The 72,089-nt window shown below is 45.8% G+C and overlaps 4 protein-coding genes and 1 pseudogene across 4 annotated transcripts; all 5 read left to right on the top strand.

Moving 5' to 3' along the window:
- The first annotated feature begins 7,366 nt into the window (after nucleotides 1-7,366).
- On the top strand, nucleotides 7,367-9,902 carry LOC136484780 (aspartic proteinase nepenthesin-1-like). Its single transcript, XM_066481735.1, has 2 exons — nucleotides 7,367-7,815; nucleotides 9,026-9,902. The coding sequence occupies exons 1-2, from the start codon at nucleotides 7,430-7,432 to the stop codon at nucleotides 9,804-9,806; spliced, it is 1,167 nt and encodes a 388-aa protein (XP_066337832.1). The 5' UTR covers nucleotides 7,367-7,429; the 3' UTR covers nucleotides 9,807-9,902.
- Nucleotides 9,903-23,952: 14,050 nt separating this feature from the next.
- LOC136484779 (aspartic proteinase nepenthesin-1-like) lies at nucleotides 23,953-25,511 on the top strand. Its single transcript, XM_066481733.1, has one exon. The coding sequence runs from the start codon at nucleotides 24,017-24,019 to the stop codon at nucleotides 25,235-25,237; it is 1,221 nt and encodes a 406-aa protein (XP_066337830.1). The 5' UTR covers nucleotides 23,953-24,016; the 3' UTR covers nucleotides 25,238-25,511.
- A 4,263-nt stretch (nucleotides 25,512-29,774) lies between these two features.
- On the top strand, nucleotides 29,775-30,182 carry LOC136488757 (aspartic proteinase nepenthesin-1-like). The gene has a single exon (XM_066485583.1). It carries the CDS (start codon nucleotides 29,775-29,777, stop codon nucleotides 30,180-30,182), a length of 408 nt encoding a protein of 135 aa, XP_066341680.1.
- A 20,173-nt stretch (nucleotides 30,183-50,355) lies between these two features.
- LOC136488756 (aspartic proteinase nepenthesin-1-like) lies at nucleotides 50,356-51,051 on the top strand. The gene has a single exon (XM_066485581.1). It carries the CDS (start codon nucleotides 50,356-50,358, stop codon nucleotides 51,049-51,051), a length of 696 nt encoding a protein of 231 aa, XP_066341678.1.
- Nucleotides 51,052-54,149: 3,098 nt separating this feature from the next.
- On the top strand, nucleotides 54,150-57,577 carry LOC136488755 (aspartic proteinase nepenthesin-1-like; annotated as a pseudogene).
- The last annotated feature ends 14,512 nt before the right edge of the window (nucleotides 57,578-72,089 follow it).

Genomic DNA, 72,089 nt, shown 5'->3' with positions numbered 1-72,089 from the left:
GGCTCGAAAGTAGAAAACGTGAAGACACAACAAACATGGCCGGCCGGGGCGACGTCATACTTCAACACCCCCAACGTGTCGGTTAGAGAGCGAAATATGGACTCAAGTCTCGAGCGCAAGCTCGTCTAGTCCTCCTCCATCGGGTCATCGAGGGTGAACACCGAGTCGCTCGGGTCCAGCCGCCTAGCCTAGTGGAGCTAGTTTCCTCCCCACATGAGCGGATCGTCGCTCGGACAGACAAGAGACTGAGAGGGCCTAGCCCCAACTGTGGGGTCAGCCGTCGCAACCATCGGCTTCACCCCAACGGGAGTCGACGGTACCTCCTCCGTCACCAGCGCTACCTCAGGAGTGGACCCTCCGATGGCAGAGGAGGCTGGCAGATCAGGATCCAAAGTCCAAGCCATCACCACGTCTACAGGGGATGCCTCGGTCATGCCTCCTCCCTTCTGCCCCACCTCAGGCGCGTCGACCAGAGCGGGCACTGATTTCACGAGCGCCTCGCCCGGCGCAATCGGTGCCTCCGCCTCCCCTGCTTCCTCAGGCGGCGCCATGCCCGCCTCAACGCCATCATGGCGCGCCCCCTACACCATGCCAGTTGGCTCCCGGGGGATTGGCCAATGCACCAGGATCTTCCATGGCACCAACTAATGGTGGTTGCTGGGGCCAGTCTTACGGAAAGCACCAACGTCACACGACGAAATCCGAGAACGCAATGAAAGAGCGAAGAAGTCGTTAACTCACCTCGACACCATTATCCGAGAATGTTTTGGGGTTGGTCGCTCGACTCTGACTCCACCACATCGGTAATTGGCCGCTTCGATCCTCCGATGGGGTCGGTCGAAGCGGGGTGGACTTGCTCCTTCGATCTTAGGGGTGCGTCCTCCCCCGCTGATCTTGGAGGCGCAACCTCTTCGGTTTGCACCGGGGCATGCTGTGGAATCAGGGTCAAGTTGACCTGCCTTGTCTCGATCTGCTCATCCTCAAGCGCAAGTACACCCCATGGGATGTTGGCGTCGAACTCATCCTCCTCCTCTTCCTCCTCCTTGTCGCCATCGCTCTCCTCCGAGCCTTGTCGGCGCTTTCCATGTTGGAGCTTCGCTTGCTCCTTCTTCGCCTTCTTCTGCTCCTTCTTCGCCTTCACCACCCTCCTAGCCACATCCTCTGGTAGTGGAGGTTCGGATAGACGGGTGAAGAGGCCGGGCTACAAATCCCGGTGCTTAGAATCTGAGAATAGAGGAGGGTCGACCAAGGAAAGAAACTCGAAGAAGGCTTACCAGTTCGATGAAACCCGCATTCGACCGCATCGCGGGATGCCTCGGGACCGGGTACACTGGGGTGAGATCCACCGACGGATCCGCCGAGCACTCCATCGACTCCTTGATGCGCTGTGTCATTTCACCAATGCTGAGGGCCTCACTGGCGACCATCACCATCCCTTTGGCGCGGAATCCGGTGTCATCTTCCACATCGGAAGAGTGTGCGCCATCAGCGGCACCAGCCTCCTAACATGGTACACTCCGATGATGCCGGTCCCATGAAGACCGTGGAGCTTTAGAGTCACGGTGGCATTGAGGAGGTCACCGAGCCTCTTTTGCTCCTTCCCGATGGGCCCGTACCTCCACACGTCCGACGCCTCCTCGATCAGGTAGCCAGTTAAGATCGGCAGGGGGGCGGTGGTGGCGTTCCTCAGGTAGAACTAGAGCTTATGCCACCCCTTGTTGGACTTTGACAATGGGATGGGCATGTACTCCGACGACCAGCTGCCTCGAAGACGGATGCTCGCACATCCCATCGGCACCGCCAGGTCTAGCTTCTTCCTATCCTTCTTCTTCTGCAGCTCGATGGTGAAGAAGTACTTTCATAGCTCAAAGTGGGCCTCGATCCCCAGATACCCCTCGCATAGCGCGACGAAGGCTGAGATGTGCTGAATCCCGTCGAGATTCAGATGCTGTAGATCAATCCCGTAGTAGTGCAGCAGCCCTCGGAGGAATCGGTGGGGAGGAGTGATGAGCCCATGCTCAGGGAAGGGGATGACGGAAATGATGTAGCTGTCAGGCGGCGATGGCTCATCCTCGCCACCAGGTATGATATACTCCATTGCTGTGGTCCTTGTGTGGAGAAGGCCTTTCTTAACTAGACCCTCCATGCACGTGTGGAGAACATCGGCTGAGGCCACGGCTCCACCGAGGAACGGTGATGGTGATGCAGAAGATCCGGTAGTGACATAGGGCTAGAGAGGGAGAGCTTGACCGGCGGTAGAGAGACTGGAGGGGCAAGGATGTGGCTGCGCGTACGAAGGCTGTGGAGAAACGGCTCTGTTTATATGGTAAGGGCGGAACGGGCAAGGGGCGAACCGTCCACCTAAATTAACGCACCCCATGCCTCGCCAAATCTGTTTCCTTCAGGGGTCGTACCCTCATTATTTCACGTTGCATCAGTCACATCGCTGCCTCAAGAGACGAGCGCATGCCTATCCAAATCTTCCCCGTGAAGGATCTGCCGGGCAACAGTTCGCCTTCAAAGGCTATGGGCCATCGTAGGTAAGTAGGGCTATGGAGCTAAAAATGCTCCCGCAACCCATTAACACCCAGGAGTTCGAAGCCTAGCCCACCAGTGGGTTCATGGCCGCTCCAGGGCACCATAGAGTGACGGGATGTTAAGGACGGGCCCACTAGCGGCCAATACCCATTGCGCACAAAGCGCCACGGGCGTCGCGACCCTCGTTTCGAGTCTTGGCTGATGCAAGGTCCATGGTTTTTCCTCGAAGAAAGGCAGCGAGCCCTCGGACCGGTCGAACGGATCCAAGAACTATATGGACCGGCCACCAAGAATCTGGAGTTAGTCACTAGCTGACCTAGAACCAGGCCCCCACGAAGGGGATGCTAGGGCTCCACTCGAACAAGCCCGTTAACAACTCACCAAGCACCGTGCTCCGTCCAGCGAGGAAAGCACGACATGGCTCAGCCCTCCGTTCTAGCGAATGGACGCATGAGGGACGATGATCACAAGATGAACTAACCCCCCGACCGGACCCCTGCTATGTGCAGGGGATCGAAGGCTCGGCATCGCAAAGAGACCGAACGCACTGTCGTAGACAAACGACGAGTCACCTCCGGTTGCGGAAACCACGAACGGAGTGACGCAAGAAACCAGGCGACTGGTCCCTAGAGGCTCAGGGGCTCGCCATCCTGCAAAGCGACATTAACAAATAGTACTCCCGTGCGCCCTCAAGCGATGGATCACAAAAAGCCTTTGTAGGAGTGTCTCACTCCCCAAAGGCTCGGGGGCTACACCCACCAGGTGCTCTAGCGCGCACCCGGTGGAAAACGGATTACCAGCACATCTCCTCATCAGGGGCTGGGCACCCATATCCACTTTGCATGTCCCCCACATGTAGGATGGGTGCCTAAATCCTACTCGGTTACCCTACACGACACAATGGCCATAGGAGCAACAAATCGCAAAAAGCCTTTGCAGGAGTGTCTCGCCCCTCTAAAGGCTCGGGGGCTACTGTCGGATACCTATACCCGGGTATCCAAGCCAAAGGATTAATGAGCGTCACATCGCCTCATCCGATGGTTAAGGACGCAACTGCGGCCTCGTCCGATCCCTAGGGGCAGGGCCACATCTCGTCCAACTCCGAGGACGAGGTTTCCACCTCGTCCGACCCCCAGGGGCCGGGCCACACCTTGTCCAACTGCAAGGACAAGGTTTTCGCCTCGTCCGACCCCAAGGCGTGGGCTCTGACTCGTCCGGTCCCACGGGGAGGGCTTCGCTTTGTCTGAACCCCGAGGGTCGGATTCCGTCTCGCCCGGCCCCCAGGGTAAGATTTCCGCCTCGCCCGTTCCCTGGGGGTTGAATTTGCTACCGGACAAAAGCAGTGGCCCCAAGGTGGGACCCGAACCGCTTCAACCACTATGGCATGGAGGCACATCACAGACGCGTCCTGATGCGACTGGCGGTCGCATCAGGCCATGCTGGGAGACTCACATCGCCCACCGCATCAATAGGGTGGCACTGTGCTGCCAACTCCCTGCCCGACCACCATCCAACGTCAGTCAACCGGCATCAGTTGACTGGCACTGTACCGTCAACCCCCCGTATGGCCTCTGTCAGGGGACCCTTTGACCATTCCGTCCACTCGGATGGGATAGAAGACAAGAACGATGCACGACGCCCGCACGCATGCAGCAGTGCCCAACAGGACCTCGGTACGACGCCGCTACAACCACGATCTACATGGTCAGCGGGACCCACGCGAAGAGGAGGACGGCACACCTTCGGGAGCCTTATTTCTCTTTCTTTTCCCCTCTTCCCTTCCGTTGTAACCCCTGTTTTTTCTTGGCCTATAATAGGAAAAGCAGGGCGTCCCACTAAGGGGCATTGCACATCACACCATAAGAGCTCAATCGACTGATAGATCGAGTAGTAGAAGCATCGAGCAATCGAACCATAGAGACTTGGGAGCTCCTCCCTCTCTCGCCAGTTTGTAACCCCCTACTACAAACTCAGTGCTAGTAACACGAGTAGCCTGAAACTGGATGTAGGGACATTCGGCCCGAACCAGTATAATCCTTGTGTCCTCTTAGCACATCATCCGGGTCAGACGCACAATATACAAATTTACTAGTTGGTTGTGCAAAACGCCAACACATAGCTTCACCAATGACTTCATAACAGAGGCGGAACCATCCGTACAACTCAGGAGGGGCCAAGACCAAGATAACACATGGAGACAGCACATTCAATGTCTCTTTCACTTGAAAATAATTACAGATACAGTGATTGCAGCAAAGGTAAATAAAAGTTTGTTAGATGTTAGGGGGGGCTTGGCAGCGCAACAGCTTGGCTGACTTTGCACATGCAAATAGCCTATGCACCTGGGGAGCTATAGGGAAATACCAAACGACCTATACGGGACCTCCTCTGGTCTTGGTACCCTCATTTGACGGCCCTTCCTTATACCGTGGAGTTTCATACTTGGGGCACTTGTCCAAGTCTTTGTATTTTTCTCCACGGTACAATATGCAATCATTAGAACACGCGTGGATTTTTTCAACCTCGAGACCGATGGGGCAGATCATTTGCTTGGCCAAGTATGTCTTTTCTGACAACTCGTTTTTTTCTGGGAGCATTTTTCTTATTATAGCTAACAACTGATCAAAGCCTTTATCGCTCAATCCGTTTGTCGATTTGAACTCTAACAACATGATGTCGGCTTCCAGTTTGCTTATTGGACAATTCCTATACAATGGTGTTTTGCCATCTTGTCTCATTTTCTCTAGCTTTCTCAGCTGTCTTTCACTAAGACATCCGGTCTCTATATTACGTAGCAGCTGAGAAATGTCATCGTTATCCTCGGTGTCGTCAGCTAGCGTGTTCCTAAACACATTATTAACTGTGGCCATAGGTTCCGTGTTGACACCGGGTTCCTCGTCAGCATCGTGGATGGCTACGTCAGGCATGTCCACATCATCATCGTTTTCCCGCAGAACATTCACACCATCCTCGCCATGCATAGTCCATATCGTACAGTTTGGCATGAACCCCTTGGTAATCAAGTGTGATCGTATAGACTCAATTTGACGAAAGTTCCTATGATTCTTGCAATCTTTGCATGGGCAGAAGACAGGGTTCCCATTCCCAGCATGGGCTTTGGCATCGGTGATAAACTGGCTGACGCCATGCATGTACCGCTTGTCCGTTCGGGACAGATACATCCACTCTCGATTCATCTCTGCACAAAAAAATACTGAGACAGTAATTACAAAGAATTAATAAGAAATCGAGCTTCATGAACAACAATTGTAGCTCAAAAGTACCATTTTTGGAAAACATTATTGTACACTAATTATTGAAAAATTGAAATTGGTAGCCCCAGCCCTGTAAATTGAAAATCGTAGTAAAAACAATTATTGCACAATATTGAAGAACAACTATTCTACTCTACTTCTAAGAACTAAATATATCATCACATACTAACAATGATGATCTTGACCACCATGGAATAATTAGCTACGAATTTAAATATGTTTATAGACACCAACCTTTTGGATGATGGATTCACCACAATTTGAGCCTTGCACAAATATCCAATTGGAAAAGTGTTCTCTAGAATGGAGAAAGAACTAGAATGAGAATCAAGCAATGTAGCCATCAAAACGAAGCTAATTAAGCAACAAAATCAAAGGAGTGGATGTTTGTTACTAACCTTAAAGCAAAAAGATCAAGCCATTCTTCAAAATCTAAGCACTAGCTTCATGGTGAAGAGCAACCGCAACAATGAAGGGAAGGGCCCAAAAGCGCGCCTCTGTTCTCGGGATGGAAGAGGGGAGGAAGAAGAGGACGGCTGCAGCCTTTTTGTATTGTAGGCTTATTATCATCGGCTTTTGGCTAGAACCGACAGTGATAGTGCCCAATCACTATCGGCTCTTGGTTTAAACCGGCAGTGATGAGTGCTCGCCAAAACACTGTCGGTTCAAGCCACAAACCGACAGTGATGTGATCCTTCACTGCCGGTTTTAGTCCAGCCCCAATCATTTTTTTATTTTCAAGCTCATAACCGGCAGTGAAAGTACGTCACTGCCGGTTCTCACAAATCCGGCAGTGATGAGGCCGGTAGTGATGTGCAAATCTGGCGTAGTGCCTGCTAGCCACACCTAGTTCCGCCACTGCTTCATAAGTTGTCTGTTTTTTTTTTTGCTAAACACCTCTTTTTTCAAAATAGCTCATGGGGTGAAGCTCTTTTTATGCTCTCACAAAGGAATAGATAAAGATGAAGATGAAAAAAGTAGCTTTACATAGCTCTCTTCCTAATTTATCTCTCAGCCATGCATGAAGCTATTGGTAAAGTGTTTTGCACAACAATTTTTCTAAAACAACTCAGTTTATTTACTAAGAAAGCTGTTCAAAAATAGCTTCACTTTTGAAGTTGAGATGTGCTAAAAGATGCCTTAGTAATACACACGGCTTCACACTCGGAAGTGTTCCATGGGATAGGCCAGCGTGTACTGCGAGTTGGTATACTCCATTTGCGATGTCGTTACAAGGAATTCATCATTTCATCATTGTTATTTGTGTCCGGTTTTCCAAATGCCGTGGATAAAACGCTGCGCGTGGTCTTTTTGTGTAAAGGTAAATCACGTACGACTGTACACTTGGCATCGTGGACTCCTGAATCTATATATTCATACGCGTACCTAGTCATCATCGTCGGACCAGGTAGAAATCCTTTGATGTCGAGAAATCCTTACTAAAATTGTGGAATTCTCCTAGTATTTTTAAGTAGTAATAAAACAGTATCATAAGTGATAGCACAAGAAAATCTCACCAGAAGACAATTAGTAGGGAAAATTTATACTAAACTTTGAATGCCAAAACAATAAGAGAAACCCACGTCACAAGCAGAAATCTAAAATTCTGGTTGTGAATGGGGACAACAAGATCGTCCATCCTCGTTCTCGTGACGATCTGCTTCCTCCTCGCCGCTCCTCCGGCCTACTCCGAACGCCGAGGCTTCTTCCGTGCCACCCGGCTGCTTGACGCAGCAGCCTCAGGGTCAGGGAGCGCGCAGACGCCGCTGCAGATGGACAGCAGCGGCGGCGCATACGACATGACCTTCTCCATGGGCACGCCGCCGCAGAAGCTGTCAGCCCTCGCCGACACCGGCAGCGACCTCATCTGGGCTAAGTGCGGCGCGTGCAAGCGGTGCGCGCCGCAGGGCTCCTCTTCCTACTACCCAAACAAGTCGTCGTCTTTCTCCAAGCTGCCGTGCTCCAGCGGCCTCTGCCGTACGCTGGAGTCCCAGTCGACTTGGTTGAACCTCGACGGCACAACCCGCAGCATCTTCTTGACGACGCGCTCGTCCTCCATGTCCTCGCCCAACTCGCGCAGCTCCGCGGCAATGGAGCCGATCCTCACGGCAAAGTCGTCAATCGCCTCGCCGTCCTTGAACGCCGCATTCTCGAACTGCTTGAGGAGGTGCTGCGCCTTGGCTTCCTGCACACGCGTGTCTCCCACGCGCAGCGACTTGATCGCCTCCCAAGCCTCCTTGACCGTCTTCTTCGCGACGAGCCCAGACTTCATCTCCGGCGGCACACCGCGGAGAATGACAGCCAGTGCCCGTCGATCCTTGCCGCGCTCGGCGTTGCCGCCCTCCACGGCATCCCAGAGCTCCATGCCCTCCAGGTTGCACTGCACTTCAAGTGCCCACTCGCGGTAGTTCGTCTTTGTCAGCTTCGGGATCTCGACGCCACCAAAACCGTGCTCCACCACGACCGTACGCGGCGAGCTGGTGCCTTCCTTCACATCACCACCAGCCATCGTCGTTGCCGTCGGACCTCTGCGTGGGATCACGCGCTTCTTCTTCGGCGGCTCTCGTGGTGGACTGAAGGAACCACCGTAGTACATACACCGGCTCTGGTACCAAATGTAAGCTACAGCCAGGAACTCACTCGCACTCACGAACACAAAGTACCGGCGAGGGAGACGATGAACACAAGCTGTTTCCGGCGACGAACGCCACGGCCGACACAACGGCCTGTATCTTGGCACTTTTTATTTCTCTAGACTTGGCAACTATGAATCGAGGAGTACATGGCGTATTTAACAACCACGGGACACACCACGGAGCTCACCTCCACTCACCCGGTCTTTACGCCATGATCAGCACGACCCGCTCAGCGACACCAGGGAGCCATTCGCTCGTCCCGGACTGCGGCTTCCTCCATGCTGACCGGCGCCACGCACACCACGAACTCCTAAAATAGCCAAGCACTGAACTGGTCCTGGCAACTTCCATGCACAGCGACTAGAGTCCAGCTCGACCACGGTATGCCCGAACACAACGCGCCCTGGACAGGCCCTACACCCAGCCTCGCACCGCAGCTCGCCTGCAATGGCACAGACACGGACACAACACACACGACCACCACGACGCGGCACAGTGACGCACACGCCATGGGCACTATGTGTCGTGGTTTATTCTAACACTGGCGACGTGCGGCGGTGCCGGCGCCAGCTCCAGCGCCAGCGGCGCGGTGTGCGACTACAAGTACTCGTACGGCCTCGCCAGTGACCCGCACCACTACACGCAGGGTTACATGGCGAGCGAGACCTTCACGCTCGGCGGCGACGCCGTGCGAGGCATCGGCTTCGGCTGCACGACCATGTCGGAGGGCTGGTACGGCTCCGGCTCCGGCCTCGTCGGGCTCGGCCGCGGGAAGCTGTCCCTCGTCAGGCAGCTCAAGGTCGGCGCCTTCTCATACTGCCTCACCAGCGACACCTCCAAGTCGAGCCCTCTCTTGTTCGGCGCCGCCGGCGACCTGATGACAGGCGCCGCCGTCCAGTCCACGCCGCTCCTCAAGACGTCCTACACCGTGAACCTGACTAGTATCTCCATCGGCGCCGCGACGACGCCCGGGACTGGGAGACACGGCATCATCTTCGACTCCGGCACCACGCTGACGTTCCTGGCGCAGCCGGCGTACACGCTCGCTAAGGTGGCGCTCCTGTCGCAGGCGACGAACCTCACGAGGGTTCCGGGCACGGATGGGTACGAGGTCTGCTTCCAGACGTCCGGCGCTGTGTTCCCGTCCATGGTGCTGCACTTCGACGGCGGCGACATGGCCCTCAGGACGGAGAACTACTTCAGGGCGGTGGACGACAGCGTGAGCTGCTGGATCGTGCAGAGCTCGCCCAGCCACAGGTCCATTGTCGGCAACATCATCCAGATGGACTACCACATCCGATACGACCTGGACAAATCGGTGCTGTCCTTCCAGGCGGCCAACTGCGAGACTTTCTGAAGAATTGAGGGGTCGAATGAACATACACATCTGCTCGTCCTTCCATATTTTGATGGTTACGTTCATGTTGTATCACATGCATGTCATATAATTCAACGCGGGACACGTACACGTATAGTTAATTAGTACGAATGAGATTATTACTAGTAATGTCATAATGTCTTATAGATTCCGTGACTTTATAAGTACTCTCACTCGATTACAAATTATAAGATGTTTTGACTTTTCTAGATACATTACTTTTACTATACATCTAAATATAGTGTATATATAAGTACATAGCAAAAATTATGAATCTAGTAAAGCTAGAACGTCTTATAATTTGTAATGAAGGAGTAAACAGTGGCACTAAACTGAAATGTAAGATTATCTTCATTGTGTATGGATATTATGCTACTTATTACTCCATCTATTTCATATTATAAGATATTTTAGTTTTCTCGATACATTGTTTTTCCTATATGTCTTGATATTTTTTCGAAGAGTCAGCGGGAAGAGCCTAGCGAACATATATTAATAGAGAAGAAGTGTTTTATAATGATAAAAAACAAAAACAACACCCTCACGAAGGAGGCGACAATTCCCTCAAAAAACGAAGGAGGCGACAACGAAATCACGACCACAAGAAACACAAACACCAATGAAACTCAGAAGCAACAACCGTCAAACGCCGCCCGGCACACCACAGTGAACAAGCACAGTAAACTAGAAGGCGGGAGTAGGTTTTCCACAGCGATGCCTCCAATGAGACGGGAAACGACGTCACAAATGCCGTCAACGCTGACAGGAGAACCAAAGTTTTTGAACCGAACTCTTAGAGGGTGAGGGGGCCTTACCATGATGCCTCCAACAAGGGAAGTGACACCAAGGCGAGACACCATTGTCGGCCACAGTTGTAGGACCTTCGCTCGATGACCCCCCATGCTCATGCCCCAAACCAGCTACACTAGCTTGGCATAGGCAAGTACCGCAGCAAACCACCACTAGTTGGAGATCGTTGTGGCACTGATGAGGTCATAGGTATGAGTGACCTATCGCCCCACGCTAGCGTACAAGGGCCACATCCGTCCTACTTAGCACCAGCCACCGTGTGAAGCCACACCTTGTTCTTGCACCATGCTTCTAGAGAAGAGCGACATCTTGCACAATGTCGTCCCTCAAAATTCTAGAGAAGCCACGAGCATTTCCACATAAGTTGTCATCCTCAACGAGCCGCCATCCGTTGGTTGTCGCAGCAGCAGTGAGGCGGCCACTGTCATGTGTGGATAGTCGCAACCGCGTGCCGGTCAATATGGACCGGAGCCAACCCAACAGATACGAGCCATTGAAGGTAGTCCCCAAGAAAATGCTTGCCACACCCCTCTGCACTTGCAACGGATGCCGGCATGCCACAACCAAAACCCTCCGCTAAACTCCATAGTTGGTAGTAGTCTTGCAGTTTTCAGGCATGAGGGTGAACTTTCATAAGAGTGAGCTCATACCTATGAATCTGAGTGAGGAGTTAGACCATGATATTAATCATATTTTCGCTTGTCCCTTAGGATCCTTGCCTATTAATTACCTAGGTGTTCCCATACACTATTAAAAGCTTAGAAGGGAAGATATCAAACCTTTAGTTGATAAGATACTGAAAAAAAATGTAGGGTGGAGAGGCAAATTATTGCCTTTTGTAGCTAGGATTGTGCTATTTAAGGCTTGTCTGTCCAGTATTTCTATATATACCTTCTTTCTTTCCTCAAGTTTCCCAAGTGGGCAATTAAAGTCATCCACTCTCATATGGCAAACTGTTTGTGGAATGACAATGAAGGTGCCCATAAGTTCCATCTAGTCAATTGGGGAAACTATTAGTTTGATGAAGGAGTATGGGGGTTTGGGAATTCCTAATTTGAGAGACTTGAATGTTTGTCTCCTAGCTTCTTGGACTAGGAGATACAATATAGATGGTAACAAGTTGTGGAAACAAATAATTGATCATAAATATAATACTGAGAGCCCAAATATCTTCTATAGTGGGACCTCTGGTACTTATAGCTTTTTCAAAGGTATGATTTGGGCAGCTACTGCTACAAAAATGGGTTACAAGTGGAAGATAGAGAATGATAAAAAAGTTAAATTCTGGGAGGACAATTGGTTGGGTCCTTCTAGTCTAGCTATTTAGTTTTGGGAGATTTATGTTTTAGTTAATGAGAAGTCACAGACTATCTTTCATCTCTGGGATGGTACAAACCTTAAGTGTACCTTTAGAAGAGGGGTTAATAGTTGGCTTATGAACCTTTGGTTAGAGGTAGTGCAGCTGGCTTCTACCATTGTGTTCACTGATGATGAGGACTCCTTGACCTGGTTGTTTAATTCAAATGGAGTTTACTCCTTTCAGCCCCTCTATAAAATCATCAATTTTAGAGGCATTATGCCAGTAAATGTTCCTCATGTGTGGAACCTTAAAATTCCACCTGGAGTGCAATTTTTCCTATGTTTGTTGTCTAAAAGCAAGGTGCTAACTAGAGACAACCTTAGTGTCCACAGGAAAGTAGATGACATGTCATGTTTGTTTTGTGTGGAGAATGAACATGTTGGTCATCTCTTTTTTGATTGTGTGTTTGCCATGTAGCTGTGGTGTGCTGTTTCTGAAATCCTAGGAAGAAATTTAGGTATAGATATCCTTTCAATAGGCCAGATGTGGTCGAGAAGAAGTTTATGGTAGAGAATGTTTTCTGTGCTGCAGCCCTATGGGGGCGTTGGAAATTAAGGAATAATTTGTGTTTTCAGGGCTCCCAATGGAAAAATGAGCAGCCCATGCTGACAATGATCCTTGGTATGTTACAAAGGTGGACTACCCTCGGTCCAGCAGAGATGAGGGTGGAGTACCATACCACATAGTTGACGCTGAAAGCTTTGGCCACAAGACCACTAAGGATTGGCTAAAACAAGTGAAAGGTAGGGGTGATGAATGCTTGTTCAACATGGCGCTGGACTGGACTTCTAGTTCTCCAGCTGAAGCAAAAGGTCTCCTAATGGATTTCGTGCCGATGGAGAATGTTTTTCAGCTGGGAAAGTGGGTTGGTTTCTTAAAGATGAGAGAGGAGTTTGGTTGATGTAAGTGGTGTGTTTGTGGGTGTTGTCCCTTCAAAGTTTCAGTTTGAGCCTATTTCTATGCTTTAACTTTGGGTTATATCCGGATGCTATAAACTTGTTGGTCGTTGTTACTATGCAATGGCAGGGGCATAGCCCTAAAACTCTAAAAATAATATGCTTGTGTGAAATTTCATAGAAATTTCAGATATATCGCCTTTTTCACTTGGATTTGGTAATTTTTTGTATCGTTTGAATTTTTATGCGTTGAAAATTCATCCTTGACCTCCAAATTGCACCAATCCAAATTGTCATAAAATGGCTCTCTGTCACATAATCCCACGAAAGCTCTGCATTTCTTCAAAGTCATTCAATTTTCCCACTTCTACGCTTGACACCACTTGCTAGGCAGCTCATTTATCGTTATTAGTCCATCGCACTATCGCTACTCTACATGCTGTGTTCTTAGGGTTTTTTTTAGATTAAGGAACAAATGTATTCCGGTCTCCCACATTCATAATCGAATGGGTACAACCAAATTGAACCAATACAAAACCATGGTCTAAGACCAAGGACTGCTAAGCAGACTAGCCCCAACTCCAGACTACTGATAACCAAACGACCCTTGCAGCGTCTAAACACAGCGCATAGGATGCAGCCAAACCAAAGCATGATAAACAGCTAAACCCCAACTCCAAACTGTAGCTAAACAGGCAACACTCGTAGTGTCCAAACACTGGCACTCAGGATACAACAAAAAGAAGCTAGTTCTCTAAACTCTTGTGTTGCTTCCACACGGAACTTCTGAAGATTTCCAACCATCATTTCCAACTTCTTGCATCCAAACTTCATAGCTGTTCTCTCTTCCTTTTTAGATAGCTATGACCATTCCCGGATCCAGTATGTTCCCCTGAAGATTACTGTTCTATTCTCTTTTGATTCCTCCACCCACTGGATCCAAAAATTTGCAGTGACAAGCCTTCTAGACGCCTGCAGCCCTCCTTCAACTTTCTTCCCTCTTCCTCTTTAGACAACATGGACCATTGCCTGATCCAAAAAGTCCCCTTGAAAAGTACCTGCAAGAAAGAATTAGTAACTCGATTTTGGAATACTGCCTCATTTCTATTCAACCATAATACCCAACACATGGCTGCAATCCCCACTATTATTTGATTTCTTAGTCCAGGAGCAAATCTCCTTGTCCAGGATCCAAACATGTGAGTAATGCTCTTCGGTGGTTGAAAGTTAAAGGTGATGAACAATGTATTCCAAACCGATCTAGCTATTCGGCAATCAAAGAAAAGATGTTGGATATTTTTTTCTAACCCACAGAAGCTACACTTAGTATCTCCTTTCCATCTTCTCTTAATCAAGTTATCCTTTGTTAAAATCACCCCTTTCTTTAAGTACCAAAGGAAAGCTTTAATTTTCAAAGATAATTTTGCTTTCCAGAACACATTATTCTCTGAAATCCTCTCTCTTTTCATTAATTCCCTATATAATGACTATGTGGAGAAAACTCCATTCTTTTTTATTTGCCAAATGAAGCTGTCCTTATCATTATTTAGGCTTACCAGAAGAACTAAAGAGACTAGCTTTAGCCACTCATTTAGTCTGTCACCCGCTAATCCCCGCCTAAATGAGACATTCAGCGGTGTTGAATTTAAAACACTAGCTACTGATACCCCTCTTTTCCTTACAATTATGTACAGTCCTAGAAACCTTCGCATTAACGGTTGTTGATCAATCCACGCGTCCTCCCAAAATCTTGTTTGTTGATCATTGTTAACTTTGAACTTACCATGTTGTAACAACAAGTCTTTTACCCCCATCAGCCCAGACCAAAAATGTAGGTCATGCATTTCAGTTTATTAGAGAATCGTGACGTATGCTGCTCGATCTAACACCTATGGGTCAGGGGCTTTAAAGATTTATCATGATAGCATCATATACGTCCTAATTCGTCATGAGATTAGTAGACTCTGCACTATATGTCCGAACGCAACTTGTACCGACATGTGAAACAGTTGGGGATCATCTAAATGCTTCGTATTTTAATTTATTTTGGATCAGACTTCGTACAGTACTTGGACATACTACTCTAGTTTATAAGGACATGGAGAGAGAGATTAGGTTGTGTGTGACAAATGATGCCTCTTTAGTACTACTGTACTATAGGCTTGCTTGGATCGCTTAGGGCCGGTTACTAGTTGGGCAAAAATTAGCTATATAATTAGTTATGCTTGGCTAACAACTAGTTAAATGACTTGTCTGGAAAATTAGCCAACCTACTCATGTTTAAATGCACTAGGACTAGTTTTAGTTAATTTTTAGATAGACAACAAGGATAGCGTAGAGTAGGCTGGCCGGTGGGGTGTTGGTTTTTTGTTTTCTTTTTATTTAGACTAGCAAAGATTCCCGTGCGTTGCAATGGGAGGAAAAAACAGTATCTCTAGGCCAATAGACTTGATTCAACCTAAATGATCATCTCACCTTCCTCCGTAACTCACCTTCCACCATTGAGTACTACATATCAAATCCAGAGTATGTGTTTCTTTTCTATCCGTAGCCACGTGGCACAGTAATGTTAATTTTGTGTCATAATATTTATACTTTTTCTATAAAATATGGTCAAATTTAAAATAGTTTTACTTAAGATAATTCTAAAAGTTGATTTCATTTTGGGCGAAGTGAGTATAAGAAAGAGTCTTCTCTAAACAATAGTAGTAGTAACCATAATAATAAGAATACATGCACATTATTTTCCACTACATTGTTATGTTTTAGTGATTAAATTTTGATCGCAAGATCTGGTGATGGACAGCTAAGAATATCCTCATATATATATATATATATATATATATATATATATATATATATTAGATTTTTTTAAAGAAAAATGGCCATATATTGCGTAGGCATTACTCCATGCCTCCATGGTTACATCATCAAGCTAACAACGGATCCAATTGAGGAGCAAGGCGGAGCACGTTCCTTGGTAGAGCAAACTGATTTGGTCCACGTGATAGCAACGTTTTCTTTTTACCGGAGAGCGTTGTCAAAGTGCTAGCCAAAAACATGCATTGCACAGGATCGACAGTCTGTTCGGTTGGCTGGTTCGTATCGTTGCTGGTTCGTGAAGAACTACTGCTGGCTGGTTTGTGTGAGAGAAAAATACTATTCCAACTAAAAATTTACGACCGTTTACGACGAGCCATAGCCAAACAAACAGGCTGTGGATCCTGCGCAATGCATGTTTTGGTGTGGGCGGGAGATGGGATGTGGCCGTGTGGGTGGGGGTGGGGGGGGGGGGGCACAAGGTGGAAGACATGTTGTGTTGGATTCCTAATACAGTTTGTTTTGTTTTCTTTGTTGGTTTTTCATGTACAATATGCTATGTATGAGCGCATGTTGTATATATAAGTCTGGATGGAAGAAACTCTCCATTATCCAGTAATTAGAGGGAGACAGACCAAGAAAATGGATAACGAAAAAATAGTCTGAAATTTTGCCTCTTTATTATTAGGTATAGATATAGATGAGAGACGTGATGTTAAATTACCCGTCGCTGTTTTTTCCCAATAAATAAGACAATGAGAAAAAAAACGGAAGTACTATTTACGTTCACCGTATAAGCCAGCGTAAGTGTAGGTAAGTCCAGCAAAAGTCAACTTTTTACACCTGTATTCTCACTTGTTTTTTACACCTGTATTCTTACTTGTTTTGGACTTGAAGTAGAAGGGCCATGGAAAGACGGAGAAAACAGCACTTATTTTTGGCAGCGGAAGTCGACCCAACCGGTGAAATTTCTTAATGCCCTGATATCCCCGCTTGGCGCCTCGCACCAGCCACTACACTAAAAATTTTCCCGCGAGCAGCGTCGAACCCATATTTTCCACAAGACTTGACCTGAAGTGCTTGGCGATTGTTGATTCAACGTATGATGTCTCGATCGTTGATTTGTCAGTTCCTAGATTAGAGCAACTCCAGCAATAGTCCTCAAAACAGGACCCTTACTTTTTATTTAAGAGGTGTCTCTACTGTTGAGGGTTCTGTTTTCTAGACTGAACTCCAGTATGAGCCTCTAAAATAGGACCTTTCGAATTTGAAGGTTTTAATAGGAGCCCTGCTAGAGTGAGTTTTTTTTACCTTTGGCCCTCAAAAATAAGATGAATGCTTAAGTAGGAACTTTGCTGGAGATGCTCTGATAGCTATGATCAAATGACGACCCTGGTCTGCGCTCTTGGATTATACTAGCAGTTAGGTACAGTAATAAAAAAAGTAGGAACGCGTACCTTTTGGAATTTGGTCACTAACTGTTTACTCCCTAGGTCCAATGTTTTTAAGCGCAATTGGTTATTTTGACGTGGAGACCAGAGAGTTGACCCCATCATGTTGCAATCTGTCTACCCATCACGGCAACAGTTCCTGGCTTGGCTGGGCCCAGCGTGTGTCGTTACAATCCATGTCATATGGTGCCGTTGTCCAAACGCGGATGATAAGTTTAATTCAAACTTACGACTAGCGCTCTGTTAGCTCGTTGGTTTCAACTAGTCCAAACTAGCCAGCCAATAGTGTTTTTCTCTCACAATAAACCAGCACCAACCAGCCCAAACCAGCCCAGAAACTAACCAGCGAACAGGCCGTAGGACTCGATGGAGGTATGCTATTACAACTTCTAATTATATTAAGATTTAAGTATAAATTCTTATGTTATCAGGAATACAACTTTTAACTATATAAATAAGTAGCTTGTTTGCTTGTTGATTTCAGCCAGGTCTTATCAGCCAGCCAACAGTGTTTTCCTCTCACAACAAAACAGCACCAGCCGGACTTATCAGCCCAGAAACTAACCAGCAAACAGGCCGCTTCTTTGTTTAAAGCAAGAATCTACCGTTCTGATAGATTAAGTAAGGCTGTGAGAGATCAACAATCATTTATACTATTTTAGAGTTGTGTTTATATATAGAACTTCCGGTTGACTTTATCAAAATACTAATCTCTTGTTGTGGTTTCTTCAGCATCGTCATTTAGGATTTTCTATATACTCATCTTTGTATTTCTTGATACGGTGCAAACTTATTTCATACTTGCAATGTACTTTCAAAGATTTGAGGACTATTGTGTATAATTAGGGGTATCAAATTATGACAAGTGCAATCAGAGTCAAGGTCAGATTGATTTAATTTTGTAAGAAGGTTGACAGGGCAAGTAAGCACGAAATTAAATGATGTCAGGGATGTGAAATCAAGCATAGAAGTTTGACGGTAAATTTTTTTTAATGTGGTTGTGTCCCATAATAGATGTGCATATCCAACAAGAATTGAATGAAGTTGTTGAGGGCACCAAACTAAAGCAGACAACTGATGAAGAATGAAAGAGAATGGAGTAGGAGGTTGTCTATAAAATTTGACTATGTCTCTCCAACGAGGTGATGTACTTATTAATCAAGGATAATTCACCAAAGCTGGTGACGACACTAACTCATATATACCAATGTATGTACATGAGATGTTTTGAACTTAAGTAATCATATGAAATGATGATGTTTAAGTGACTTTACAAAAGCTTTCTTGGTAGTACAACATATGTGACATAATAAACAATTATCAAAAGCTCAAACATCTCTAATTAAACCTCTAACCAACTTTTAGTAAAGTTTTGTCCACAAGTTGTTAAAACAAATGTTGGATGAATAATAATCATGCCAGGATCAAAGAGTGGAATTAACTCTATTGAATACTGATTTCATGTCAAGGAACAGTACATTTTGGGGGGGGGGTAATTATAGGGGTTGGAGCCTTCGTTAATCCTAGCACAATCTCCATTCTACCCCAGGACAATTGCTACGAGTATTAAAAGCTTTCTTTACATTCAAGGGTAATTTAGACATTGTACAACTAACAGTGTTCTCCTATCTCTTCTTCCTAACTTTGTGAAGGGTGTCTTTGGAACGGGTCTTTGCAATCTCAAGACAAGTCAACTTCGATCTGCCCACGTTCATCTTCGCTTCAACGTAAAGTGGACGACTGACTATCTTCGTATCTTATTCTTTGGCTTCACCTCTTCTCGGAGTGGATTGAATATATTCGGGCATCAGCCTTCAACTTTGCTTATTTGTCCACTAGGCTTCTCGTTGTATGCTTTCGAAGGTTCCACAAATGCTAATTGATACGAATACGTTCCTATTTGACAAGTACAACTCAAAAAATGAAGGCAACTCATTAGCAAAAGATTGTCAGTTAGCTTGAGGGAATGTGTTGTCCGAGGTTAAATCCCCAACAATAAAATCCTAAAAAATGGTTAAAACTTGGGTTTCAACTTGATTGATTAATGAACTTTACAGAGCTGAGTAGTTAACAATTTTGTCAAACACTTAAGCAAACTTGAGAAAAAATGTACAAGTTACATACTTTAACATGGGATAGAGCCATGTCTAGAAAGCCCAAAGTTTAGAAATAGTAAAACTCAACTTTAAATTAAAATTTAACTTTAATTAAACTAAAAAATCCTAACTAATATAGAAAATAATTTTATTGGTGCTTTTACCAACCGCTAGAGTGAAAGGCCAATAAAAATCAGCAAACTTTACTAACATCATCTAAGAACCACCACTGTGTAAATATTTAGACAACCAGTTTTCTTAAGGAAACCACCATTGTAAAAGATTTTTCAGAAATTGCAAATCGGACTAAAAAAGGGCAAAAACTTTCGGAAAAGTTTTCTAGTATGTCCACTCGCTATGCAAGGTTTTGGGAAAAGTTTACAAAGGTTTGGATTTTTGGCTCTAGGATTTTTAGGTTTGTTATAGTAGCAGTTTTGGGGCCCTCTCATGATCGTCATAGGGTAGTTGCGACTTGTTAACACACATCTTGTTCACAATGGATTGAAACATCAAATCAATTGACTCTCCAGAAAGCTGTGCAAATTTCGTACTCTCGACGGTGTGTCTCAAGGAGTCTGGTTTTGACATGGGATGCGCCCTCGTGATACCTCTGTAGGGTAGACCAGATCTCATGAGCCGTCTTAAGATTTGAAACAGGGTCGCACTTAGGCAAAGAGAGACTCATGAAATAACATTTCAGGCCTTATTGTTGGCCTCATGTTGATCAATTTGGAGCTGATCAACCCGACACGCCAAGACCAGCTAGTCCTGAGTCAAGCAAATCTCACAAACTTTCAAATTGATGCTCTACAAGTAAGCAGAATCCAAACTTTCTTGTACGGGTAGTTAGTCCTATCCAAGAAGGGAGCTTTACTACTTTCACGCTCAATGTCACCCAGGGGCGGATTTGGGCCTAGGGCTAGTAGGGCCATGGCCCCAGGCGTGGCCCAAAGAGCCCCTTATAATATATGTATTCTTTTGGCCTGGCCCTAAGCGTTGAGCCATTCCCATCCGGCCCAGCAAGCAATCAAAGAGGAGATATGAGAGAGGAGCACAAGGACAGGAAAAGGAGCATCACGAGGGAAGCATGACTACGCGTCGGCGTGTCCGCTCGACTCCCTCAGCCGACCGCCCTTGCTACAAACTCTAGGTCTGCCGCCACCACGCCGGTCACCGCCCTCTCACCGGTCGCCACCGTCTCGCCGTCCTCCCATGGTGGTGCAGCCTGCTTCTGCCACCTGAGCCTCACCGGCTGGCCGCACCTCAGCCTAAGTCGAGTGGGAGGTGATTGGTTGAATCATAGGATGATTCGTTATATTGAACGAGATATCTTTGCAACCATCAATGTTGAAGATATTCTATACCATTTCCAAGAATTGAAGTTTCGAGTCAAAAAATTATCTCCATTATCTCAAACTAGAGCAAGTGGTATGTTGAATTGATACATTGCATATTTCCATTCCTAATTTCCTAGTAATTCCTAGTTTCCTACCATTTTTATTATATATTCAAGCATGGAATTGATAACATCTAAATCTATGCATTTATGAGTTAGTTTTGTTATCTATCGGTATTAGATTCGGTGCGGGCGGTATTTTTGGCCCGGTGTGGGCGGTATTACTGTATACATGCTTTGATAGTGGCCCTAGGTGTCGAAATTGACATGCTCCACCACTGATGTCACCTACGCAGACTAGGAACCAGTTAATGTAGATTGATCCTTAACCTGCTCTGATACCAGTTGAAAGACAGAGAAAGACGACCAAACGAGTGGGGGGGGGGATGGGAGCCAATCAAAATTTCTTCCAAAATGGCACTGTCCCAATCAATCCTCCAAAGATCCAAAATTCACACGAGTGGTGCCCTCGAGGCAATAGGTGGTTGGATGTTCTTGGTGAGGTAACCATGAGCAACACCGAAACCCTTCGAAACACAAAAGACAAGCTCTCAACTTCAACCACAATGAAGCAAGAGCCCAAATCAAAATCACCTAAACAAATTGGAGTTTTGATGACTTTCACTAGCACAGAAAAACTTATGCGAGGCATTTAAGATTGGGCCTCGGAGGCGGGCAGGAATTTCAACTGCCTCGATTAATGCCTAGGATTAACCGAGGCAATCGTTTTTATTAATCGAGGTGGTCACAATTAACCGCCTCGTAAAATCAATTTACGGAGGCGGTTCCTAAAATCTAATAACGGAGGCGGGCCTTATAAGTGGTCCGCCTTAAAAAATGCCTCCATTTTCGAAGGCAGGCCTCCTATATGGCCTTCCTCAGGAAAAAAAGGCTGAGGCCCAACACAGGCCCAGGCAAGGCCCGATAGGCGCGTCCAAATATAGATACATCACTTAGGGTTTTGTTTCCTCACCTCCCTCTGTCCGATTCCATCCTCTCCTGATATACCGCGCGCGGGGCTCCTCTCCTTCTTTGCACAGGTCTCCATCTCCCCTACCCGAGAGCGCTCCCTCCCTCTCAGTCTCCCCTCCATGAGCGCTCCCCCTCCCTCTCCATCACCCTCTCCTTCTCCCCTTCCCGAGAGGCACCACCACCCTCCTTCTCCTCTCCCCTAGCGGCGCGGCCTTGTAGGGCGTAGGCGTCCTAGTGACGCGTGTCCTAGTGGTGGAGGTATGCTCTGGCAGTGCTCTGGTGGTGGATCTGGCACGCCTCGGCGAGGAGCAGCCCGGATCCAGCAGGCGCGTGCGAGGTGGTGGTGCTCCTCCACTAGTGTTGGGCGAGCGATGCGGCGTTCCTCCTCCACCTCAGCTCTACGTTAGCTCCATCGCACCCTCTCTCCTCTCTCCCTCCAGCGGCACGTGCTGAGCAGGCAGCCGGATCTAGCGAGCAGCAGCCGAATCCAGCAAGCGGTGGCCGGATCCAGCGAGCTGACGTGACCGTGGTGCAGATCCGGTGAGCGGAGCGGCGGCACGTGGACGGGCTCAGTGGGCCTGTGGATGGGCTCGGTGGGCTTGTCCACGGGCTTTCTTATTATTTTTTTGTTTTTTATTTGATTAACCAATGTGGGCGGCCAACCGCCTCCGTTAAGGCACGATTAACCATGACCTTTCGGCGGAGGTGGTTGGCAAAACCGCCTCGGTTAAGGCTTTTTGCCCGCCTCGGTAAAGATATGTGCAGTAGTGTTTGGAAAGCTTCTTGGGCAACTCAGGAACCCGATGGAAGAAGTGGATTGAAAAACAGACAACCGGAGCACCTGGAAAAACCATAAAAAAATCAAGTTTTCAGCCTAGAGTGTGGAGGTTCAGCACTTTGTGCGTTCGTAGGTCGGTGCGGAGGTTCCGCACTGATGGTTTCTAGCAGCCCGAACGAAAGTCGAAAAAGGCAAAACTTGACCAAGCTGACTCCGATTGAGCTGAAAGTTTGTACACGCCTTCTCCAGGGCGCTAGAAAGGTGTCCACAAAATTTGAGCTCCAAAAGATCAAAGCTTGAACACTAGCCCAAAAAACTTGCTCTCAAACTAGGGTGCTTTGTCAAATTTTCTTCCAAGTGGTGGATCTATGTGCTCTTGAGAAATATGCCCAAACCACGTGGCATAGATGTTCCATAGAGGTCCTATCACAAATCCATCCACTCAAAACATTGCCAAAAGCGTAGGAACTCAAAATCCATCAAAGCAGAGAAGAGAAGGGGTAGGGAAAGGGAAAACCAAATCGATTTCAACACAAGAACTTACCACGAATTTCATATGAAAGATTGCTTGATTTCACACTTAAGGCCAGGCCCTTTGCTAAGTTATACAGATGAAGGTTTACACAGACACAGGGACTCAGGCTCTCACCTGCGGATCTCTCTCAAGACTCTAGACTAGAAAGCTGAAAACTAAAGACTAGAAAACCTAAAGTTGGAGGGGCTAGTTTAACCCTATGGGCAAAATGGTCTAACTTGAGATCCAATCATCCGACGGCCACGGGCTCTTCATGACTTTGATTCGCCTCGGCGCAAGCTTCGCGATGACACCACATGCCTCCTCCCATTCCTTCCAAAATTCCAACCGGGTTTAGAGGCCTAAACCCAAAAAAACTATCCGCCGATGGTTTTGAGGTGTAATCCACCGAATTGCCTAGAGAAGCGTATCCGCTACGCCTCCTCCATGATCTTAACTTGATCAACACAAATAATACTCCTCAACAAATATTCTTACTCGTCGATGTCGACAAGTGTCGGCCACCCACGTTAGTCTTTCGGTCATCTTAGTCCCTTGGTCCAAGCCTCACGTCCGTCCTTCACCATTCCCAGTCTATCGGCACGGCATGTCTCAACTCGACCTTCTCCATGTCCGTCGACCGTCTTTGTGCTCCACACCAACACAGCCAAAAGACATGTGGCGCACGCACTCACACAATGGTTAGTCTCCAAACTCAATTAAAGCCTTGATCATCTCTCCTAACAATCACTCATCACAACTGGACACACAAAGGCAAATATCAACCTTGTATTTACAGCAACTCTGCCCGGACATTAACCCAAATAAGCCATATCTGCCACACAAATACATTCTGGTCACAGAAATTTAAAATCGAACATCTAGAATCTAGATGCATGGTCACGCATCCATCCATACGGCCCCTATATCTCATTATCAAAATGCCGTGGGTAACACGCTTGGCGTACGATATATATATTTTTTTTTTTGTAAAGCACAATTGCGCACAATAGGCGTCGTGGACCTCTTGTATCTGTATATATTACTCGTGCCCAGACCGCATTACAGCATGTAACAAATCCTTCAAAGTCAAGAAATGGCGGCAAGGTCATCCATGCTCGTTGTTGTGATCACCTTCCTCCTCGCCGCTCCTCCGGCCTTCTCGGAACACGGACGCTTCCGTGCCACCATGACCCGTACCGAGCCGGCCACCAACTTAACGCGGGCCGCACACAAGTCCCACAAGCGGCTGTCCATGCTCGCCGCCCGGCTTGACGCTGCCTCAGGGACTGCGCAGACCCCGCTCCAGCTTGACAGCGGCGGCGGTGCGTACGACATGACCTTCTCCATCGGCACGCCACCGCAGCAGCTGTCGGCCCTCGCGGACACCGGCAGCGACCTCATCTGGGCCAAGTGCGGCGCGTGCACGCGGTGCGTACCGCAGGGCTCCCCTTCCTACTACCCAAACAAGTCGTCGTCTTTCTCCAAGCTGCCGTGCTCCAGCGGCCTCTGCAGCGACCTTACATCCCAGTGCAGCGCCGGTGGCGCCGAGTGCGACTACAAGTACTCCTACGGCCTTGCCAGTGATCCGCACCACTACACACAAGGCTACCTGGGGAGCGAGACCTTCACGCTCGGCAGCGACGCCGTGCCGGGCATCGGCTTCGGCTGCACTACCATGTCGGAGGGCGGGTACGGCTCCGGCTCGGGCCTCGTCGGCCTCGGCAGCGGGCCGTTGTCCCTCGTCTCGCAGCTCAACGTCGGCGCCTTCTCCTACTGCCTCACCAGCGACGCCGCCAAGACGAGCCCGCTCCTGTTCGGCTCCGGCGCCCTGACGGGCGCCGGTGTCCAGTCGACGCCGCTCCTGCAGACATCCACCTACTACAGCGTGAACCTGGAGAGCATCTCGATCGGCGCCGCGACGACGCCCGGGACCGGAAGCAGCGGCATCATCTTCGACTCGGGCACCACGGTGGCGTTCCTCGCAGAGCCGGCGTACACGCTGGCCAAGGCGGCGGTCCTGTCGCAGACGACGAACCTCACCATGGCCCCCGGCAGGGACGGGTACGAGGTCTGCTTCCAGACGTCCGGCGCCGTCGTCTTCCCGTCCATGGTGTTGCACTTCGATGGCGGCGACATGGATCTGCCGACGCAGAACTACTTCGGGGCGGTGGACGACACCGTCAGCTGCTGGATCGTGCAGAAGTCGCCGAGCCTGTCCATTGTCGGCAACATCATGCAAATGAACTTCCACATCCGGTACGATGTGGAGAAGTCGATGCTGTCCTTCCAGCCATACAACTGCGACAATTTATGAAGAATTGAGGAATACAACAACACTCGCCTCTCTCTGCTGGTCATTTCGTATACTCGTATTAGCTCATGTTGCATCACTGGATATACGTTTCCACGCAGGGCACGTACACGCATAATTAAAAAGTACTCCTAGAATAAATCAGCTGCTTAGTACAGATTGAAAAACATGGCTTGGTGATATCAGAATGACACAAAGATTATATTCTGTAGGTATGGATCTTATTTTATATATTTTCTGGAGAATAACATCATCATGATGTAATGGTTTCATAGAGTTGTTTGAAGCGTGAAACACAATAATAATAATAATAATAATACCGCTCCTCCCATGTCCTAGCCTAGACTCGATATATTTGGGCCCTGTTTAGGGCTCAGCGGTGTTTCAGGCTTTTGCTTTTATGGTGTCACAGCCATCATAATTCGGCCCAATTAAGTTGCTGGCTGACGTAGGGCAAAGTGATCAAGGGCAAATTGGGCTTAAATGTCACTTCATCCATTCCAAATTGTGAGTCGATAGTGTTGCTGGGTTAAGCCACTACACGGCAGTGACGTTTACATATCACTGTCGGTTTTTTTTATAAAAACTCGATAGTATTTTTGTCGGTCATTGGATCCATCTAACTATCGCATCAGTTATTCTTCAACGTTAAACCCACCACCATTGTTCTAGATCTAGATTGTAAAAGCAGCGTCCGAACGCTTTACAATGAAAGATGAGGTCCGTCCTACTGGGCGACTTAGTTGCAAGTAGTGGCTGATCGAGCGGTGGGGCTGCATGGGGGGTGGGGGGATGGGGCTCAGCGGTGGTAGGGGGCTAGAGCCCCCCCCCCCCCCCCCCCCCCCGAAAAAAAAATTCTGCCATTGAAGCACCGAGAGGAGGGGCTTAGATGCGTCTGAAGGTAAAAGACGAGCAAAGGGCATAACTGCAGCCCTGCTAACACCATGGGCTTAAATTAGATAGATATTGGGCTCCAAAATCACTGCAAGAGATATGACTATAGCCCTGCTAACACCGCTATGGCACGCCGGTCAAACTGACATCGACTGTAATCCTACTAGGAACTCTCATTGTAAACCGACGAGGACTCTGGCCTCCTGACTATATAAAGGAGGGCAGAGTTCCTGGAGAAGGGAGTTAGAGACAACACTTTACAATCAATCCAACGCAAAGGCTAACGCCGACTGGACGTAGGGCTATTATTCGATCACGGTCGAGGGCCCGAACCAGGATAAATCGACTATCTCTTGCATTTACCGTCAAGTTCTACATACGCCGAAGCCCAAACAAACTGCCCCAGGTACCCCCGTGGCAGGCTATCGGTGGTGAAACATCGACAACATCCAAGAGTTCCTGTACTCCATCTTTTACAACAACAACAAAACAAACATTAAAGGACTACTTATTCAGATATATATAAAAATGAATCAAAGTAATAATTACTTGAGAATAATTGTATATACTTCAAATATATATGAATATAAATCTAATATAATTACATGAAGCATACAAACACACCATGGTAGAGGAAAATTAATTAATGGCCCAATTATCCGTAAATAATTAAAATACTTATTTATTGATTACAATAAACAATTTCAAAGACTACAATTAGCAACAATTATACTTTACCTAATATCTTTCATACAAACCCTAGTCCAATTTTATCAAAAATAAATTTACAAAAACGAAATTAATAAAAACACCAAACCCTAGATCTAGATCCACATGCACATGAAACATCCATAAAACTAACTAATTGTTCACTAAAATCAAGAAACAAGCTATCCCAGTGTATGCGATGATGGTGTTTAAAATTCCTAATAAAATTTGCAAAGGAATAAGCAATGCCATGTCGCGATACTGGTGGGGTGATGACAATGATAAAAACAGGATGCATTGACAAGAATGGTGGAAAATGTGCATGCCTAAAGGCTCGGGAGGAATGGGGTTCTGAGATATTCAATCTTTCAACTTGACAATGTTGGCTAAACAAGTGTGGAGACTGTTGAGAGAGCCTGATTCATTGTGTGCTAGGGTACTAAGATCTCGTTACTATCCGGATGGAAAGTTACTAAATGCAAAGATGAAAAGTGGTAGCTCTTATACTTGGCAGAGTGTCTTAGCGGGCCTTGACTGTTTTAAACTTGGATACATCTGGAGGGTTGGCGATGGTACACAGATCAACATCTGGAAAGATAATTGGATACCGGGCAGCCATGACATGAAAGTTCAGACACGAAGAGGGAATAACATAGTAACCTCAGTAGATGAGCTTATCAACCCAATGACTGCATCTTGGGATGAGGATCTGGTACGTGCTATACTTGAGAATGATGCAAATCGTATATTACAGATCCCCATTACGACAGGAAGAGATGACTGTGTTGCCTGGCATTATAACAGAAATGGCCTGTTCTCTGTGAGATCAGCATATCATTGTCAATGGAAGAAGAAATTTGGAGCTCGTTGTGCAGCTATGCAAGGTAGTGGCACTAGTAATCGCTAGGTCTAGAAAAAGCTTTGGAAACTCCAAGTGCCGGGGAAAGTTAAAATTTTTGGCTAGAAAGCTCTCCGAGGTTTCATGTCGTGCAATGCTATCTTGGCAAACAGGCACGTCATACCTGACGGTGGGTGCCCGGTGTGTCGCAATGGTGCAGAAGATATAAAACATCTGATGTTCACGTGTGATCGAGCCAGAACAGTTTGGAGGTCGATTGGCATCTGGGAGAAAATCAGAACGTTTATACAATCTGACCGATCAGGTTCTATTTTGATTGAAAATATTATTAACAGAGGTGAGCAGATTCATAGCCTGGAAGTGGGACTCGCTGAGCTTATTCTGACTGGAGGATGGTATCTGTGGTGGGAAAGACGGCAGCTAACGCATGGTGAGGCGGTTCAGCCTCCAGCAAGATCAGGCCTAGCTGTTGTTTCATTAACAAAGAATTATAAGCTAGCTATGAAGAAAGGCATTAAGCTACGAGAAGGATAGAAGAAGCCTAGTGAAGGGTATATTATGCTGAATATTGATGCTTCTTTTGACGAGGACAGGGGATGTGGTAGTACAGGTGCAATTATCAGAGATAGCTCTGGAGGGATGATTGCAGCTTCAAATACGTTTATCCCATATCTAGTTGATGCACCAATAGCTGAAGCTTTTGCTCTAAAGGAGGGACTAATGTTAGCTCAACATATTGGGGGTAATAAGCTGATTGTTCTAACTGATTGTATGGAGGTCGTTGAGATTATGGAGAATGCGGGATTCACTGCGAATTCAGCTGTTGCAGTTTACGATGAATGTAATATAGTTTGGAGTGGATTCCAGGAGATCTCCATTGAGCACTTGAGTAGGGAAGCAAATCAAGTGGCGCATGAGCTAGCTAGACAAGCTATGATTTCTAAAGTAAATTGTATTTGGGACGATGACCCCCCTGGTTTTATTGTTCACCTCCTATCAAACGATGTAACTATATTTGATCAATAAAGCCTGCCCAAGGGCTTTTATAAAAAAAAAGAAACATGGACCAAATAAGGGTATGATCTTGTTCCCCTCCCTAATTTACCCTAGTACATTTAAAACTTGGGTCTAATTTGCTTCATTAGTAGCTCAAGCACCATAGAAGAGAGAGAAAAACAAAACTCTAATTACTCACTAACCAACCATTAAAACTTAAAAAAAGTGTGGAATAACATTTTCTTACCTTCTAGAACCTCTGCACCAAAGAATTTGAGACAAAAACCTTCCTCCCTTAATAGAGCAATTTTTGGGAGGTGCCTAAGGCCTCCTCACCTTTTTTTTCACGGGTTGGAGTGAGTGACCCGAGGAGAAAGAAGGTGCTCCAGCTGTTTTATATGTGGGTCATTTGTAGGGGCGGCTGGTGATTGAGCCGCCCCTACAAATCAGAGCTATGTATACGGGGGCATTTGTAGGGGCGGCTCAATCACCAGTCGCCCCTACAAATAGCAACTCCAGGGGCGGTTAGTGATTGAGCTGCCCCTACAAATCATACCCCATTTGTAGGGGTGGCTTATATCACCAGCCGCCCCTGCTATTCCATTTGTACGAGCGGCTGGTATCTAGGCACCCAAACATGCAACTGTAGGGGCGGCTCCATTACCAGCCGCCCCTAAAAAAATCGAACTGTTGCTAAAAATCGTTTTTTACGTAGTGTCTGTGTCCGGTTTTCCAAATGCCGTGGATAAAACGCTGCGCGTGGTCTTTTTGTGTAAAGGTAAATCACGTACGACTGTACGCACTTGGCATTGTGGACTCCTGAATCTATATATTCATACTCGTACCTAGCCATCATTGTCGTCATCATCGGAGCAGGTAGAAATCCTTTGATGTCAAAAATCCCTATTAAAATTGTGAAATTCTTCTAGTATTTTTAAGTAGTAATAAAACACTATCACTAGTCATATCACAAGAAAATCTTACTAGGAGACATTTAGTAGGGAAAATTTGTACTACATTTTGAATGCCAAAACACTAAAAGAAACCTACGTCACTAGCAGAAATCTAAAATTCTGGTTGTGAATGACGACCACAAGATCCTCCGTCCTCGTTCTCGTGACGATCTGCTTCCTCCTCGCCGCTCCTCCGGCCTACTCCGAACGCTGTGGCTTCTTCCATGCCACCGTGACCCGCAACCAACCGGCCATCAACCTAACGTGGGCCGCGCACAAGTCTCGCCAACGGCTGTCCATCCTCGCCGCCCGGCTGCTTGACGCAGCAGCCTCAGGGTCAGGGAGCGCGCAGACGCCGCTGCAGATGGACAGCAGCGGCGGCGCATACGACGTGACCTTCTCCATGGGCACGCCGCCGCAGAAGCTGTCGGCCCTCGCCGACACCGGCAGCATCTGGGCCAAGTGCGGCGCGTGCAAGCCGTGCGTGCAGCAGGGCTCCCCTTCCTACTACCCAAACAAGTCGTCGTCTTTTTCCTGATAGCTATGATCAAATGACGACCCTGGTCTGCGCTCTTGGATTATACTAGCAGTTAGGTACAGTAATAAAAAAAGTAGGAACGCGTACCTTTTCGAATTTGGTCACTAACTGTTTACTCCCTAGGTCCAATGTTTTTAAGCGCAATTGGTTATTTTGACGTGGAGACCAGAGAGTTGACCCCATCATGTTGCAATCTGTCTACCCATCACGGCAACAGTTCCTGGCTTGGCTGGGCCCAGCGTGTGTCGTTACAATCCATGTCATATGGTGCCGTTGTCCAAACGCGGATGATAAGTTTAATTCAATCTTACGACTAGGACTCGATGGAGATATGCTATTACAACTTCTAATTATATTAAGATTTAAGTATAAATTCTTATGTTATCAGGAATACAACTTTTAACTATATAAATAAGGGGTGGAAATCATAGGCATCAACCAAGCCAGCACAAAGGGTTAAAGTCAAGGCCTGTAAAGAGTAATTAGAAGTGCCTAATAGGATTAGACTAGACAGATCTATTGCACTAGATTCTTTGTTTACAGCAAGAATCTATGGTTCCGATAGATTAAGTAAGGCTGTGAGAGATCAACAATCATTTATACTATTTTAGAGTTGTGTTTATATATAGAACTTCCGGTTGACTTTATCAAAATACTAATCTCTTGTTGTGGTTTCTTCAGCATCGTCATCTAGGATTTTCTATATACTCATCTTTGTATTTCTTGATGCCACTGGTAGAGAACATAGCTTTACTCCCGGTGGGGAACCCCCTCTAGTCCCGGTTCCCCACCCGGGAGCAAGCATCCGGGACTAAAGGGGGTCCTTTAGTCCCAGGCCAGGAACCGAGACTAAAGGAGGACCTTTAGTCCCGGTTCGTATTACCAACCGGACTAAAGGTGCCTCCTGACATGCCACGATGGCCGGCACCTTTAGTCCCGGTTGGTAATACGAACCGGGACTAAAGGTTTTTTTCCTTTTTTTCTTTTCTTTTAATTTTATTGTTTTCTTTTCAAAATAGGTTTTCGAAGTCGTATTGTACGCTGCTAATTATACATTTATACGCGCGTATAGTATGTTTCGGTTCAAGCACAATGAACGTATTAAATCACACAATTTAAACATAGAATATATATATATATATATATATATATATATATATGCATGCATGCATCATATATATATATTTACATGCATGCATGCATATGTGTATTTTACATTATATTATTTCATGTGCATATATTACAAAAAGATTGCATTACAGTTGTTGTGATATAACAAGTTTCCTCTCATCCTCTAGCTTGGCTTCCATGGCAGTGTTGGGTCGAAGTAGAACTCGCCCTTGGAATCGATGACCTGCTCATTAAAAAATCCAGCTATAGACTCTTGAATTGCTTTGATTTGGTCTTGCCGTATGACCTTTTTCTCCAACCATCGAGTCTACAGGTTTGAATTAAAGGAAAATAAATTAATATATGTACATATATATATATATATAAAGACATAGTAACACAATCAATAATAATAATTAAATAAATATATAGTGTATTTTTAACGTACTTTGAGTCTCTCTGTAGGAGTTCTTTGGGAGACCACATTGATAAACTTGCAAACATAGTAACCACAGTAGTTGTTCCCCTGTTCCTGCCTCAGATACCACTTTACGAGAAAAAGATTTGTTATCCAATCTGGTGATCCGGTGAAAGCTATATGTCTAATTAATAAAGATGATGCGATTTAGGGGACTTACTTTCAAAGGAATTACATTCAGTAGCGCTTTGTATTTTTCCATGTGTTGCTTCTCAATAAAGGTTTTCCAAACACTGCCCAATAAAAAATTTGCCACATCATCAGATATAGTTAATCATCATGTTTGTGTGTATATATAGTTGCTAGAGATACCGAAATTACCTCTGGATAATATCTATCATATCTTGGTAGTCTTGTTGTGGTTTTCTCATCGAGTCATAGATTATCAAGTGACTTTTCACCAGATCGATGTCCATCAATATCCAGTGATTGCTGCATGTGTTTATAGGATATAACGCATAACACTCATTAATTAACTAGAATCAACATATGAGCCATTAAGGATGATCGACATTATTAACACTCACTTGAAGTTGTAGGGAAAGAGTATATCCTTCTTGTGGCGTTGGTTCACTAAGAAGTTCATGAGGTTACTCTCTGACTCAGACTTCCAATTAGTCTTTGGAGTAACTGGGTCTTTGAATATTATATGGGGATCAACAAAACCAATTTCATTGCAGCCTTCCTTTCTGAGCTCTGTCATTGTAAATCTGCATATATATAGTACTTGTTAGGATAATTTATATGCATATACACACATATGATGAGTTTAATAATAGATCGAAAGAATTATTACTTACAGGCAATAGCAGCTAATGATAATTTTGTCCAGAGAGGTCAGGTGGCATAGTTGATGAAATTCTGCAAAGTCAACATACATAACATCATCGCCACGGAACCAATGTTCGTCTCTAATTCTGACACCAACGCAGAAGTCTCCACCGGTAGACGCCTGCATGTACCACTTGTTTAGCAGGTACATTTGCGTCCCAAGATTAGATAAGGCTTGAGGGTTGTATAGACTCTGGCCTAGTACAAATTTTTTCTTCCAAATATCAACCTCCGCCGCACTCTCAATGTTTCCATCACCAAACATCTGGTAAAGGTCGAGACCAGTCTCATCAATAAATTCACCAAGGTGATCCAAATCGACATCCGGAGGTATGTTTGCCTGATGCATTAATCCTAAATTCGAACCATATTCATTACCAACAACCAGCGGGGGGACTGATTGGTGCGCTTGTTGTCTGAGTTGGGCAACTCCTTTCCCTGCCCGCTTCTTTTTCTGTGCCGCCTCAATTGACTTGGTGAGAGTGCAGTCATAGTCCGATAATGTTGATTTGGACGGCTTACGAGATTCTCGCTGTTGTTGCTGGTAAGAAGCCACCCTTTTTCTTAGAATATCTGGAGCTATGAAGAAGTACGGTTTCTCCGGGTTTCTCCTTGCTTCTTGATTCTTTTTAAGTTTATCATAGAATCTAGACATATCTTTTTTATATGCATCAGTTCCTTCTTCCTTCTCTTCAGATATTATTTTGGGAATAGCCCTTGGTTTCACGGTGGCTTTCTTTGCAGGCGGGGACTGGTTCTTCATTTGCGGGGCTGGCCTCTTGCTAGGCTTCTTGGTAGGCGGGGGTGGGGGAGGCGTTGGAGACCTCCTTGGAGGTGTTGGCAGCGGCGTTGGAGACCTCCTTGGAGGTGGCGGCTGCGGTGTTGGAGACCTCCTTGGAGATGGTGTGGATGCAGCCTCGCCTTCCAACACAATGTCATCGTATAGAGCACTATGATGATCTAGCGATTGAACAATTGGATTTAGGTTGGGGGAGGATCTGCTACAAAAAAAGGAATGACATATTATTATGAACAGATTGTTAATTATTTAAGCCAATACAAATTAATGATGTAGTCTTTTCATCCGCACGTACCTATGCTGAGGTAGTTCAGGAGGAGGTGGAGCCGACATCCCTGGAATGATGATATAGCGCTTGCGCCATAGAATGAATGTCTTCTCCGCTTCTCCTAGAGTCTTCTCGCCATCACCTCCAGGAATGTCAAGAGGCAAATCACTAAAACCTTTTTCAGCTTTATCTACCGAGATGGTAGCATATCCTTCTTGGATTATATTCCCATGAATCCTTGGTGTCTTGGTTCGGTCGATAGGATTAACAAGACCAATAGCCACCTTGATTGTGGAATTCCCCTTCAGAATGTGCTCACACGTTGTACAAGGTTCAGTGACGTCATCCACAGGGAAGCGCAGTCCTGTGTCCCCTTGATTTGGAATCTCCGTGGAAGCGCAACTGCTTTTCAACTGAACAGATTGGCTAATGTTGATTCCTGGCTCTGATGCCTGCTTGCTTGCACTCACTGCTATTTGCACTTGCCTTCTGATTTCCTCCTGCATTCTCGCTTCAAGGTTTTTTTTCCGCTCCTGTGCTTCATGCACCGCTTCCTCCAACCTCTAGAGCCGCTGTGCCTCTTCTTCCTTCTTTCTCTGGCGGCTTCTGTAGGAAGGTCTGTCCTGAGGGAATCCATGCTCCCACGAGACACTTCCTTTGCCTCTAGTTCGGCCACCATGTTCAATAGTCCTGATGGCGTATGTCAGCTCATCCTTCTCTCTGTTGGGCCTGAACGCACCACTAGCAGTAGCTCTCTGAGCATAAAATAATCTTTCTGCTGCTTCTTGCAGTCTTGCGCCATAAACGCACTTCCCTGTCTCCTGGTCCAGTGTTCCCCTATGAGCGAAAAACCAATTCTTTGCACGTTCTCCCCACTCGAGTGATTCTGGTCTGATACCCTTGGCAAGAAGGTCTGCTTCCATTTTGTTCCACTTCTTAATGGCAGTCGGGTAGCCACCTGATCCCAAGTTATGGTGGTATGTCTTCTGTTGGGCATTACGTTGGATCTTTATCACCCGACTCACACCCTCTTCCGAAGTCTTGTACTGTACAAACTCATCCCAATAGGGCCTCTGCTTTGAGATCGGGCCTGGGACAGTAAAATCTGGTGCTATGTTCTTCTTGACATACGTCGTGTATAGGTGTTTCTTCCAAGTCTGAAACTGGGTAGCCATCTTCTTCATTGCCCAATCCCTAACTCGCTCCTTCAATTCATCACCATCTATTATATCATCATAACCATCTGTTTGGAGCGTGAAATGTACCAAGACATCTTTCCAAATTAACGTCTTGTCACGATCGGAGACAAAACTGATATGAGGAGCATTGGTCTTCTTCTTCCATTCGCGGGTATTGATCGGGAGTCGGTCCCGTACAAGGTAACCATAATGGTGCACAAATTTAATTTTATTCGCCCCCCCCCCCCCGGTTCTCCTGTATCCACATTGAACTCCGAGATGATGAAGCGGCCCTCCAATGGCTTTTTGGGACCTCGAACATTTTTACTCTTCGTTGTAGTTGTTGATGTCGATCCAGAGGGCTACAAAACATAAACATTATTTTTAATGTCATGAGCACACATAAGACATATGATAATATATATAGCTAATAATAAAAAATATATACTTGGCCAATATGTTGTTGCTCATTTTGTTCAAGAGCTAAGTACTGACTCCCGTCATCTTCATCCTCTTGCATGTTATTTTTAGCACCATCATCGCCGGCAACTTGAGTGCCAGTGTTGATCAAATTCATCATCAACTCCTCCTCATCCATGTTTCTCGGGTCGGCCATCTAGCTTCAAAAAACAAAACCAATATATAGTACGTCAAATCTTTGCTTACATGCGTAAAATCTACGAACAATATGCATTATTAAATCTTGCCCCTCGGTCACGGACGCAATTCACCACACTAGGGCGAACTGCGTCGGTACTAGGGCGAATTAGGGCTATACATAAACGGCCGAGGGCGAATTGCGTCGGTGACTAGGGCGAACCACGTCGGTGACATCAACAGCGCGGTTCGCCCTGGTGTGATTGTTTAGCGTTAACGATAACGATAATACGAATGTTGATCGACTAGGCCACGAGAGAGGGCAGTGTGACAAGAGTGGCGGTGCTCCACTCCGCCGTATATATGTCTGTACACATGGGTGAACGAGGGCGGCGGTGCTCCGCCGTATACATAGAAACGCATGGGCGAACGAGGGCGGCGGTGCTCCGCGACGTATATATACATGCATATGAATACAAATGACGTATATATACATGTCGGCGCGGTGGCCGGTGTGCTGACGACGACGACATGAGGCGGGCCGGCGTGCTGACGACGATGACGTGAGGCGGGCCGGCGTGCTGACGACGACGACGTGAGGCGGGCCGGGGCGGTGTCGGTGCGTGATGTTGTGATCCTATGTACCATGTGAACCATGTAGTCATTCATCATATGAGAAAATTCTATGCTGATAATGTAAGTATAAGTCATTATGAAATGTAAGTATATGTGCCTTATTGCTAATATAACCATTACTATTTCCGAAATGATAAGAATTTATTTTCTTCTTCTACAGGCACGGTACTTCATCTCTGATGCTATGATATAAAGTTTAAAGATAGTCTTCTCGAAAAAAATATGTAATGCTCATATTACTTTAGCAACATTAATATATTATATTTGTATATTCAAAGTTCACAAATGAAGAAACGTTGAAGTTTTCCTTCATTGTCTGTAGCCATGCATGCAAGTCCAACCAAAACTGCTTACATCATCACATGTGATATTTTTTATAAACTAAAAAAATGCTTAGTTTACAAACTGGGTATCCAAATTGAGTTCCTATTTGACCATTATATATCCTACAACAAATCCTTCAAAAAAAAGACCCTACATGAATATATTTGGATAAAATTTCGTTAACAAACATTGATCTATGAAGATAGAAAAAATTCTTCTATTGAGCAAAGGCAGTGTTCTAGATTCATGAAACAATGTTCTAGTTTCCGGCCACCGTCTGAGAATGTACAAAGAGATCGACGAACTGATCACCTCGAGCTCGGCAGTGGAGGGCCTCGGGCGCGGTGGAGGGCCTCGGGTGTGGTGGAGGGCCTTGGGCGCGGAGGAGGGCGCGGTGGAGGGGCACGGGCGCGCGCGGTGGAGGCCGCACGAGGAAGAAGAGGGTGGCGGTGTCACAGAAGGCGAACGGACGGCGGCGCGAGGAAGAAGAGGGCGGCGGTGTTCGATGAGGAAGAAGACGAGCGGATCGATCTGCGTCAGGCGCTGGCGGTTATATATCAGAGAGAATTACTCCCGGTTCTAGCCATCAACCAGGAGTAAAGGTTCTTTACTCCCGGTGCGAGTTACCAACCGGGAGTAAAGGTACCTTTACTCCCGGTGCGTGTTACCAACCGGGAGTAAAGGTGGTAACACGCACCGGGAGTAAAGGTTTTTTTTTGGCGGGCCACGAAACTGCAGCCCACCTTTACTCCCGGGTGGGCTTCCCACCCGGGAGTAAAGGTGGCCTGCAGTTTTGTTTCCCGCCTGTTTTAAGCAATAGTCTTGTTAAATACAATAGAAATGCAATAGTTTTTGTTAAATACATAGTAAATTAAAAAAAGGCATAAAATTATTTTGTTAAAAATATGGATTTTCTTTTTCTTTATTGCACATAGGAAAAATCTATAACCTAACTTTTTTTATTTTTTGTTACAATTATAAAACATAATGTAACTAATATTTATTATTTCGTTAATGCAAAAATGTAGTGTTTAATTAAAATTATTGAAACTATTGGTTTTGGACAGGAAATTTGTTTTCACATCATTTTAACGTTAATATTTTAATTTTTCATCACTCAATATCCTAATTTACCTTTTTGAGAGAGAAATCCCACCAAATCAAACATTGATTTAATTTGAAACATGACATAATAAACATCTGAATTCACAATTATTACATAATATCTCAAACACACACTACATTAAATCACTATATCATCAAGTGGGCACAGCAGTGAACTTCTTTACGTATGTCCCTTGGTTATGATCGCGTCGTAACCATGGAGTGTCCTCATCATTTATCAAGATGCTAGGGTCTTTGTTCACTTTGAATGGTGGAATTCGGTCATCCTTTTCATAATCTTCTGACATGTCCGACTTGTCCTCAATTCCCATGATGACTCTTTTCCCTGAAAGAACTATGTGGCGCTTTGGCTCTTTGGTTGAGTCATTATCATTTTTCCCTCTTTTTGGTTTGGTAGACATATCATTGACATAGAACACCTGATTCACATCCTTGGCAAGGACAAATGGTTCATCTTTGTACCCAATATTACTAAGGTCTACTGTTGTCATTCCATACTCGTTGTCTACTGTTACCCCGCCTCCGGTCACCTTGACCCATTGGCACTTGAATAATGGGATCTTCAAAGTAGGTGCATATTCTAGTTCCCATATTTCATCTATGCGTCCATAATATGTCTGCTTATTCCCATTCGGGTCTGTGGCATCTATGCAGACACCACTGTTTTGGTTGGTACTTCTTTTATCTTGGGCTACTGTGTAGAATATGTTCCCATTTATCTCGTACCCTTTGTATGTGACGATATGCCATGATGGTTGCATAGCCAATAAATACAGTTGCTCATGGATGCTCTCATCACCTTGACATTTTTTTCGCAACCAACCGCTGAAAGTTTCCATGTGCTTACGCGTAATCCAAGCTTCAGTCTTCCCTGGAAACTCGGATCGTAAGAGATCCTTGTGTGTCTCAATATACGGATCTACCAAAGAGGAGTTTTGTAGAACTGTGTAGTGCGCTTTATTGAAATAATCATCATCCATACCAATATATGTTTTCCTCCCTAGTGTCCCCTTTCCGCTTAGTCTCCCCTCATGTCTCGATTCAGGAACACCAATCGAGTCAAGGTCGGGAATAAAGTCAACACAGAACTCAATGACCTCTTTTGTTCCATAGCCCTTGGCAATGCTTCCTTCTGGGCGAGCACGGTTGTGAACATATTTCTTCAGGACTCCCATGAATCTCTCTAAGGGGAACATGTTGTGTAGGAACACAGGACCGAGAGTGAAAATCTCCTTGACTAGGTGAACTAGGAGGTGTGTCATAATATCAAAGAAGGAAGGAGGGAACACCAACTCAAAGCTGACGAGACATTGAACCACATCATTCTATAGTTTAGCTAGATCAGTTGGATCAATTGCCTTCTAAGAAATTGCATTGAGGAATGCACATAGCTTCACGATGGCTAGACGTACATTTGGAGGTAGAATTCCTCTTAATGCAACTGGAAGTAATTGCGTCATGAGAACGTGACAGTCATGGGACTTTAAGTTACAGAATTTCTTCTCTGGCACATTTATAATGCCCTTTATATTCGAGGAGAATCCAGATGGCACCTTGATGTTGTTTAAGCATTCAAACATGATTTCCTTCTCCTCTTTGCTTAGAGTGTAGCTAGCAGGACGTAAGTAATGGCGTCCATCATCTGTCTTCTCTGGATGCAGGTTGTCTCTTTCTCTCAAACAACGCAGGTCCTGTCGTGCTTCAAATGTGTCCTTAGGCTTTCCATACACACCCATAAAGCCTAGCAGGTTCACACAAAGATTCTTCGTCAGGTGCATCACGTCGATGGAGCTGCGGACCTCTAGGACTTGCCAATAGGGTAGGTCCCAAAATACGGACTTCTTCTTCCACATGGGTGCGTGACCGTTAGCGTCGTTCGGAACAGGTTGGCTTCCATGTCCTTTTCCAAAGATGACTTTCACATCATTGACCATATCGAGTACATCCTCACTGGTTCGGTTGCGAGGCTTGGTCAGGTGGTCTGCCTTCCCTTTAAAATGCTTGCCTTTCTTTCTTACGGGGTGATTTGCAGGAAGAAATCAACGATGGCCAAGGTACATGACCTTTCAACATTTTTTCAAGAATACACCTCTAATATCACCGAAGCAGTGTGTGCATGCATTATATCCCTTGTTTGACTGTCCTGAAAGATTACTTAGAGCAGACCAATCATTGATTGTTACGAACAACAATGCTCGCAGATCAAAGTGTTCCTGTTTGTACTCATCCCACACACGTACACCTTCTTTATTCCACAAAATGAGAAGTTTGTCAATAAGTGGTCTCAGGTACACATCGATGTCATTGCCAGGTTGCTTCGGGCCTTGGATGAGCACAGGCATCATAATGAACTTCCGCTTCATGCATAACCAAGGAGGAATGTTGTAGATACTTAGAGTAACAGGCCAAGTGCTATGACTACTGTTCTGCTCTCCAAAAGGATTGATACCATCTGCACTTAAAGCAAACCTTAAGTTTCTTGCATCATTTGCAAACTCCAGGAATTCTCTGTCGATTGCTCTCCACTGGGACCCATCAGCAGGGTGTCTCAACATATTGTCTACCTTACGGTCTTCTTTGTGCCATCGCAACAATTTTGCATGTTCTTTGTTTCTGAACAGACGTTTCAAGCGTGGTATTATAGGAGCATACCACATAACCTTGGCAGGGATTTTCTTCCGTGGACGTTCGCCCTCAACATCACCAGGGTCATCTCGCCTGATCTTATACCGCGACGCATGGCATACCGGGCATGCATCCAATTTCTCGTACTCTTTGCCACGGTACAGGATGCAGTCATTAGGACATGCATGTATCTTCTCTATTTCTAGCCCCATAGGACAGACAACTTGTTTTGCTTCGTAGGTAGTGGCGGGCAATTCATTGTCCTTCAGAAGCATCTTCTTTTGGATTTTTAGTAACTCTCCAAATCCCTTGTCAGATACACCATTCTTTGCCTTCCATTGCAGCAATTCTAGTGTGGTTCCCAACTTTTTCTGCCCTGCATCACAAGTTGGGTACAATAATTTCTTGTGATCTTCTAGCATCCGCTCGAACTTGATCTTCTCCTTTTCACTTTCACATTCTCTTTGTGCGTCACGAATGACCTGAGAAAGATCATCAGCCGGCTCATCTTCTGCGGCTACCTCTTCTTCAGCTTCTCCCATTGCAGTATCATTGAAGCATGCACCATCAGGAATAATATCATTGTCGTCCCATTGTTCTTCTTCACCTTCTTCCATTACAACACCGGTTTCTCCGTGCTTTGTCCAACAAATATAGTTTGGCATGAAACCCGACTTGAACAAGTGTGAATGAAGAGTCCTTCAGCAAGGATATTCCACCGTATTCTTACATATGGCACATGGGCAGCACATGAAACCATCGCATTTGTTTGCCTCGGCCACACGTAACAAAGAATGCACGCCGTCAATAAACTCTTGGGAGCGACGATCAGCATTATACATCCAATGATGGCTCATCTACATTACATGACATAAATACCATATTAAAACCTAGATCATAATTAATTATTTATACAACATGCGTGCCACCACAAAAGATACAAATTTATGAAAGCATCGCTACAATGTAGACAATCCCAACTACCACTAAAAGAACTAAAGCTAAAATACATTTTAGGAGCACAAGGATTTCGTGACCAATCTCAACTAAAACAGATAGATCCCCCGATTGTGCAACATCTTTGGGCTTCTTCGGCTGGATCACTGCCTCATTAGCCGCCGTATCTGCCTGTTGTGCAAGATATTTTTGCACGAGTTCAACATACTCTTCCTCCCAGTAGAAGCCTGAACATCGTCCACTGCCATCCCACTGAAATTAAAACAAAAAATTAGAACTTTAATCACAACCATCATGAAAATAGGTATAAACTAACCATAATCATTAAATACGATAAAATAACTCACATTGCGATCCGGACACTTGTAGAAGATACGATCCTTGTTGGGACCCTCCTTCTTCACTCGGTACTCCATCACAATCTTCGTCTCATCACGACACTTGCCACATGAAATGAGAGGGAGGCCCGGCCTAAGTCGCTTTGGATACCCATGAGAGGCCGAGGACCCGGAAGTAGTTGCCATCTACTCTCTATACTCATTTTTTAATACACTATAAATTTCTCCTTTTATAAACAAATAAAATTAAGAAACTATAAAATTATCTAGATCTCTAAACAATGATATTTTTAATGGTCATTGTGTTCTCGTCTTTTACTACGGCAGGTAAGTAATTCACATGATATTTCCGCAAATTAACAGAAGAATGGGAGTGTACACACATAACAATCGATTATCGTTTATATTTATATATATACTACGTTTGGGTACGGTGATTGACAGACTACTGCGATGATATCAGGACGTGTGAATGAATAACCATCCGTACTAGTTGACCTTGCTTATGTGATCATCTCGGCAAGCATTTCTCCACTGGACGGCACCGTACTTGGTCAAGGAAGAGCTCCGATTCTACGAGGAAGGGAACACGGTCTTCCACGACCGTTGTCGCTCTCCCTCGTAGAATCAAAGCTCCTCCTTGACGTTCGTTACCATTCGGCAGAGAACATGCTCGCCGAAATGAACACGGTCCGCTAGTTCAACTAGTACGGATTTTCTATAATTTTCTAACTATTTTCTAAGTTTTTCATTTCATAAAAAGTTAAAATAAAAGTACGGTGATTGATAGACTACTACGACGATATCGGGACATGTGAATAAATAACCATCCATACTAGTTGAACTTGCTTACGTGATCATCTCGGCGAGCATTTCTCCACCAGACGGCACCGTACTTGGTCAAGGAAGAGCTCCGATTCTACGAGGAAGGGAACACGGTCTCCCACGACCGTTGTCGCTCTCCCTCGTAGAATCAAAGCTCCTCCTTGATGTCCGTTACCGCTCGACAGAGAACATGCTCGCCGAGCTGAACACGGTCCGTAAGTTCAACTAGTACGGATTTTCTATAATTTTCTAACTATTTTATAAGTTTTTCATTTCATAAAAAGTTAAAATAAAAAGTACGGTGATTGACAGACTACTACGACGATATCGGGACATGTGAATAAATAACCATCCGTACTAGTTGAACTTGCTTACGTGATCATCTCGGCGAGCATTTCTCCACCGGACGGCACCGTACTTGGTCAAGGAAGAGCTCCGATTCTACGAGGAAGGGAACACGGTCTCCCACGACCGTTGTCGCTCTCCCTCGTAGAATCAAAGCTCCTCCTTGATGTTCGTTACCGCTCGACAGAGAACATGCTCGCCAAGCTGAACACGGTCCGCAAGTTCAACTAGTACGGATTTTCTATAATTTTCTAACTATTTTCTAAGTTTTTCATTTCATAAAAAGTTAAAATAAAAAGTACAGTGATTGACAGACTACTGCGACGATATCGGGACATGTGAATAAATAACCATCCGTACTAGTTGAACTTGCTTACGTGATCATCTCGGCGAGCATTTCTCCACCGGACGGCACCGTACTTGGTCAAGGAAGAGCTCCGATTCTACGAGAAAGGGAACACGGTCTTCAACGACCGTTGCCGATCTCCCTCGTAGAATCAAAGCTCCTCCTTGACATCCGTTACCGCTCGGCAGAGAACATGGTCGCTGAGATGAACACGGTCCGCAAGTTCAACTAGTACAGATTTTCTATAATTTTCTAAGTTTTTCATTTCATAAAAAGTTAAAATAAAAAGTACGGTGATTGACAGACTACTGCGACGATATCAGGATATGTGAATAAATAACCATCCGTACTAGTTGAACTTGCTTACGTGATCATCTCGGCGAGCATTTCTCCACCGGACGGCACCGTACTTGGTCAAGGAAGAGCTCCGATTCTACGAGGAAGGGAACACGGTCTTCCACGACCGTTGCCGCTCTCCCTCGTAGAATCAAAGCTCCTCCTTGACATCTGTTACCGCTCGGCAGAGAACATGGCCGCCGAGATGAACACGGTCCGCAAGTTCAACTAGCTACTTTAACCTTCTTTCATGTAAATATGCAAGCTTGAAGTGATTTTGAGCTCAAATTGCTTACAAATGAAAAAAACCACAATAAAGAACCATATATATATATAGGGAACAAAATGAGATAAGACAATGGTGAAAATGAGAGTATGAGATTGGTAACCTTTACAACTGAAGAATCGATGGAGAAATCGAAGAAATCGACGGAGGAATCGAAGAATGGATGAAGGAACAATGGAGGGAGGGAGGAAGCAAGAACACTACTGCAGTGAGCTTCAAAATACGCTGAGCTCGGGCTCGGGGAGGAAGAAGGAGACGGCCGATATATAAAGGGGGGAGCTTTAGTCCCGGTTGGTGGCTCCAACCGGGACTAAAGGTAACTTTCCAACCCCGGGCGCAGCCACGGCCCGGGAGTAGACCTTTACTCCCGGTTGGAGCCACCAACCGGGAGTAAAAGTATACCTTTAGTCCCGGTTGGTGGCTCCAGCCGGGACTAAATGTCCCTGCCACCTCTGTCTGGCGCAGTAGCCGTTGGGCAGGGACCTTTAGTCCCGGTTGGAGCCACCAACCGGGACTAAAGGTATTTCTAGTCCCGGGGGCAAAAAATTCCGGGACTAGAGCCCATTTTGGCCGAGGATCAAAGGTCTATTCTCTACTAGTGTGCGGTGCGAGCTTATTTCATACTTGCAATGTACTTTCAAAGATTTGAGGTCTATTGTGTATAATTAGGGGTATCAAATTATGACAAGTGCAATCAGAGCCAAGGTCAGATTGATTTAATTTTGTAAGAAGGTTGACAGTGCAAGTAAGCACGAAATTAAATGATGTCAGGGATGTGAAATCAAGTATAGAAGTTGACAGTAAATTTTTTTAATGTGGTTGTGTCCCATAATAGATGTGCATATCCAACAAGAATTGAATGAAGTTGTTGAGGGCATCAAACTAAACCAGACAACTGATGAAGAATGAAAGAGAATGGTGTAGGAGGTTGTCTATAAAATTTGACTATGTCTCTCCAACGAGGTGATGTACTTATTAATCAAGTATAATTCACCGAAGCTGGTGATGACACTAACTCGTATATATCAATGTATGTACATGAGATGTTTTGAACTTAAGTAATCATATGAATGATGATGTTTAAGTGACTATACAAAAGCTTTCTCTGTAGTACAACATATGTGACATAATAAACAATCATTAAAAGCTCAAACATCTCTAATTAAACTTCTAACCAACTTTTGGTAAAGTTTTGTCCACAAGTTGTTAAAACAAATGTTGGATGAATAATAATCATGCCAGCATCAAAGAGTGGAATTAACTTTATTGAATACTGATTTCATGTCAAGGAACAATACATTTGGGGGGGGTAATTATAAGGGTTGGAGCCTTCGTTAATCCTAGCACAATCTTGTCGCACCCGGTTTTAAGAATAAAACCAGATACACACCATGTGTGAGCCCAGGAAGTCAAATCTCATATATAGCTACAAATAAAGGTAATATCAAAAGACAATGCTGAAATACATAGCGTAATAGTATAAAGAATATAACCTCAGAGTATAGACAGCGAAAAGACAACTCCGATCTTCAGGCGAAGACTCCAACACCACAGGGACAACTGACTGGTTGATCACAAGTCTAATTCCTCCAAACTCTAGCAATCTGGTACCCATCCGGGATTTTTATCCAAATAATTGAAAATAAAGCAAGCGTAAGAACATGTCATACTCAACAAATATAACATGGGGTTCATGAGGCTCAAAAGGCTGACACTGGTTTACTGCGATTAGCTTTTAATGAGTCATCTTTTAGCTATTGGGTGGCAACAAGTTTATCACAAGTCCATAAACACGTGATCAGGTAAAAATGAATAATGAATAGCATAAACAGTAATCATTAGTGAGCATCTTCATCATCAGTATCATCTGTGTTCATCATCTATTCCATAAGGGTTCCAAGGCCGCTCGTGACAGTGAGCACGACTGATATACCAGTTTTACACTCTGTAGAGGTTGTACACTTTCATTGTGAGTCGTGATTTACCCTTTTGCCTGAGGTGATCAGCCTCTTGACCCACTACCAAGGTAGGTCGGCAGGGTTCACTATGAAGCCTTTCAATGGTTCGTCTAACAAGTTAGGGCCATTAGATTCACTCGGCAAACAGATGTAGAGCCCCCCTTCCCGATGGCACATTGACACGCAACCTATACACATGGGGACAGAGGCCGCACTATACCTGATTCGGCAAGCCATTCTTACGCCAATAAAGGTAACCACTAATAAGCTAGAAAATGTTCTCATACTGAGCTAAAGCCAGAGCCATGTAGCCCTCACAGCTATACTGTAAGTCTCGGATGATCACTTACAGATAAGTCCTTAGGGAGAGGAATCTAGAGCACCATAAATAGCTCAATGCTCTAGCCCCCTTGTTCCATGTTTCTAAAAAACATCTTTTAGTGTTTATTGCATATACCATTAGTTAAGTTACAAGATCATGGTTTTTAATTGAGCACTAGCATCATACTACCCAATGCAATAACCCAAAGGTATCAAGGTACAGGGTAACTAAGTACTAGGAAAATTACTATGGTTGCCAAGGTAGACACATGCATTATGAATTAAATGATTAAAGGTGAATAGATAACAAGGATGGTCCCCATGCTATACTTGCCTTAAACACCGATCCTTCGATAAGCTTTAATCTTCAACGTTCTTCTTCTTTTTCTTCTTGATCACCACGTATATCCCACCGACTGGACTTAATCATAAAGCACCGCACAAGCATCCATACAATTATACACAAAGCAAATAATAGATCTAAATTAGAACAGTACACTAATCATAGAAAAATAAGTGAAAGAGTTTGAAACACGATTCTACGCATCGCTACGAACACACAGTCGCAAGAAGCACTCTAATCGAAGCTATGGTGAAAAAAATACATCTACCGATAGATTTGCTTTATACGCAGTAAAGAAAACTATAAGCTTCATTTATTTTAACTATATAAAAGCTTATATAAATTGAATTAAATCAAATTTAGATTCGAATTATAAAACTAAAGTAAAACAAATCATATTTTGTTTATAAAACCAATTGCATAATTATTATTCAAATTAGAATTTAAACCATGAAATTCCAGAAGTAGTGACATGGTAACCACTATTACTAACACGTAGATGTCGTCGCTATGAATCTAACGCAACTTGAATGGGCTAAAACGGAATTAAAACGCAGAACATATGAAATAAACAAGATTTCCTTTAATAAAATAATAGATTAAATCTAATGATGAATTTTAAAAGTTGAAAACATATCTAATAGTAGAATAAATATGTAGATTATGAAATTACGAACCTAATGTAAGTTGAACAGATCAAATCGGAGTTAAAACGGAGAAGTTATGGCTAAAACAAAATCAGTGGCAAATCTGTAAATAACTAAAAACGTATTTTGAATCTAATCCGATGAAATTACGCTTTCCAAAGAAGAAAACACAACCTGTGATTACGCTTTGGACCGCGGGTTTATTTGCCGAAAATACAGGGGCTCTTTAGTAAAAAGAACAACGAAAGGGTATGTTTTAATCTGAGTCATTGATCTAAATGTATATTTCTATTGTATTTCAAGGTTTGTTTTCTTAAAGAAAAACGGCCACAAAACTCATGCATGACCTCATATGACGTCATCAAGCTAGCTAGCAGATTGGAACAGCGCAACGCATGCAGGCTAACGGCGGTGGCACCATGTACAGCGGCGACCAGAGCTCGCCGGAGCTCGGTAAAAGCAGAGTAGTCAACGCAGCATGCAGCAGAGTAGTCAACGCAAAAGCAGCATGCAGCAGAGTAGTCAACGCAGAGAGGAAGGCATGGAGATGCTCACCATCGAACACAGGCAGCATCGTTGATGGCCCTGCATGGCTGGACGTGAAGATCATGCAGGACGAGAAGAAGGCAGCAGCTGGAATTTCATGCACGCGGTCGTGCGCCTCCATTAGTGGTTCCGCAGCTGCCGGCGGCCAAGGCGACCGACTTAGCACTTGCAGATGGCAGCAGCCGAGTCTCTCCCATCAGAACAATGATGGCTTCAGAAGATGACGAGTCACGAGCACCGGCGACCAGGAAGACGTGTACGTACGTCGCGGCAACGAAGCATGGAGGCAACAGAGACAACGCTATGTACGTCGGGTATGGCTTGCTTCCAAAGCTGGACGTCGGTATTTATGCGAGGCAGGGGACTTTGAGCACACGGCAAGACGACGTGGCGGTGGGGGCAACGCGGACTCCTTGGCGGCGGCGGCGGAGTCCGGGCGGTTCACGAGGTAGAAGACGCGGCTAACAAGCGGCCCAGTTCGTCAGCGACTCAGGAGGCGGGGTCAGGATGACAGAGAGACAGAGCACAGAGAGAGGGAACGCGGCTGCTGGGCCAGCTGTATGAGAGAGCGCAGCGCGGCCTCGGCTGTAGCAATCCGTGGCCAGAAGGCAAGGCTTGCTCGTTTTTTTTCCAAATTATTTTTTTCCTAATACTTTTTCAATTGGGTTTTGAATTTATTTGAACCTTGAATCAAAACTAAATTTAAATATTATTTCAACTATACTTTTCAATTCAAATAAAAATGAGAAATTTTGATAAGTTTTCAAAAATACATTTTTACAACTTTTTAAATGCCTTTATTTTCTAATTTTCTTTTCTTTAATTCAAAGCAATTTTTAATTTATTTCCAAAAGCAATTTAAACCATTTTGAATCTTGCTTCAAAACCACTCAACCAAATAGATCAAATACACCGGCATGTATGCACAAACATGTTGCTAGCTTATGATGAATTTTAATTTAATGAAAAATTTTATTTTCCTATATTTCATGTGCACAAAAATTCATAAATAAATCATTTTGAACCTATTTTAAAAAGAGTTAAATTTTGGGGTGTTACAAATCTCCATTCTACTCCAGGAGTTTTGATGACTTTCACTAGTACATAAAAACTTATGCGAGGCGTTTGAGAATGGGCCTCGGAGGCAGACAGGAATTTCAACCGCCTCGGTTAATGCCTGGGATTAACCGAGGCGATCAATTTTATTAATCGAGGCGGTCACAATTAACCACCTCATAAAATCGATTTACGGAGACGGTTCCTAAAATCTATTAACGGAGGCAGGCCTTATAAGTGGACTGCCTTAAAAAATGCCTCCATTTTCCAAGGCGGACCTCCTATATGTCCTTCCTCAAAAAAAAGGCTGAGGCCCGACACAGGCCCAGGCAAGGCCCGATAGGCACGTCCAAATATAAATACGTCACTTAGGGTTTTGTTTCCTCACCTCCCTCTATTCGATCCCGTCCTCTCCCGATAGACCGCGCACGGGGCTTCTCTCCTTCTCTGTGCAGGTCTCCATCTCCCATACCCGAAAGTGCTCCCTCCCTCTCAGTCTCCCCTCCACGAGCGCGTCTCCTCCCTCTCCATCACCCTCTCCTTCTCCCCTTCCCGAGCGGCACCACCACCCTCCTTATCCTCTCCCCTGGCGGCGCGGCCTCTCACGGGCGTAGGCGTTCCGGTGACACATGTCCTGGTCGTGGAGGTATGCTCCGGCAGCGCTCTGGCGGTGGATCTAGCACGCCTCGACGAGGAGCAGCCCGGATCCATCGTGGAGCAGCCCGGATCTGGCAGGCGCGAGCGAGGTGGCGGCGCTCCTCCACTAGCGTCAGGTGAGCAATGCGGCGTTCCTCCTCCACCTCAGCTCTGCGTTAGCTCCATCGCACCCTCTCTCCTCTCTCCCTCCAACGGCGCGTGGTGAGCAGGCAGCCGGATCTGGCGAGCTGACGTGACCGTGGTGCAGATCCGGCGAGCGGAGCGGCGACACGTGGATGGGCTCGGTGGGCCTGTGGATGGGCTCGCTGGGCTTGTCCACGGGCTTTCTTATTTTTTTTGTTTTTTATTTGATTAAGCAAGGTGGGCGGCCAACCGCCTCCGTTAAGGCACGATTAACCATGACCTTTCGGCGGAGGTGGTTGGCAAAACTACCTCGGTTAAGGCTTTTTGTCTGTCTCGGTAAAGATATGTGCAGTAGTGTTTGGAAAGCTTCTTGGGCAACTCAGAAACCGGATGGAAGAAGTGGATTGAAAAACAGACAACTGGAGCACCTAGAAAAACCAGAAAACCAAGTTTTCAGCCTAGAGTGTGGAGGTTCAGCACTTTGTGCGTGCGGAGGTCGGTGCAGAGGTTCCACACTGATGGTTTCCAGCAGCCCGAAAGAAAGTTGAAAAAGGCAAAACTTGACCAAGCTGACTCTGATTGAGCTGAAAGTTCGTACACACCTTCTCCAGGGAGTTACAAAGGTGTTACAAAGGTGTCCACAAAATTTGAGCTCCAAAAGATCAAAGCTTGAACACTAGCCCAAAAAACATGCTCTCAAACTAGGGTGCTTTGTCAAATTTTCTTCCAAGTGGTGGATCTATGAGCTCTTGATAAATATGCCCAAACCACTTGGCATAGATGTTCCATAGAGGTCCTGTCACAAATCCATCCACTCAAAACATTGCCAAAATCATAGGAACTCAAAATCCATCAAAGTGGAGAAGAGAAGGGGTATAGGGAAAGGGAAAACCAAATCGATTTCAACACAAGAACTTTCCACGAATTCCATATGAAAGATTGCTTGATTTCACACTTAAGGTTAGGCCCTTTGCCAAGTTATACAGATGAAGGTTTACACAGACACTGGGACTCAGGCTCTCATCTGCGGATCTCTCTCAAGACTCTAGACTAGAAAGTTGAAAACTAAAGACTAGAAAACCTAAAGTTGGAGGGGCTGGTTTAACCCTATGGGCAAAATGGTCCAACTTGACATTCAATCATCCGACGGCCACAGGCTCTTCATGACTTTGATTCGCCTCGGCGCAAGCTTCACGATAACACCACATGCCTCGTCGGCCTCGGCAGCGGGCCGTTGTCCCTCGTCTCGCAGCTCAACATCGGCGCCTTCTCCTACTGCCTCACCAGCGACGCCGCCAAGACGAGCCCGCTCCTGTTCGGCTCCGGCGCCCTTACGGGCGCCGGTGTCCAGTCGGACGCCGCTCCTGCAGGCATCCACCTACTACAGCGTGAACCTGGAGAGCATCTCGATCGGCGCCGCGACGACGCCCGGGACCGGAAGCAGCGGCATCATCTTCGACTCGGGCACCACGGTGGCGTTCCTCGCGGAGCCGGCGTACACGCTGGCCAAGGCGGCGGTCCTGTCGCAGACGGCGAACCTCACCATGGCCCCCGGCAGGGACGGGTACGAGGTCTGCTTCCAGACGTCCGGCGCCGTCTTCCCGTCCATGGTGTTGCACTTCGATGGCGGCGACATGGATCTGCCGACGCAGAACTACTTCGGGGCGGTGGACGACACCGTCAGCTGCTGGATCGTGCAGAAGTCGCCGAGCCTGTCCATTGTCGGCAACATCATGCAAATGAACTTCCACATCCGGTACGATGTGGAGAAGTCGATGCTGTCCTTCCAGCCATACAACTGCGACAATTTATGAAGAATTGAGGAATACAGCAACACTCGCCTCTCTCTGCTGGTCATTTCGTATACTCGTATTAGCTCATGTTGCATCACTGGATATACGTTTCCACGCAGGGCACGTACACGCATAATTAAATAGTACTCCTAGAATAAATCAGCTGCTTAGTACAGATTGAAAAACATGGCTTGGTGATATCAGAATGACACAAAGATTATATTCTGTAGGTATGGATCTTATTTTATATATTTTCTGGAGAATAACATCATCATGATGTAATGGTTTCGTAGAGTTGTTTGAAGCGTGAAACACAATAATAATAATAATAATCCCGCTCCTCCCCTGTTCTAGCCTAGACTCGATATATTTGGGCCCTGTTTAGGGCTCAGCGGTGTTTCAGGCTTTTGCTTTTATGGTGTCACAGCCGTCATAATTCGGCCCAATTAAGTTGCTGGCTGACGTAGGGCAAAGTGATCAAGGGCAAATTGGGCTTAAATGTCACTTCATCCATTCCAAATTGTGAGTCGATAGTGTTGCTGGGTTAAGCCACTACACGGCAGTGACGTTTACATATCACTACTGTCGGTTTTTTTATAAAGACTCGATAGTATTTTTGTCGGTCATTGGATCCATCTAACTATCGCATCAGTTATTCTTCAACGTTAAACCCACCACCATTGTTCTAGATCTAGATTGTAAAAGCAGCATCCGAATGCTTTACAATGAAAGATGAGGTCCGTCCTACTGGGCGACTTAGTTGCAAGTAGTGGCTGATCCAGCGGTGGGGCTGCATGGGGGGTGGGGGGATGGGGCTCAGCGGTGGTAGGGGGCTAGAGCCCCCCGCCCCCCAACCCCCCGAAAAAAAAATTATGCCATTGAAGCACCGAGAGGAGGGGCTTAGATGCGTCTGAAGGTAAAAGACGAGCAAAGGGCATAACTGTGGCCCTGCTAACACCATGGGCTTAAATTAGATAGATATTGGGCTCCAAAATCACTGCAAGAGATATGACTATGGCCCTGCTAACACCGCTATGGCACGCCGGTCAAACTGACACCATTGCAGCGTTGTTGTGCCAGCCGACTGTAATGACGTCGTCGGTTAGCTCATCAGCACTTCAGGTAATCCCAGACCCTAATCATCTAGTGCCTAATGGTATTCCCTTATCTAATCAATAATCACTAGTTCACTTCGACCAATCACCAAGCCAGTTGTGTTTCATGGCAGGATCAATTTGCTGAGCTTTACAACAAGGCTTGAAATTGCAGCAAACCAAAGAAATTGATGACCTTGACAACTTCAATCATACAGTTCTTAAATTGACAATGCATCTCATTCAAAGAGCAGAAATCTCTTATATCAGGTCTCACTTCCTTAGACTCAACAACCCAAACGAATAGAGCAATCTTCGATATTCCATTGGGCGTCAAGTGATGGATCTCAACGTTGTATGGATCTAGTATTTCTTCTAATAACTCTTGGACAGGAAACGAATCCTAGCAATAAAATACTCCCTAAAAACAACACATTCGTCAGGCTGTGGCTTTGGACCGTCTCACTCTTTGGCAATCTTAATCTCCACTCAGAATCTTCTTTTCCATCCATGGGAGAAGTGCCTCCTCTATCATCAAAGATTTGCCAAATCGAAGAGACTTTGTTCCATCACCAACCAACTTAGAATCAGAGACTTCAACAGACGCCAAGTCTTCGTCTTCAGAATCGGGTGTAGTCAATGGTGGAAGCTCTTCAGCACAGACATCTAAAATAAAAATGAAATCAAATAAACCATAACATAACAAACAAAACCAAGTGACTTTGTAAAGTGACTCAGAAATGACCATCACGTGGATCATGAACAACGAGCAACTTCATAACTTAGCTTCAAAAAAAGGCATCGTCTGACAAAAATAAGTGGCAAGACCTCTTGTTTTCAGCAAAGGGTAAAAACAGGGACCATAGGCGCAATATATATACATAGATATAGGCGGCTTTGGTTCAACTTATACCTGACTTCGGTCAAACTCTACCGTCACAATTCAAAAAGTAGATACCGCTCATCTCTGAACTGCCAACGGCCAACTCCGAAGCTCGGGGACGGCGTTTTACCTTCATTTGAAATAGGAATTTCGTGGGATTCAAACCTTCGGAGCAGGCCTTCACCAGCGAGCAGACACATGCAAGTCCCCAGCGCTTCATCCTAAAACTAACAATTTCTTTGTTAATGCTTGTTTTAGAAGTTTCTTCATTTGAAGAAGCAAAGAAGAGGAAGCGAAGACAGAAGAATGACTTCGCTCAAACAGGAAGACAAAAAGCAAGAGATGAAGTCACTTGACTCACTTCGTTGCCAATCAAAGGGCGAAGCCATCTAACACACTTCACTTCAAGCGAAGTCAAAGGCAAGCAAGAGAAGATCAACTTGTTTTCAAGACGGGAAGCCTTGCCACCAACAGCTCCTCTTTCGAAAATCATTTGAGATGTGTAAAACACTGAATCAAAGATGTAATGATCAGTTTGCCCCTAAGTGATAGAGGGGTTGTACTCAATTGAGTTGGGAGTATTTTAGACATTGCATAGAAAATAACGAAGGTTAGGACCTCTATAAATACCCCTGGACATGAACTATTCACGAACATTAAATGAATATTCAATTGAGTTTACTCTATTCTCTGATGCTTGTGTGAGTAATCTCAAACAAGGCCCGTGGAAATGATCTTTTATTTACCTTCAAAAAGGTTGGCAATTCATTGGGATAGTTCTAGTGTCTAGAATGTACTTGAACAAATTACTAGTGAGGTCAACGTGGCCTCACGTAGAACTTGTGCCATGCCCAATTCAACACGCATTCATACACACACTTCTTGGCCGGACTGTCCAGACTGCTAGTAGTTAATTTCGGTACAATCAGTTAGCAGCTTCCATTTTATCCTTTTTGACACCTTAAAAAAATATACTATAGTGCATTCCTCCTGAAATATTTCATTCCACCAATTAATCCCATATACAGGAGAAAATAACAAAAAGCATTCCGGGCCATTCTAGAACTATATCTCAATTACATATATCCCTACTATATATACTGCTACCTGGCGCTTCAAAGCACGTCAACCAAATTTCAAACATGGCTGCCATGTTATTCCTGATCCTGGCGCTCATCATGATCTCCTTCCTCGCTACCCCCGTCGTCTACTCCGATGGCCCTGCCGCAGGCTTCCGTGCCACCATGATCCGCACCGAGAAGGCCATCAACTTCACGCAGGCCGCGCGCAGGTCTCACGAGCGCATGTCCATGCTCGCCGACAGGCTCGACGCGGCCTCCGGCTCCGGGCGCGTGACCACGCAGGCACATGGTTTCCTTTTTCGGCCGAAATCTCCTGATATTTCCGATATATCATTTTTATCCGTAGGTGCCGATAAGAAAATATCTATCTTTTTCGTACAAATTTTGTTTAAATTTATTTAAATTTACTTAAATTCAAATTAAATTTTATTTGAATTTGGTCTGATATTTCTGATATATCATGTTTATCCTCTTTATCTGTGACCCCCGATAAATTTTAATTTCCGAAAATGAAAACCTTGCGCAGGCACCGCTGCAGGTGGACGGTGCCGGAGACGAATACAACATGGAGCTGTCCATCGGCACGCCGCCGCAGAAGCTGCTAGCAATGGCCGACACGGGCAGCGACCTCACCTGGATCAAGTGCGGCGCGTGCACCAACTGCACCCCCGCGGGCGGCCCCTCTTACTACCCTGGCATGTCGTCGTTCTCCATGCTGCCCTGCTCCGACCGTGACCTGTGGCTTCGGCGGCGCGGAGTGCGAGTACGTCTACGGCTACGGCCTCGAGGCTGATCCCCACATCTACACCACACCAGGGGGTTCCTCGGCAACGAGACCTTCACGCTCGGCGACGAGACGACCCCGTGTTGGGCGGCGAATTCGTGCCGGGCGTCGGCTTCGGCTGCACCACCGTGTCCGAGGGCATCTACATCTACGGCGCGTGCTCCGGCATCGTCGGGCTAGGCCGCGGGCCGCTGTCCCTCGTCTCGCAGCTCAACGTCGGCGCCTTCTCGTACTGCCTCAGCGGCGGCTCCACGACGAGCCCGCTCTTGTTCGGCTCCCTCGCCGCCCTGACGGGCACCGGGGTACAGTCGACGCCGCTCCTCGCCGGCACCGGCATACTACTCCGTCAGCCTGGAGCGCATCTCGGTCGGCGAGGTGGCGACCGTCGGCCCCGGGAGGAGTGGCTACGGCATGGTGCTCGTCTCCGGCACGACGTTCACGTACCTTGTGGAACCGTTCTACATGCTGGCCAGGGCGGCCGTGCTGAACCAGACGACGCTCGCCAGGGTGCCCGACAGGTACGGCTTCGAGGCGTGCATCCAAGCGTCCGGCGGTGGTGTCTGGGACGTTTTCCCGGCAATGGTGCTGCACTTCGACGGCGCCGACATGGCCCTGCCAGCATCGAGCTGCTTTGGGCAGGTCGACGGCGGCGGCGTGATGTGCTGGATGGTGCAGAGATCGCCGAGTCTGTCCATCATTGGCAACGTCATGCAGAGGGACTACCATATACGGCAGTGGCGGAGCCTGAATCAAATTGTAGGAGGGGCCAATTTATCAATTAAACCCAAGTCTATCTATATCTATATCTTCTATATTTTTTACTATAAAGGAGCCAAGGAATTGGAAATATTTTGTCACCAGAAAAACATCACTACCGGAAAAACGTCCTTTGCCGAGATCCGAGATTTTTGCCGAGAGCAAAAACGCGGGCTCTCGGCAAAGAAAACGTTTGCCAAGCGCGGCTCTAGGCAAACACCGGCCGTCGGCAAGTGACAGGATTGCCGTGGGCCTGCATCTCGGCAAGCAACAACTCTCGGCGAAGTGGGCCGTTTTGCCGAGAGCCGCGCTCGGCAAAAAATGCCCGTCGGCAAAACGGTCCTTTGCCGTAGGCCGCGCTCTCGGCAAAATCAGGTTCTCGGCAAAACATTGCCGCGGGCCCATAGCCGTGACCTGCCCTGACGGCGTCACCGCTTTGCCGAGAGCCCCTCCGTTACTGCTCTCGGCAAAACTCTTTGCCGAGCGCCGCTCTCGGCAAATATTTGCCGAGAGCCCCTCCCAGGCTCTCGGCAAATGTGGTTTCTATATTTCATGTGCATGTATTTCTCTTCTCCTAACTCTCTCCAATTAAATTATTTTTTCTTTCATATGCTCCAAACTTTTTTCTCTATAGACATACTACAGGTTGTACTCAATATTAAAATTTTGTGTATTTTTGTAATTATTTGCTATATATAATTAATTAATTGCATTTCAAGGAGTTTTTTTAATCGATTAAAATTTGAACAGCGATTGATTTAAACACGGGAAAAAATTAAGTAGAAAATGATATTCATGCTATTTATGCATTATTGAGGGCAAATAACATCTTGTTGACGTTTTTTTCACCTTTTATTTTACGAATCGAAGACCACGAACATATGTAGCCCAATGATTTAAAAATTCTTAAAAAAGGAAACGAAGTCGGAAAATTATGATATTTGCAATGAAGTCATGGTATCACACTTGGAGGCTGTGGTAAAAAATTGAAAATGTTTCGCACAAGTGGTTGCGTATGATTCTTACAATATGAGACATCTCCGAATAAGTTTCATAAAGTTGAGAAGGATCCATTAGGATTTTCAAACAATGTCACGGTCGAATTAGTTTTGGAGTTCCAAACTTTTTGTATAGCCATTAGAGAGCATAAGTTGTAACACGGCAAAATTTCGTATTTTTCCGGAGCCGTTTGCTGTTTATTAATTTTTTTTTTGGATATTATGTGCCGAGAGCTTCAGGGGATTGCTCTCGGCAAAGGCTCTTTGCCGAGAGCAACTAGGCCCGCTCTCGGCGCAGATTTCTTTTTTTTACCTGGCCTGGATCAATGGTTTGCCGAGAGCTGGCTCTCGGCGAAGAGGTTTGCCGAGAGCTGCTCTCGGGAAAATTTTTTGTTTAGAAATATCATTTTTTGTTCAGTTTGCCGAGAGCTACTCTCGGCAAATAATAATTTTTATTTTTTTTAAATATTTTTTTGTGCAGTTAGCTAGTTAAAAAATTCGAACGAAATTTGAAAAAAAATAACTTTACCGAGAGCCGGATCTGGGGGCTCTCGGCAAAGGGGGAAGGTTTGCCGAGAGCCTCCCAGATCTGGCTCTCGGCAAAGTGGCTTCACCACTTAACCGTTTCGGCGCAGCCCCGCAAGGTGAACCGTTTCGGCCACAGCCCCGCCACCGCAGCAGCCCGCCACGCCCGGCCGCGCGCGCTGCCGCCGCCGCTCCGCCTGAGCCTCGCCGCCGCCGCAGCCCGGCCAGCCCGCCCCATCCCGCCACGTCCGCCCGCGCGCCAACGACGCAGTCATTCGTCCCGCCCCCGCAAGCAGAGGAGCGAGGAGGAGTGGCGCGCCGTCCTCTCCCCCAAGCAGTTCTGCATCCTCCGCCAGAAGGGCACCGAGTCAGTACTCTTCCTCACTCCTCCTTTTTCCCTAAGCGACTCCCGCTATGACGATTGATTTGTGGCTGAGCGCTGTTGTTCATCTGATCTACTCCCCGTGCCCATGGATCGATTCGATCCGATCGGATCCTGTTTGAGGTTCTTCGTATGTCAGGACCCATGGCCACCGGTTAGTTGAGATTACTGATTACTGATTTTTGAACCCGTCCTAGAGTTGCCGACGGAGGGATTCTACCTCCTTGTTCAGATTCTTGTTCGTCTAGTTCATCGAGGGTTGCGCCAAGTACTCTTGGACAAATCTAGAAGACTAGAACGATACTCTTTGGGACAGAGGGAACATAAAAATAGAAAAGATAGGGCAAATCAAACAAAACAGTTGTATTCCTTTGGTAGGCTTGACCTTGGTATGAGTTAGACCATTTTGATATTGCCCGCAGACAAGAACGTCTGCATCTTCTAACATATTCATTTTGTTATTTTCAGTTGTTGTTCCTAAATTGTGTCTTTCCTCCCTTGCTAGTTGCTGCAAACAACCATATTTCAGGAATCAGATAAGGTTACCAAACAAAAAATAATTTTGCAGGCACACTCACTTCTTTCTGGTCCAAACATTCTTGGTTCTGTAATCCTTTGGTAGACTTGACATCCTCCGTACCAGTTGAGTTAATTTGATATTCACCACAAACACTCGTACCTGTATCTTCTGACATATTCCTTTTGTCATTTCCAGTTACAGCTTGTAGATCTTGTCTTTCATCCATCGCTACTTGCTGCAAACAACCAAATATCATGATTTAGATAAGCTGTGGTCTCAACAAAATTATAGCAATTAGAGAAGGTGATCAAGGCATATATTCTGCAGCCATGCTCACCATGTCCACGTCCAAAATTTCCTGGTTTTTAATTTCCCATGCAGCATGAGTTTCATCAACACAGCCTTTTCAAATATTTCAACATCAAAATCTAGGAGGCTAGTTTAGTCTCGGGACCAACCTTCTTTTGAGCAACAACTTACAGGACCACTCTCTAAACTTTTACCCTCAGTTCTCTGTAAAAGACATAAAATTGGAAGAAGATGCTTTCATGGGAAAGTGAAATGCAATTTGGATCGTATCTAGCCCCCATATCATTTCAGGAAGCTAAAAACTTTAATAATATTCAGAAATATGCATTTTCATCAATAAACATATTTCATCAACTTTCTGTGCGCCAGGAAAATAAGAAATAGTATAGCTGAAAACCATACTAATTCACTTACATACCCCACTCAACTGTGTATTCATCATAGCTAGGTAGGAGTACACTGTTTCTATTCCTGGCGCCCTATCATTTTCGTTTAGTTCTGTCTTTTTTTCTTTTACCGATGTGAATCAGAATGAATATGTTATATGAAGTGCAAGGTACGCATAGGGATCAACCTATATTGATCTAGTGTACCATGCATGCATCTGCAGACCTAGTGTGCCACATTCAGATGCCTGCATCAGATCAGAACGAATATAATGCCACTGCTGCTTCATATGCACTACCGAAAAAACGTCCTTTGCTGAGATCCGAGATTTTTGCCGAGAGCAAAAACGCAGGCTCTCGGCAAAGAAAACGTTTGCTGAGTGCATTAGTTAGAGTAGTAGTTGCAGTAGTGTTAGTAGTAGTTAGTAGTTGTAGTAGTGGTATTAGTAGTGGTATTAGTAGTAGTTAGTAGTTGTAGTAGTGGTATTAGTAGTGGTAGTAGTAGTTAGTGTAGTAGTAGTTGTAGTAGTTAGAGTAGTAGTAGTTGATAATTAGGCTGCATGTGGTTCCTTGATATATATGTGGTTGTCGGCCATCGTGCCGTGGTTTTCTTTCAGGTTTGGAAACCTCACCGTTCAGGGGAGATGCTGCCGAATTTTTGAGTTGACGTTATTTTGCTTCTTTCTTTCTTTTTGCAGGAGCCGAGTCGGAGTACCGCGGTGTCCCCAGGTCTACCCGCACCGCGTTGCCTCGCCGCTGCACCGACCCGCCACGGCCCCGCTAGCCTGACTTCACCACCACCTAAGGTATAACCACTCTTTCTTTGTCCTGGTCATGTATCTCCACGTAACCCAGTTAGGTGTCTCCCGTTCGAAAGAGATACGGTTAGAAATATGCAGATCTTTGCATATCAATAACTGTATCTGTTTCGAATTGTCCACGTTTTTTGGACAGCCCGAGGATGCACAGATGGTGTTAGTTTCCATGGTCTGCTCCGATCCGAGACAGAGTTTCGACAGTACCTTCCTGTTGTTCTCTGGATACACAATCTCCCTATCGGGACGTGTATTTGGAGAACAGCGGGGAGGTGCTGCCGAAATTCTATTTTGGATAAGACCAGACCATGGGAACTAACACCATCTACGCATCCTCGGGTGGGATTAGGACCTATCCTTACCTATTAGATGGTAGGAACGACGTGTAGATGCAAGTCCATGGTTATATTTATTACTTGGTGATATATATGTTAGAGGATGGATGACCGTGGGGATGGATGTACTCGGGCAAAATCGAGGCTTCCATGGCGGAGGCATTCGTTCTAGAGGAGGTTACTAACTTCACACAAGCATACTATGGTGACAAGCTTCCTAGCGTGCATAATCGACCCCCTCGTTACAATGCTGGTGAAAATGAATCAAAACTCAGCCTTTTCCAAGGGCAACCTGGAAGTGCAAGTGATGCGACCTCATTGTTGTTGAAAAACGAAGAGTGGCTCACAATCATTATATATGTGTTCACCAATCTTACCGAAATGGAGCCGTACATGCAGTAAGTGGCTTCTTGCACGAACTTGTTAATTAAATATGCCGTCAACATTCTGCATCCAACCTCCTTGTTTTCTCGTTGTTACAGGGAGTTTATTAATGAGAACTGGCATCTATCAAGGGAACCTACCCCGCAAGAACGTGACACCATTCTTCATCAGGGTGCGGGAAATGGAATCTCCGATTTTATTTCTTGGTTCAAACAAAAGGTACTATGCAATTTAGCTCGTTCGCCGATTGACATTCCCAGTTGCTTGTACATTCCAATTTAACGATCTATCCTCCTTGACCATGCAGAGCCAAACCGATTTGACTATGAATCCAGAGTTGAGATAGGTTGCCAATGGCTTTGAACATAGGGTCAAGTCATTTTCTAGTTATGATGTGAATGGATACCGATTTCACACAACAAGACACGAGCAGAGCCGGCCCAATCGAAGAACCATGAATTCCGGAGTTTTTATTGGCGGCCTTGATGGGGCCGAGTATGATGGAAGAATTGAAGAAATATACGAACTTAGGTTTCGTGGTCGCAAACCTCTTAACCTTGTCGTATTCAAATGCCATTGGTTTGATCCTCAAGAAACGAGACGAAGTCCTTCCCTTGGGCTAGTAGAAATTCGACAGGATTCCGTCTATGGCGGAAAGGATGTCTATATTGTGGCTCAACAGGCCACACAAGTTTATTATCTCCCCTACTCGTGCCAAAGGGACCCTCGTCTTCAGGGTTGGGATATTGTGCACAAGGTATCGCCGCACGGTAAAGCACCTTCCCCAAACGCCGAAGACTACAACTTCGACCCAAACACATATGATGGAGAGTTCTATCAAGAAGAGGGCCTACAAGGGACTTTTGAGATTGACTTAACCGGAGCTATGGAAATGGAAGTAGACAATGAAATGGATGTTGATGTGGATGAGGGGGATGAGGTGGAAAATGCGAAGGACTTGGCGTTACTTGAAGGATTACATATTGGCAATGGCAATGATGACATAGTTGCTCCTTTGGAAAGTGTTGAACATTTCAACATGGCTGATAGTGATGATGAGAGCTATGATCCAGCTAATCCCGATGGGGATGATTATTTCTAATACATGTAATATTATGTTATTTTTTAATTATGCTTTATTTATTTTGCATCTCTTTATAATAATGTCTTGTTTATGATCCATCTAATCCAATCTTATTGTTTATGTCTTGTAGGTGATTGTGCAAAGATGGTGGGCCGTAGAGCTTTGCGGGCGGTTAGGTCGCTTTACGACACGGGGGGCAGTACACCAGGGCCCTCAAGTGAAGCTAGGGGGTCGGCACCACCTCAGGGGAGGAGGAGGAGGGCGGCCGGGAGGAGGCCTAGGGCGCCACCGCCTCAGCCTGCAGTAGCAGCAGCACCAGAGCCCGAGGAGGAGCGAGAGGAAGAGCAGGTGGACGAGCAGGCTCAGCAGGGAGAGGACGAGCTGCAGGTCGAGCAGGAGGCCGAGCAGCTGGACGAGCAGGAGGAGCGGGAGGACGAGCAGGAGGCCGAGGCAGGAGGTTCCAGTTCCACCGGAACCTCAGGTGTCTACCAATGAGGTCCGGCGAGCCTACCTAAGCGGCCAATACCTGAGGCTCTACGCCCGGTCATTCGACCCATTGGGCAAAAGTACGTAACTTTTACATTTTTTTCGCTCCTACATATGATAGAATCACAATGGAAACTAATAGTTTTTTCTTAATCACTTACGCAGGTCTTGGAAGGTCGTGGTCCCAGGTGCTCACAAAAGGTTGCCCAATGGCATCCTGGGTCTTCTCTGCAGGGAACACTTCCCAGGCTTGGTTCGCTATGCCGAAGCTCTGGAGCCGGCCTACACGTACGAGCACTATGTCGCCGCCCCTGATGCGGAGGACGAGACGGGCCGCACGTACGAAAGTGTGGTGGAGCAGGTTATGTGCGAGTTTTGGGTAAGTCTTCCTCCCACTACTTTGCTCAATACATTGCATTCGCTAGAGTTTCTTGAACCAGTGTATTGATACATCTTTTCTATATGCAGGACTTCTTCAAATGTGCCGAGGGCTACGAGGCGAGGGCGGCCAAGGCGTCGGCCAAATCTTTTAGAGGTCACATCTCAGACATGCATTACGAGGTGCGGTTCCAGGCCATCATCGATTACTGTGCCGTCTACGAGCATCGGAAGGTAAAGAAAGAAGATGCAAGATTAATGCATCTAACCAAAGAGCAGTACCTGAAGGTAAATATACAACATCAATATTGATTTCTTCTGAGATTGGGTAGGCTTGAATTGTTCTTATATCTATCAATGTACTTGATGTCGTACAGGTGCCTCCTGGCTGGTGCGCCAATAAAACGCGGGCCTGACAGATGATGGTCGACAGGTGGGTGAGTGGCAATTGGGCGGATAACCACACCGTCCTCCGGCAATGACGTTTGCTGATGCCAGGTGTATCACACCACTAGGGCAACCTTAACATCCACGAATTCGGGGCTAGATGGGTACGTGACTTGGTGTAGCTTCATTTATTCTTTCAGACGTTTATTCCTGCATGATTTATAATCGTCTTGTTGTTTTTCTCGCAGTCGGCTGCACATCAAAACCAGCCTTGCGGAGAGCTCAAGTCATGGGTTCTGGCCCACAAGGGTATGGCGACAGACAACATCAACTGGAACCCGGATGACCCAGCCGAGTCGTTCACCAACGAGAGCATCCCCGAGTGCATCAGTCAGTACACCGAGGCGGCAAGGGGAGTCCATGGGGCAGACTGGGATCCGCACACCATGGACATTGATGGCGACATCGTCATGAGGGTGGGAGGAGGCAAGAAGCATGGGCGGTACCTCATCGGCAACAGCACGCTCGACCCGCACACCACTCCCACTCTCTCACAGGTCCGGACAAGCAGCACGAGTGGTAGCGTGCCCATACGCCCAAGGCAGGACACTTCGACGCATCGTGTGGCAGCACTACAGGTTATTTCTGTTTTATTCGTCGTTCATTGGTTTTACATTCCTCGAAATTGCTTGTAACAACGTGGTGAAAAATTATAGGCCCAGGTGCATGCGCTCGAGGAGCATAAGGCTAGGGTGGAGGAAGAGTGACAGAGGGAGCGAGAGGCCGAGCGACAGAGGTGGGAGGCCGAGCGGGCGAGGTTTGACACCTTGGCTCAGTACGTGGCAAGTCTTGGCGTCACGATGGGTCGTCCAGCGCCACTAGAGCTGTTTGCTCCTCCACCGCCTTACCCATACCCACCTTACTCATACGTGAGTTCAACTTCTCTAACAAAAGCTCTTTACTGTACATGTCGGCCATCGTGCCATTGATGTGATGGGAGGCCTTCGTGCCGTTGATATATATGTGTGCCGGCCATCGTGCCGTTGATATGTGGTGGGCGGCCATCGTGCCGTTGGTTTTCTTGCAGGTTTTGGAAACCCCACTGTGCAGGGGAGGTGCTGCCGAAATTTTGATGTGTCTAGGCTTAGATTACAATTTTATACCTAGTTCTATAAATTTTGACTTGTCTACGCTTAGATTACAATTATATGCCTTAGTATTACTATAATTACTAATTTTTCTTCTCCTTTGTGCAGAATCAATCGGTGGGTTCGAATGATGTGCCTGAGCAGCCGTCGTCGGGAGGGTCGTGGCACCAACCGTATCCACAACTTCTGCCACATTAGCAGTCATCAGGAGGGTCGGGGTACCAGCCATATCCACACCTTCCGCCGCAGCAGCAGCCGCCGTCGGGAGGGTGGGAGCCTTGGGGGTGAGCCTGTTGTTCTTCATCATGTATTAACACTTTGTGACATGAACTTGTGTGAGATGAACTTAGCACTTTGAGATGGATATGTGTTGTTGGATTTGAGATGTTTAGATGGATTATAATGTGAGACATGTGATGTGGATGACATATTTGTGATATATGTGATGTGGATGATGTGTTATATTTGTGAAATATGTGTTGTTGAAGCTGGAAATATAAACAAAAATAAAAAAAATGCTCTCTGGACTCTTTGCCGAGAGTAGGGCTCTCGGCAAATCTGCCTCTTTGCCGAGAGCTTGGTGGTCGGCTCTCGGCAAACCTATTTTTTTTTTTAAAACCACCTCGGCTGCAAATCTTTTTTTTAACAATTCTTTGCCGACGGTCGCTCTCGGTAAAGAAGCTGTCACACCGTTAGCGGTCGTTTGGCCGTTACTAGGGCGCGCCAGTTTGCCGAGAGCTAGAGTTTGCCGAGAGCCTTGACATTACTCTCGGTAAATATTTTGCCGAGAGCGGCTCTCGGTAAAGAATCCTTTGCCGGTAGATGTTTTGCCGACGGCTCTTTGCCAAGAGCTGCTCTCGGCAAATAGTTTGCCTGCATTCCTGAGTCTTCTCAATTTTATTTTGGTTAAGTCTTGTTGAGTACTTTTGTACTCAGGGTTCATTGACCCTTGTTGCAGGTGAGCCTCATGAGTAGGTCTGTTTTTGGACCTTGCTGCATGACTGTTGTTCAGGTCGATGACGATAAGTGAATGTGTGATCCTTGGGCAGGATGCTTATTTTGTGTGTTATGTTTATGTTAATTATGCCACTCCACTACTACTATGGTTTGTAATAATTACCGAACTTAGTTTGTAAGGTTTGAAACAACTGGTTTGTAAACTAAGTTATTGTAAGACTTCTGCTATTTTACTCTGATGTATATATTTGAATAAATGTTGTAATACTGCAATGACTCTGTAATGTGATCCTGTTCGGAAATCGTGGATGATTCGGGGTTCCCCGAGGACACCCGACAGACTTCTTAAGTTACCAGGAACATATGCATAGTTGTCAAAGGTCGTTGGACAGTGACAATTGCATGTGGGTCCTATAATTTAGGAGGTTCTGCCACAGAATGGTATCAGAGCGATCGTTACAAAGTCTTTGTTGTATTGTTTTACAAAAACTTCAAAATGATTTGGGACAAATAGATATAACTTGTTAATTTGGTCCAAATTGCTTCTAGCTTATCTTATTTCATTCTCACCATTCCTTAATTGATTAAAAAGGGTTTGTGTGGTGGAGTAGTAATCTTATTATGCCCTATATAAAAATAACTGTGGTTATGTACCTTATAGCTTTGATGTTTTTATTCGTAAGAACAATTCATGCATCATGATTAATTCACTTGTTACTTCCTTCACCCTGAGTCTGGGTTGGGTAGTGAGTTTGGGTTGAGTTATGTAATCCATCCTGACTACTCTTTAGATTTTGATCAAATTGTCTTAATTGGATTAATCTTGCTTCCTACAGTATGGCTCGCACCAAGGTAATGCCCCATAAGTCCGTTGGACCTAAAGGAGTTCCTCATCACCAACTTGCCCCTAGAAATGACGGTGCTAGCAGTAGCAGCTCTAGGCCTAATCCCCATGCAGAGATACAGAGGCTTTCAACAGAGTTAGCACAGGCTACTAGGGATAGAGCCTTGGATGCCATCCAGGTGGGCAAGTTAAAAGATCAATTGAAGTGCCGCATCACCGCTCATAAGAACTGTGAGCGTATGTTAGTTCGTATGGTGGAAGGGAGAAATGAGGCTTGGCATAGGGAAGATGTAGCTAGAGCTAGAGCGCATGAGCTAGAATTTTATGTAGAAAATTTAGAAGAACATAATACTACTTTGCATGAAGAAGTCCATAGGCTAAGCAACCTCCTGGATCCAAATCACGAACCTCAAGCTGATGCAATGGACCCCGGTGTCATCATTGCTGATGATGATGAACTTGAAGAGGAGGAAGAAGAAGAAGATCCAGAAGAATTAGTGATGGTTGATGAAAGTGATAATGAAGGCGGAAATGTTCCCGAAATGGATATCGATCACGAAGTTTGACGTGGTCGAGGAGAAGAGTAGAATTCTAAATAGTGAGATCTGGTTAAGTTTAGTAGTCTTGTGTAGGTGTGGACTTGTACTTAAATAAGTAAACCAGTGTAATGTGTTGTAGTACACTCATTTATCTTTTAATAAAAGCTTGTGAGTAAAGTTTGGTTTGTTATGAACAGATGCCTCGTACTCGTGCTTCGGATATTCCGGGTTCTTCGCATGAAGAGGGTGGTGTTCCTGATCCACCACCAGTTCCACCAACTTGAGCTGATGCTATAGCAGCCCTGGTCCATGTGACTATTGAAAATGCTCGATTGCTTTGAGAGATAGCTCAGAGTAATCAGAATATGCTCAAGTCATGGGTTCTGGCCCACAAGGGTATGGCGACAGACAACATCAACTGGAACCCGGATGACCCAGCCGAGTCGTTCACCAACGAGAGCATCCCCGAGCGCATCAGTCAGTACACCGAGGCGGCAAGGGGAGTCCATGGGGCAGACTGGGATCCGCACACCATGGACATTGACGGCGACATCGTCATGAGGGTGGGAGGAGGCAAGAAGCATGGGCGGTACCTCATCGGCAACAGCACGCTCGACCCGCACACCACTCCCACTCTCTCACAGGTCCGGACAAGCAGCACGAGTGGTAGCGTGCCCATACGCCCAAGGCAGGACACTTCGACGCATCGTGTGGCAGCACTACAGGTTATTTCTGTTTTATTCGTCGTTCATTGGTTTTACATTCCTCGAAATTGCTTGTAACAACGTGGTGAAAAATTATAGGCCCAGGTGCATGCGCTCGAGGAGCATAAGGCTAGGGTGGAGGAAGAGTGACAGAGGGAGCGAGAGGCCGAGCGACAGAGGTGGGAGGCCGAGCGGGCGAGGTTTGACACCTTGGCTCACTACGTGGCAAGTCTTGGCGTCACGATGGGTCGTCCAGCGCCACTAGAGCTGTTTGCTCCTCCACCGCCTTACCCATACCCACCTTACTCATACGTGAGTTCAACTTCTCTAACAAAAGCTCTTTACTGTACATGTCGGCCATCGTGCCATTGATGTGATGGGAGGCCTTCGTGCCGTTGATATATATGTGTGCCGGCCATCGTGCCGTTGATATGTGGTGGGCGGCCATCGTGCCGTTGGTTTTCTTGCAGGTTTTGGAAACCCCACTGTGCAGGGGAGGTGCTGCCGAAATTTTGATGTGTCTAGGCTTAGATTACAATTTTATACCTAGTTCTATAAATTTTGACTTGTCTACGCTTAGATTACAATTATATGCCTTAGTATTACTATAATTACTAATTTTTCTTCTCCTTTGTGCAGAATCAATCGGTGGGTTCGAATGATGTGCCTGAGCAGCCGTCGTCGGGAGGGTCGTGGCACCAACCGTATCCACAACTTCTGCCACATTAGCAGTCATCAGGAGGGTCGGGGTACCAGCCATATCCACACCTTCCGCCGCAGCAGCAGCCGCCGTCGGGAGGGTGGGAGCCTTGGGGGTGAGCCTGTTGTTCTTCATCATGTATTAACACTTTGTGACATGAACTTGTGTGAGATGAACTTAGCACTTTGAGATGGATATGTGTTGTTGGATTTGAGATGTTTAGATGGATTATAATGTGAGACATGTGATGTGGATGACATATTTGTGATATATGTGATGTGGATGATGTGTTATATTTGTGAAATATGTGTTGTTGAAGCTGGAAATATAAACAAAAATAAAAAAAATGCTCTCTGGACTCTTTGCCGAGAGTAGGGCTCTCGGCAAATCTGCCTCTTTGCCGAGAGCTTGGTGGTCGGCTCTCGGCAAACCTATATTTTTTTAAAACCACCTCGGCTGCAAATCTTTTTTTTAACAATTCTTTGCCGACGGTCGCTCTCGGTAAAGAAGCTGTCACACCGTTAGCGGTCGTTTGGCCGTTACTAGGGCGCGCCAGTTTGCCGAGAGCTAGAGTTTGCCGAGAGCCTTGACATTACTCTCGGTAAATATTTTGCCGAGAGCGGCTCTCGGTAAAGAATCCTTTGCCGGTAGATGTTTTGCCGACGGCTCTTTGCCAAGAGCTGCTCTCGGCAAATAGTTTGCCTGCATTCCTGAGTCTTCTCAATTTTATTTTGGTTAAGTCTTGTTGAGTACTTTTGTACTCAGGGTTCATTGACCCTTGTTGCAGGTGAGCCTCATGAGTAGGTCTGTTTTTGGACCTTGCTGCATGACTGTTGTTCAGGTCGATGACGATAAGTGAATGTGTGATCCTTGGGCAGGATGCTTATTTTGTGTGTTATGTTTATGTTAATTATGCCACTCCACTACTACTATGGTTTGTAATAATTACCGAACTTAGTTTGTAAGGTTTGAAACAACTGGTTTGTAAACTAAGTTATTGTAAGACTTCTGCTATTTTACTCTGATGTATATATTTGAATAAATGTTGTAATACTGCAATGACTCTGTAATGTGATCCTGTTCGGAAATCGTGGATGATTCGGGGTTCCCCGAGGACACCCGACAGACTTCTTAAGTTACCAGGAACATATGCATAGTTGTCAAAGGTCGTTGGACAGTGACAATTGCATGTGGGTCCTATAATTTAGGAGGTTCTGCCACAGAATGGTATCAGAGCGATCGTTACAAAGTCTTTGTTGTATTGTTTTACAAAAACTTCAAAATGATTTGGGACAAATAGATATAACTTGTTAATTTGGTCCAAATTGCTTCTAGCTTATCTTATTTCATTCTCACCATTCCTTAATTGATTAAAAAGGGTTTGTGTGGTGGAGTAGTAATCTTATTATGCCCTATATAAAAATAACTGTGGTTATGTACCTTATAGCTTTGATGTTTTTATTCGTAAGAACAATTCATGCATCATGATTAATTCACTTGTTACTTCCTTCACCCTGAGTCTGGGTTGGGTAGTGAGTTTGGGTTGAGTTATGTAATCCATCCTGACTACTCTTTAGATTTTGATCAAATTGTCTTAATTGGATTAATCTTGCTTCCTACAGTATGGCTCGCACCAAGGTAATGCCCCATAAGTCCGTTGGACCTAAAGGAGTTCCTCGTCACCAACTTGCCCCTAGAAATGACGGTGCTAGCAGTAGCAGCTCTAGGCCTAATCCCCATGCAGAGATACAGAGGCTTTCAACAGAGTTAGCACAGGCTACTAGGGATAGAGCCTTGGATGCCATCCAGGTGGGCAAGTTAAAAGATCAATTGAAGTGCCGCATCACCGCTCATAAGAACTGTGAGCGTATGTTAGTTCGTATGGTGGAAGGGAGAAATGAGGCTTGGCATAGGGAAGATGTAGCTAGAGCTAGAGCGCATGAGCTAGAATTTTATGTAGAAAATTTAGAAGAACATAATACTACTTTGCATGAAGAAGTCCATAGGCTAAGCAACCTCCTGGATCCAAATCACGAACCTCAAGCTGATGCAATGGACCCCGGTGTCATCATTGCTGATGATGATGAACTTGAAGAGGAGGAAGAAGAAGAAGATCCAGAAGAATTAGTGATGGTTGATGAAAGTGATAATGAAGGCGGAAATGTTCCCGAAATGGATATCGATCACGAAGTTTGACGTGGTCGAGGAGAAGAGTAGAATTCTAAATAGTGAGATCTGGTTAAGTTTAGTAGTCTTGTGTAGGTGTGGACTTGTACTTAAATAAGTAAACCAGTGTAATGTGTTGTAGTACACTCGTTTATCTTTTAATAAAAGCTTGTGAGTAAAGTTTGGTTTGTTATGAACAGATGCCTCGTACTCGTGCTTCGGATATTCCGGGTTCTTCGCATGAAGAGGGTGGTGTTCCTGATCCACCACCAGTTCCACCAACTTTAGCTGATGCTATAGCAGCCCTGGTCCATGTGACTATTGAAAATGCTCAATTGCTTTGAGAGATAGCTCAGAGTAATCAGAATATGCTCAAGTCATGGGTTCTGGCCCACAAGGGTATGGCGACAGACAACATCAACTGGAACCCGGATGACCCAGCCGAGTCGTTCACCAACGAGAGCATCCCCGAGCGCATCAGTCAGTACACCGAGGCGGCAAGGGGAGTCCATGGGGCAGACTGGGATCCGCACACCATGGACATTGACGGCGACATCGTCATGAGGGTGGGAGGAGGCAAGAAGCATGGGCGGTACCTCATCGGCAACAGCACGCTCGACCCGCACACCACTCCCACTCTCTCACAGGTCCGGACAAGCAGCACGAGTGGTAGCGTGCCCATACGCCCAAGGCAGGACACTTCGACGCATCGTGTGGCAGCACTACAGGTTATTTCTGTTTTATTCGTCGTTCATTGGTTTTACATTCCTCGAAATTGCTTGTAACAACGTGGTGAAAAATTATAGGCCCAGGTGCATGCGCTCGAGGAGCATAAGGCTAGGGTGGAGGAAGAGTGACAGAGGGAGCGAGAGGCCGAGCGACAGAGGTGGGAGGCCGAGCGGGCGAGGTTTGACACCTTGGCTCAGTACGTGGCAAGTCTTGGCGTCACGATGGGTCGTCCAGCGCCACTAGAGCTGTTTGCTCCTCCACCGCCTTACCCATACCCACCTTACTCATACGTGAGTTCAACTTCTCTAACAAAAGCTCTTTACTGTACATGTCGGCCATCGTGCCATTGATGTGATGGGAGGCCTTCGTGCCGTTGATATATATGTGTGCCGGCCATCGTGCCGTTGATATGTGGTGGGCGGCCATCGTGCCGTTGGTTTTCTTGCAGGTTTTGGAAACCCCACTGTGCAGGGGAGGTGCTGCCGAAATTTTGATGTGTCTAGGCTTAGATTACAATTTTATACCTAGTTCTATAAATGTTGACTTGTCTACGCTTAGATTACAATTATATGCCTTAGTATTACTATAATTACTAATTTTTCTTCTCCTTTGTGCAGAATCAATCGGTGGGTTCGAATGATGTGCCTGAGCAGCCGTCGTCGGGAGGGTCGTGGCACCAACCGTATCCACAACTTCTGCCACATTAGCAGTCATCAGGAGGGTCGGGGTACCAGCCATATCCACACCTTCCGCCGCAGCAGCAGCCGCCGTCGGGAGGGTGGGAGCCTTGGGGGTGAGCCTGTTGTTCTTCATCATGTATTAACACTTTGTGACATGAACTTGTGTGAGATGAACTTAGCACTTTGAGATGGATATGTGTTGTTGGATTTGAGATGTTTAGATGGATTATAATGTGAGACATGTGATGTGGATGACATATTTGTGATATATGTGATGTGGATGATGTGTTATATTTGTGAAATATGTGTTGTTGAAGCTGGAAATATAAACAAAAATAAAAAAAATGCTCTCTGGACTCTTTGCCGAGAGTAGGGCTCTCGGCAAATCTGCCTCTTTGCCGAGAGCTTGGTGGTCGGCTCTCGGCAAACCTATTTTTTTTTAAAACCACCTCGGCTGCAAATCTTTTTTTTAACAATTCTTTGCCGACGGTCGCTCTCGGTAAAGAAGCTGTCACACCGTTAGCGGTCGTTTGGCCGTTACTAGGGCGCGCCAGTTTGCCGAGAGCTAGAGTTTGCCGAGAGCCTTGACATTACTCTCGGTAAATATTTTGCCGAGAGCGGCTCTCAGTAAAGAATCCTTTGCCGGTAGATGTTTTGCCGACGGCTCTTTGCCAAGAGCTGCTCTCGGCAAATAGTTTGCCTGCATTCCTGAGTCTTCTCAATTTTACTTTGGTTAAGTCTTGTTGAGTACTTTTGTACTCAGGGTTCATTGACCCTTGTTGCAGGTGAGCCTCATGAGTAGGTCTGTTTTTGGACCTTGCTGCATGACTGTTGTTCAGGTCGATGACGATAAGTGAATGTGTGATCCTTGGGCAGGATGCTTATTTTGTGTGTTATGTTTATGTTAATTATGCCACTCCACTACTACTATGGTTTGTAATAATTACCGAACTTAGTTTGTAAGGTTTGAAACAACTGGTTTGTAAACTAAGTTATTGTAAGAC

This window comes from Miscanthus floridulus, chromosome 10 (genome assembly GCF_019320115.1).
Source record: "Miscanthus floridulus cultivar M001 chromosome 10, ASM1932011v1, whole genome shotgun sequence".
In the NCBI taxonomy this organism is placed as follows: Eukaryota; Viridiplantae; Streptophyta; class Magnoliopsida; order Poales; family Poaceae; genus Miscanthus; species Miscanthus floridulus.
Note: the sequence above shows the minus strand (reverse complement) of the source record. Positions and strands in the feature narration are given on the sequence as shown.

Bases quoted from the DNA above. Each gene is read 5' to 3' on its own strand.
- LOC136484780 (XM_066481735.1), top strand. From the start codon at position 7,430: ATGGGGACAACAAGATCGTCCATCCTCGTTCTCGTGACGATCTGCTTC. The intron at 7,816-9,025 runs GTTGAACCTCGA...CGCCAGCTCCAG, and splicing joins CTGGAGTCCCAGTCGACTTG to CGCCAGCGGCGCGGTGTGCG.
- LOC136484779 (XM_066481733.1), top strand. From the start codon at position 24,017: ATGGCGGCAAGGTCATCCATGCTCGTTGTTGTGATCACCTTCCTCCTC.
- LOC136488756 (XM_066485581.1), top strand. From the start codon at position 50,356: ATGGTCCAACTTGACATTCAATCATCCGACGGCCACAGGCTCTTCATG.
- LOC136488757 (XM_066485583.1), top strand. From the start codon at position 29,775: ATGACGACCACAAGATCCTCCGTCCTCGTTCTCGTGACGATCTGCTTC.